This window comes from Castanea sativa, chromosome 5 (genome assembly GCF_040712315.1).
Source record: "Castanea sativa cultivar Marrone di Chiusa Pesio chromosome 5, ASM4071231v1".
Taxonomy (NCBI): Eukaryota; Viridiplantae; Streptophyta; class Magnoliopsida; order Fagales; family Fagaceae; genus Castanea; species Castanea sativa.
Window position 1 is genome coordinate 46,260,037 of NC_134017.1, and position 72,089 is coordinate 46,332,125.

The following is a 72,089-nucleotide window of genomic DNA, read 5'->3' on the forward strand; positions in this document are numbered from 1 at the left end:
CTTTTTAAAAAATAGCATAACTAGCATTCCAGTTCATTTGCAATCTTTCCCTCACTTGATTTTTTGGCATTTTACAAAAACTATTATCTTTATTTTGTTTCATTTAAAAATTTGTCATCCATAAACTGTCATTTAATATGGGACCGAGGGAGGGAGCAACAATTATACTTTCCAACACATGCATGGTTATTGCTTTGCCTTTCCTTATTTATTAATTAAACAAGAAGATTAATTTGAGTTTACTAGGCAAATTTTATCTTCTTCTTCCCTTTTTCTTTTCTTATATTTTTTTCCGGTTCACCAAACCTTGCTTATTTCTTAAGTAAGTGGTCCTTCTATAATGACTTCGGTCGCTTGCACAATAAAGCAATCCTATTTATGACATAAAATAAAGAAAGGGAAGTAATCCTATTTATCACTAAGGAAGTCTTCATTCAAGAAAAATTTATGTATATATATATATATATATATATATATATATATATGTGTGTGTGTATATATATATTTATGTATGTATATCTTTGAAATTTGTTTCAATAATAATAAAATAAAAACCCTTTTTTTTTGTGGTAAAAGAATCAAAATCACAATGGAATATAGCTAATTTTAAGGTAAAATAAAATTAAGGAAATATATCAAAGTAGCCATGCATCAACACAAGGATGCATGGGGAAATTTTTGTTCCAACAACTGGCATCACTACAAAAAAAAGGAGCTATAGCCGCGTTTTTAAAACGTGGCTATAGCTCCAAAAAACGTGGCTATAGGACCATTTGGTCTATAGCCGCGTTTTTTTAGGCCACGTTTTTAACCATGGCCTAAAATGCGTAACTATAGGCCTATGGCCACGTTTTTTGTAACCGTGGCTATAGACAGACCAATGGCCACGCTTTTAGAAACGTGGCTACAGGACATACTGTAGCCACGGTTTTAAAACCGCGGCCATAGCCACGATCTATAGCCACGTTTTCAACGTGGCTATAGGGCAATTGGTAACTTGCCTGAAGCAAGATTAGCCGCGTTTAAAACGCGGCCATAGACTTCCTAAAAACGCGGCCATAGAATGTGGCTATGGCCGCGGTTCTAAAACCGTGGCTACAGTATGTTCTTTAGCCACGTTTCTAAAAACGTGGCTCTAGCCCATTACTATGGCCGTGTTTTCAAAACGCGGCTATAAACCCTGTTGCGTTTTTTGAATTTTTCTATAGCCGCGTTTTTAAAACGCGGCTATAGACTTTTTTTTTTCTTTTTTTTTAAATTCTGTACACATTCAGATGCAGCAACAAACGCTGCTATAAATTATAGAAACGCTACTATAAAAAACCTGTCACATACACAATTCAACCTGTCACATACACAATTCCAACTTCTTATTCCTGTAAAATCCCAACACATGCAACAAAATAACAATCTCAAATCTGTCACAATCTCAATCAAGCTTTAAAGACTATGGAAAATTATCAACCTTCAAGGAATATGCAGTTGAATACAGTTAACAAGTCTACATAAATAAGCATCAACATATGATTTTTCAACCATCCTCAACTACAAACATTACATAGATGCTTCTAGGGGTTCCTTCCATCTCCAAGCTCTTGTCTACATGTGAATACCCTTGTTGCCTTCCAGGTAGAATACAGTTTATGTTTCAATGGCGCTACAAAAATATAATGGCAGCAGTTAGACAAGATTTGCAACTTTTTACTCACTTTTTCGTAGTAAATAGTAAAAATTCATAACTTCTCAGTTGTCATACTCTTAGATGTTAAATTATCTTCAAGTTTTTTAAACTATAAATGCATTTCAAGGTTGGAATTTGGAACAAGTTTGTTTCCATGACACTCGCTCACTTCCCATGACTATGAAGTAAACGTAACCCTACTAAAAGTATTACATACTCACCTAAGATAATTCTTTCCCCTGACTTTGAAGGCACTTGGCTCAATCGGTGACCAACAATCAGGCATTCTCTTCTCTACTGGGCAGTAAGGAATTGAGGTACCCGCCACAGGTTTTTGCCGAAGCGCCTTGGGTGAAACTGAGACAAAACAAAAAGATCACGTACTTCAGCTTCTGGTCTACCAATCAACTATCTTACCAAAGAACTAGTTCATATTATACTAAAAATGAGAAGAATAAACTAAATTTCATCAGAATTACGAATGCAAAACAAAGACAACTATAGAGATATCAGTCTAGACTCAAAGTACCTATACAACTTATACTAATTGCACATTATAGCTTGTACTATATCCTAGCATTATTATCTGGACACAGCATGGGTCACTAGATCCCTATTTCACATTATACTAAAAATGAGAAGAATACGCCAGATTTCACCACGATCACAAATGCAAAACAAAGACAAAACTACTCACCATTAAAGATAGCAGTCTAGATTCAACTGTACATATACAACTTATACTAATTGCACATTACAGTGCTCCTATGCACTAAACCCAATAGAATGCTTATACGTGTATCAACATCCTCTCGGGTCCCATGCACAGGAGCACTGAAAATATAGCCTCCTAAAAACAAAGCCTTTCATGAAACCAATATGTAGAGGTGCGGTTGTCGGCTATCTCAACTCCGCCACTTCTTCATTGGATTACAGGTCTCTCTGATCTATTTAACTCTCTGTTTCTAGAGAAATTTTTTTTAAGGAAATTACATTTCCTATTACTAATTGTTAGTTGATTACTTTATTGGTTTAATCGAGAAAATTTTGTGTGAATTCTACATTTGTTAATTACACTGTGGAGCCAATGAATTTAGGGGAACTCACTTTGCTCAAGGTAACTTTTCTCTTTTTCTCTGTTCGTTTACTGAGAAAATAAATGAAAGTTTCATGCTTATGTGGAAGCTTGGTGGTTAATGTCTATATTTCCCCCACATTAGAAAGAGCAATAGTTTTACCTCAGAAAATTTAAAGAAAATTAAACAGGAACAAATATAATACGAGAATTAAAACTCTAAACCTAAAATCGAAACCCTAGAATCACAAAATCGAAACCCTACAATCCCAAAATCGAAACCCTAAACCTAAAATCAATACCCTAAACCAAAAATTGAAACCCTAAAACAAAAATGGAAACCCTAAAACATAAATAAAAAAAGCCCAATTTAAAATACTTACTGTTAGTTGGCCCTCTCAGTGTCTTGAGTGAGATTGAGAGTTCGAGAGAGAGAGGGAGAGACTTAGGGCAGCGCCGGTGTGTACGATCGGTGGTGGAGATTCGGTTTTTTTAGGGGTTCTTTTTAATTTTTTTCAGGGTAAGGCTTTTTAACGCCGCATCGGACTTCGGTGCGGGTGAGGGTGGAGGCGGTGCCGCAGTGCAAGCCTACTGGAGGTCAGTGACGATGCTTTGATGAACGACGGCGCGAGTGGTGGCGGGTGGGGCGGATTGAGTTTGAGTTGGGTCTTGAGGGAATCGGGTTCGAAGGGCTGTAGACAGAGCAAGGCTGTTGTTTGGGTAAGGAGATTTTTACTAAACTATTTATAGTAGGGATTGTGGCCACGTTTTTTAAAACGCAGCTTCAGGGATTCTTGAAGCCGCGTTTTAAAAACGCAGCTTCAGGGTAGACTATGGCCACGTTTTTGAATAAACGCGGCTTTAGGAGAGGACTGAAGCCGCGTTTTGAAAACGCGGCTTCAAGACATATATTAAAAAATATATATATATTTCAAATGGGTCTAAAGCCGCATTTTAAAAACGCGGCTTCAGCCCATTCCAGAAAAACGCGGCCATTGCTCCAAAAAACGCGGCTACAGAGTTGGGCTTGGGCTGCGTTCGTCACACGCGGTCATAACATAGGTGCTGTGGGTGCGTTTTTTAGAAATGCGGCCCAAGTAGGGTCTTAGGCCGCGTTTTTACAAATGCGGCTGAAAAAAACGCGGCCTAAGACCCGCGTGTTTTGTAGTGCATGTACTCATTGTTTGAGAATGTTGGTGACAATCAATCAACCATACATTACGAATTATGAGTAACTAAACATTACATCAACAGAACTTTAATTAGTTGTTGAGCATAATATACAATAAAATCATTTTCATATGTATAATTTTTTTTTTTTACAATTTATAGTACACTTTTTATCTTTGATTTTAAATATAAAATACAAAACTGACAACTGGAATTCTATATAATAATAAAAATTTAAATAATATTTTATGAACCAATTGTGACAACACATAGTAAAAAAATAGCATTATATTTATTTATACCACGTTGCACAGGCTCTCTCTAGTCCATATATAAAACAATCAAGGCGGAGCCCTGATTTTTATTTTATTTTTCTCAAAAACGATAAGATTTCATTTCATTTTATATCCTCAGCTTGAATTGGATAGACATAACCAATTGAAAAGATATCTTCCATCCACACAAGGTGGCGCCCTGATTGAGTATCTACCTCCAAAATGAAATATCATATAATTAAAATTTTACATTATTTTGAAGATTATGGTATTCTTTTTTGAGATTAACTTAGTCTTAAAGGTAATAGTTGTAAGTCTTATATACTTATCTGCATTTTTTTTTTTAAAGTAGGGGAAAAATATGGGAATATACCCTAAATAATTTACAATACAATAATACGTACATCAGAAACTTCGTGCAAATTAAGTGAACCAAGTCCCACTCTATAAACAACATATTATATACGAAAGGACAGTGAATTTTTAAATGAAATGGTTTTATGTTTTCGCTATAACAAGTAATCCATGAGACCATATGGCTCAACTTTTTAATGTTCATGCAGCCATCTTATCCATCCAATTTGCACGTTTATAAGATCAATTATTGCATCCATTGATTAATTTTGTGTCCCCCTTAAATTTCACAAATTTGGACCATAGCCTTATGACTATTGATTATAATTATTTTTTTGGTCCATCAACAAATGACATGTAATTCAATGATCACTTGGTAAAACTACCAGTTAAGGATGTAAATGAAATGCAAATTTATATTTAAGAATGTTATATTTGATATGCATATATATAGTTTTTCAAGAGCCATATATTAAGAATTAAAAAAAAAAAAAAATAGTCACCGCTCATCTATAATATAAAGGTCAAAAACCCCAATTTATACTTTTTCTAGGCGGCCAAGACCCACGAAGTCAATAGCGTAGTTTCGTACCTACTGCCTATTATTATTCTTTTCTGAACAGACAAAAAACATAATAATCATTGATTGTCACGTTCTACTCTATTTAATTAAAATCTATCATTATCACTCGGTACATAATTAATTCTAATAATTTTATTTATATGTATTTAAGTACATATTTAATCTCATTAGACTAAACCAGTCTGTACATACATCATTTGGCTATATCAAAAACTACATAATCTGGATCAAGTTGAGATTATTGAAAAAAAAAAAAAAAACCACAATAGTAGAAGATTTAAGTGCACGTTTGACCACCTGAGGCATTAATCCTCCGCCGCTTGACCGGATAAACCTGGCTGAAACCGCCTTGTTGCGCGGTGACCATATGCCACTCCTCCACCACATCATCCAAATCGTCAAATTGGTGCAACCCAGAAGCAGCATCATACAAGCAACCCTCAGAGAACCCGGCTAGCCCTAGGCCGCGGCAGGCCGGCTTGGTTTTACGTCGGCCGGCCCCGACGGGCACGTTGCGGAGGGCCCCACCAGCAGTCCAGTACCTCTGGCAACACTTGCAGAAATGTCTAGGCTGGTTAACGTTGTAATTGTTGAAGTAACAAAATTTGGTCTCCATGCTCTTGCACCTTGGGCACGGTATGATCTTGTCTGGTCTCTTATTCTCCAACAGTAGTCTTTGATCAGAACAACCCTTTTGTTCTTCCTTTACTTTTCTATTTTGCAACGATATTGTTGTCCCAAAAAGCTTGATTCCCGGAACATCTTCTTGGACGTTAGCCATGAATGAAAGTGGGGGGTGTTTGATTTGGAGTAAAACAATACAGATTATAGAGATAAAAGGGAAAGAGAGAGTTTGGTTTAAAATAGAGAGAGATGGGCAAGACTAAATTGACACAAAATAGAGAAGTTTGGTGGTTTATAAGGTGAGAGGTTAGAGAAGGGATTATATATATAGAGGACTCAGTGAGAAAGCTAAAGAGGAAGAAGAAAAAAAAGTGCTTATAAGTTAAAGAAAACTGTTACATAAAAAATGAATGTGACAGCCGCCAAAAAGGCTTTTGTAAGAATAGGAATAGGAATAGGAATAGAGAGAAGAGGGGGAAGAGTAAGAAAAGCTGAGGATGAGCTTTTTGTACACATCATTACTGCACGTCATCGTCTTGCAGTGTTGAAAAGTCTAAAATGTGGGTCCCAATCCAGGTAGGTTGCGTACAATGTGTCAAAGGTGATAGAGAGCATAAAGATTAAAGAGATAAAGTTTGTGTTTAATGAAGTGCCATGTTCATATTAGAAAAGAAAGAAAGAAAGAAAAAAAACAATATAAAGTACCATATTCCAACCACATAAAAAAGTGATGGAAGAAAAAAAAAACAGAGATAAAGCTAAAGCTTTTCATATTTGCTTTGAAAAATCTCCATGCAATTTGTCATTTACTTTTAATGGATTACTTTGACACATCAGAAGCCAAGCAACGAACGGGGTTTGCTGGCTATAGTTTCCATCCAACATAGAATAATTATGCATATACGGATACGGATGTATGTGGAGCTAAAATCGCCTATAATTTCAAGGACACATTTTTCAGCAAAAAAAAAATTTCAAGGACACATTCATGATTTGTTTGTGTTATCAACTTTACGAGTATCATCACTTTCTCATAAAGTCTTAGTCGGCAAGTATAAGTCATAATTCACAATTTTGACATATTAGTCTCGGCGTGAAATTTAGTGTGTCCTTAGGTGGATTTGAACTTAGTTTAAAATTGTGTCTTCAATTCACGATATTAGCTTAAAATCACTTGTGTACGGACTACCGAACCATGTGGGTAATTAACACTACCTTTCAATATACAATACTTATACAATCAATGTTCCATCTTCACCAAGGTCTTAGAGTTATGGATAGAGCGGTGTGTGCGGTCTGTACAATGCAATGTGCTAACTTCAACGTTATGCAACACACTATAATTTATTTGTTCATGACCATGTTTGTGAGTAAAGATAGCATATGGTACAGTGGTAGTAACATAGAGAATTGTTAATTAATCTCACTTGACACTTATTAGCCCCAAAAAAAATCTCACTTGACACTTCACAGCTTAATTAATAAACGGGGAAGAAAGATTAGGGTATAAAAACACAAATTATTCTAATATGCTTCGATTTGTTTTCGTCTAATCAGATTCCACCAGTGAGATATTTTGCCCCTAGTAGGTGACTCATCACTTATACATATCAATAAGAATATAAAAGTTTTCACAACAATATTAACAGACTTGATATGTTATGAGTTGTGCACCGTAAAAATACTGTGAATGATGGATTCAAGTGAAAATGATGTTGCTTGAATTACAACTTACTACCTTAACATGTTGTTCTTTGCTAACAAAATTAAATATAATTAAACTTGCTAAGTTTATAATGTGCAATGTTTCAGGCAAATTAAGCTTGATATCCATAAAGTTGGATGCTCCTAATGGTATCGCAATTCCTTTTTTGCTTCAAAGCCATCTTTTCAGGTTTCAATGGATTTGATGATTAACTTTGTTGCTCCCTTTTCAGTACTTAATATTGTGGGGTTGTTGTGGGCCTTGTTGTCCGGGTTGCTTTTACTTTGCAAATATTATGGAAAAAGGCTGGTTGATATGGGATTTCTTTAATATAAGAATCTTTATTTGATTAATGCAAAAGTACCTCATTTTCATCAGCTTTTTCCCAATTTTATAATGCAGACAAAGAAGCATTTTCGTTTCTTTTGCTTGGAAAGAGACGCACTTTTACTTATGGATGCTTTAGAAGTCTCTTTTTTAGTTTAAAAATTAAAGAACATAATAATGATATCAATGCCTCCATTTTGATAAATGGGGCACCTAATCTAGAAAATTGCCTGCTTGCTGCTACTCTGTATCAAATTTGGAAGTTCCAACTTGTTCTTCTTGGTTCATGCAAGTTGCAATTGGAATTAACATGCAATTGTACATTCAAAGCAAAAACAGAAAACACGCCCGAAAAAAAAAAAAAATGCACTTGTTTACAAACATAAACAAAAACATGGCAATATTTAGAGTTTGTCAATTTTCTAGATATAAGTAAATAATATGTAAGTTTTTAAAAAAATCCATCCAAAAAAACATAAATTATTATTATTATTATTATTGTTGTTGTTGTTGTTATTTAATTGATGGCTTGGACAAAGGGACACTTGATACATGTTATAAAGTCTATTATTGCTTTCTGACCAAACAAATAAATTAATATGTAAAAAAATGCCACTTGGAGAAAAAGAGATGAAAGTCTTTATTATGGTCTACGTAGTTATCCATTCCTGTTTGAAAAAACAGAAGTGCCCTTATCATATTCTTCGGATATATTTTTTGTTTTTAATTAATTTTAAATAAAAATTTGGGTGGAGTTGGAAAGATTAAGAAGCATGTTGCTTGCTCTAGTGGTTCTTCATCGACAAGTTGCTTTTATAAAAATTACGCAGGAAAGTCTTCTTTCTCTCATTTGAATTTGATTACTTTTCTCAAAATTAACGTGTGATGAGGTGAAAGTTTCGCAATGCCAGCTTAAAATCGGATAGGAATATAATTGAGAAGAGTTGGCACGTTTTTTCTGCTTGCAATTTTATGTATGTGAGATACTCCATTAATTTAAAATTATATGTAATGAAAGACATTAAAAGTTACGTGATGTAATTAAGCTCATCAAGTATAAGATCAATTTTTTATCAAAATAAAATATGATAGATGCTTAAAATAATTTAAATTGATAATGAATTCTTCTTTTTTCTAAATTACTTAAAATTTTTAATTGAAATAAAATTTTGGTAATTGAATTTTACTTAAAGAGTCACGCATAATGGAAGTACGGTAAAACTTATGTTAAGCCACTTGACACAAATACAATGTGAATGACCCAACTTTTAATATATTACTAAAGATATGTTTTTTCTACCAAACCCTAGAAGACTATCACAGCCAAAATGCAATCTAATTATAACATGCTTATAGAGGAGATAAAATCAATTCCATGCTTATAGAGGAGATAAAATCAATTCATAGATTCATGAACAACTAAATTATCTTGCTATAGGTTACACAACCAATTTCACACTCAATTTCACAACTATTTCATGTGACAAACTGTGATTGGCTGATTCTCACTTTCACATAGACTCATTACTTTTTTTTTTTTCTACTACTCACAATCAACCAAATCAAATAATTGTGAAAATGAGTATGAAATTGATTGTGATCCTATAGTTTTTCTTTCATCCATGTATTTAACACATCAATTGCGCATACAGTAGATTGTCACATGTAACACTTTATTGAAAATGATTAACACAGCCATAACACATACAGCATACATTGGCCAAGAACAAAAGCAACATAAAGAAACTATATAACTTTATGCTTTTTTTACTTTGTATGTGAAATGTTTCAATATAAAAAGGTTTGGAGTCCCCAGTGTCAAAAAAGAGTGATTCCGGGTTCTATATGTCACTTTCCATGTGAAAGGTTCATATCAAAAAGTTTTTCCACAATACTAAAGAAAAGGAGATAAAGAGAATAATTCCAGATTCTACTCAAAGCTAGATAATTTTTAAATAAAAAGATGGCATAAAAGGGGGGGAAAATTTTACTTTATTCTTTTCTTTGTTGAATTACACAGACTCTTAAACTTTTTTCTTTTTTTTTTTTTGGTGAGAAACACAGACTCAAAACTTTAGTTCACTGTTGACATATGAAAGTCAAGTGAAGTTACAAAATAGTGGCTCAACTAGACATACTTTATTTGTCTATTTAGTTTTAGTTTAGAAGCCTAGAAAATGGACCACGCAGATTTGTCAAATCAATCCCCTTCTCTAGCCAGGTTAGTCGAAACATTCCATCAAGTCACATGAAACAGTACTCTTAAACTCTGGTTCACAAATATTGTATAAAATTTGGGTTGGTTTATGTTTGATCAGCTCAAAGTAAAATCAGATTAAAGTAATAATAATAGACTTTAACCTAAGTCATCATTCAAACATCAAATTTCTTTGAAACAAGCAAGAATTTGGATCAAACATAAATAATTTGTCCATGAGATTTTTTTATTATTGATAAATAAGGATTATATCAAAACGAAGAGGGAGAGAATGGACCAATACAATCTTTGAGACTTGAAAAGAAAACAGTGCGAAGAGAAGAAATGTCTATGAACTTATCCTACGTACTAACTACTAAGAGAAGTCCAACTAACTAAATTATAAGCCAAAAAGTCAGAGGTCGCTATTTACCTAATAACAAAAATACCAACAACAGAGGGAATTCAAGAAATCTAAAAAGGAAGACACCGTTCCCAAAAAAATGAGATGAAAATAAATTGTGAATTTCTTTCATTTATGAATAGAATATTTGCTTGTAATAGCAGCATTACCCATACTCCTTAACATCATCTTTTTAATTAAGGGTTGGGGTCAATATTGAACCCTCGGGAATGCAACGTTGGTTCACTCAAATATACCTTCAAACATCGGTTCCTTTAGCATGTTAGAACTATCGAAAAGGAAAAAATTATACTATCATAAAAGAAAATAAAACTATAAGTATATTATAAAATGTAGATATAAGTATGAATCTCATTATTGCGAGCATTAAGTGTTTTTAATGAGTACCATAAGCTAGAATGATCGGGAGCTTGAGAATTAACGAACAGTTCAGGTCCTTAAAAAAGTCTTTTAAGGGCAGAAACTCCAAAGTTTGTCTTCCTCATGGGGACTAAACTACACAATGAGGTTATGAATAAGTTGAAACATGAAATGGGTTACACACAAGGTCTTGGTTTCTCGAGTAATGGCAACAGTGGAGGACTTGTGTTACTTTGGAAACCAGAATCTAAGGTTGAGATTTGTAAATTTTCTAAATGGTACATAGATGCTTTTGTTGATAGTGATAACAATGGGGATGTATGGCATTTAGTAGGCTTTTATGAACACCCTGATACTAGTAAGAGGGAGGAGACATGGACACTGCTAGAATCTCTTGCCCCAATTAGTTCGTTACCATGGTTGTGCATTGGGCACTACAACAAAATTACAAAAGTTGTTGAGAAGGAAGGGGGCAATGAACGACCACTTCGACAAATGGCCAGATTTCGAAGTGTGATGCACCATTGTGGATTTGCTGATCTTGGCTTCTATGGAGCACTATTTACGTCGTTTAAAAATCACTCAGATGAAGGCCGTTTGAAGATTAAATTGGACTGGGGGTTGGCAACTAATGCATGGAGACAGAAACTCCCCGAAGCTACTATCCGTCATATTGAAAATTTGACTTCAGACCACTCTTTCCTTGCACTCCGAATAGCTTCAACAGGGAGATATCAGAAAAAGAAACACAAAAAACTTTTTCGATTTGAGGCTATGTGGCTTCAAGATCCTAGGTGTGACGAGATTGTCACCGAATCTTGGCAGGAGGGCTTAAATAAAATTGGGGGCAACCAATTTACAAATTGCATCACTAAGTATAGTGAGAGACTAATGGTCTAGAACAAGGCGGAATTTGGTCATGTGGGAAGAAAAGTTGCAAGAGCTACAAAAGCGATTACATGAGCTGGAACTATGGGGAACGACAAGACAAGGTGAAGTTGAAATTCTTCAATGCCGAAAGGACTTGAATATTTGGCTAGATGCAGAAAGTACAATGTGGAATCAATGGTCTTCCAATACATGGCTGGTTAGCGGGGATCGAAACACTGGTTTCTTCCATGTGAAGGCCTCAAATCGATTTCGAAGAAATACTATCAAGGGCTTATGTGATGAAACTGGAGCATGGCATAAGGAGGACATAATGGTGGAGAACATTGTTGTGGGTTATTTCAATTCAATTTTCCAGTCAAATGAACAATGTGATGCAACTGAGGTTGTGGAAGTCATTCAACCAGTAGCTTAAGTTCAATGAATAGCTTCCTAAGCTTAGAGTTCAAGGCTGAAGAGGTTACAATAGCCCTCAAACAGATGCACCCAAAAAAAGCACTAGGACCTAATGGTATGCCTCCTCTTTTTTGTCAACATTACTGGTTTTTAGTTGAAAATTGTGTTACATTGGCTGTTTTGGATTTTCTAAATCATGGAATTATCCCACCCAAATTTAATGAAACTCATATTACCCCAGTCCCTAAGGTGAAGAATCCAACTAAGATTACCCAATACAGAACTATTAGTCTTAGCAATGTTGTATCTAGGCTTGCTTTGAAGGTTCTTGCTAATAAATTAAAACATTTCCTTCCAAATATTATTAGCGAGAATCAAAATGCTTTTATGTCCAAGTGTCTTATCACTAATAATGTATTGGTTGTTTTTGAAACAATACATCACATAAGCCAAAAGAAGAACGGAAGGTGGGAGAGATGGCTCTAAAATTAGACATGAGCAAGGCTTATAATAGGGTGGAATGAGGATGCCTAGAAACAATTATGCTTAAGATGGGTTTCAATACACATTGGATTGATCTTATATGAGGTGTGTACGCTTTGTCACTTATGCAGTTGAAATCAATGGAAAACCTTGAGACGTTATTATCCCAACTCGAGGATTACGCCAAGGGAACCCCCTCTCCCCCTTTTTTTATTTTTATTTTTTATTTTATTACGCAAAAGGTATGTTAGCCCTTATTAGAAAATCAGTGGAGCATGGCGCCATTAAGGGGATTTCTGCATGTGCAGGGGGACCATCGATCTCCCACTTATTCTTTGTAGATGATAGCTTAATTTTTTGTCACACCACAGGAGAGGAATGCTCTAACTTAGTTGATATCTTGGAAAAATATGAGTTAGCTTTAGGCCAATAACTACAAAGAGAAGACTTCTCTCTTCTTTAGTCATAACACACCATAAAATGTCTAAGATGAGATCAAGAATAGATTTGGGGCAAAGATCATTAAACAACATGAGAAGTATCTGGGGCTTCCATCATTGGTAGGGAAGAATAAGTGTAACACCTTCTATCAATTAATTGAGAGATTGGATAGCAAATTATCTGGGTGGAAAGAGAAGCTATTGTCTAATGTGGGAAATGAGATCTTGATAAAAATAGTGGCATAAGTAGTACCAAGTTACACTATGAGTGTATTTAAACTCCCAAATGCTTTATGTGATGAAAAGACTAGTATGGTTCGCAGGTTTTTGTGGGGGCTAACCAACGAGAAAAGAAAAATGGCTTGGTTGAGTAGGGACAAGATGTGTCTACCAAAAGAGGAGGGTGGCTTGGGTTTTCGCGATCTCAAAGCCTTCAATCTCGCTTTACTAGCAAAGCAAGGATGGCGCTTACAAATTAATACTACATCATTCGTTCATAGGGTCTTTAAGGCATGGTATTTCCTCAATGGGGACTTTCTATCAGCTGAACTTGGCAACCATCCGTTGTTTGCTTGGCGTAGTATCTTGGCAACACAATCCATTGTCCAAAGGGGGCATCGCTAGTAGGTTGGGAATGGTCATTCATTGAATATTTTGAGAGATAAATGGCTTAATGAACCATTTACATTTAAACTTACATCCGGACCAGTTAGTGTCCCATTCGATGCTCGAGTGTCTTTGCTTATTGATCTTTACACTAGGGCTTGGATGGCTGACATGGTTACATAGATCTTCTCCCCTTCGGATGCCTCTACTATTTTAAGCATTCACCTTAGTTTTCTGCTTCCAAGTTACTGGATGATATGGGCTTATACCCGGAAAGGGGAACACTCTAGGGTCTCAACATTCCTAATAAAGTCAAGTCATTCGCATGGTAAGCATGTAGAAATATCATTCCAACGAAGGCTAACTTGTGTAGACGGAAGGTGATTGATAATTCCATTTGTGAGGCATGTGGGTTGGAACCAGAAAGTAGTGGGCATGTATTCTGGGATTATGACAAAGCACAAGAAATTTAGGCACCATCAACTATTCCTTTAAAAGCACACGGAATTAACTTCCCTAAATTTGAGGACCTGATTTGGTATTTGAAGTTTGAACAAAGAATAGGGAATGACCTACCGGAACTTGTCATTATGGTATCTTGGGCCATTTGGTTCAACTGTATTGAAGTGCGACAAGGGTAAACTAGACAAATTGGCCTTGCTATTTTGCAAAATGCATGATACATGGTAGAAGAATTCCAAATGACCAATCTAAAGCTATCTAAGGTTGGAAATAAGGATGAGGTCCGATGGGAGGCTCAAGTTGCACCATGGTACAAGGTCAATAACGATGTTGCAATTTTTACTAGTAATAACTCAACCGGATTGGATGCTATTATTTGAGAGCATGGTGGGCATGTTGAAGCAACTCTTAGTAAATCACTTTTATTACCGTTGGGGCCACTGGAGGTTGAAGCTAAGGCATTGGAGGAGAGCTTACTATTTGCTTGGGATGTGGGAGTTCGGGATGTTCTATTTGAATGCAACTCCAAGATTGTCTATGATGCTGTGACTGGATGTAGTGATCCTCCTTCAGTAATAAGCAACATAACTGAAGGTGTTCTATACAAATTGCAAGATTTTCGACAGGCACAAGTATCACCCAGCTCATTTATTAGCGTTGATTATGTAACTTGGATAGAGGAAACACCTCCTATTGTTGAATCTGTTGTGGCTCCTGATGTAGCAATGTTATCTTCATTTTAATAAAAGTTACAAGTTTCTTATTTAAAAAAAGTGTTTTTAATTTCAATAAATCTATTCTCCTTATAAATAATAAATAATTTATTTTCTTAGAATAAAGTTTTGAATTCAGTTCTTGAACAATTTTGGATTGACTACTAAAAAGAAATAGGCAAAAATGCAAAATTGACCCTTTAACTTTCACTTTTTTTTTTTTTAAATTTCAATCCTCTAACTTTTAGTTTTGTCAATTCAGTCCTCTAACTTTTAATTTTTGTCAATGTAGGGCTCCGTTTCATTTCTGTTAGTGGCTGCTGTTTGACCCACTGGAAAAAAAAAAAGAGAGAGATTGAGATTGTTATTGATGATCAATGTCGAAAATGAAGCATCTACTGAGAAAGCTTCACATCGGTGGTGGAGGAATCAATGACCATCACAAACTCGCCTCGTCCGAGTCGACTCGTCCTTCTCCGAGTTTGAGTCCCACTCCGGGTCAAAGCCTGAGTGCTTCCAAGTCGTCTTCCTCCGCGCATGGCGGCGGAGGGTTAGGGAGAATCAGCACCGTTGAGTCTTTGTCTTCGTCGGCGGGTGATCAGACAGTTACCGATGGTGGTGATGGTGGTGGTGTTGTTGCTGTTGAGGTGGATTTCAGTCTGTTGGAGGAGGAGTTTCAGGTACAGTTAGCCCTAGCGATTAGCGCTTCCGATCTCGATTCATGTGAGGATCCCAAGACTGCTCAAATTGATGCCGTGAAGCGAATTAGTCTCAGTGGCTTCGCTTCTATTTCTGATAATCAGGCCCTCGTTAAGTTTCTCTCGCCTCAATATTGGGTACGGTACCTATCAAATTTCAAGTGCTTCAGATTCACCATTGGTCTCAAGTGCTTCAGATTCGGCTGCCAGCATAAACTTTAAGTGCTTCAGATTCACTGTTCCTCTTAATGTGTTTTTTTTTTTTTTTTTTTTTTAAGATTTTTATTATTTTCTTTTAATTCGGAATTAAAAAAAATTGCAAAACAGCATCATTTCAGTGGGTCTAACAGCAACCATTAACAGAAATGTAACAGAGCCCTATATTGACAAAAACTGAAAGTTAGGACTGAAATGAAAAAATGTAAAAGTAAAAGAGTCAATTTTGCATTTTTGCCAAAGAAATAATTTTGAAACCTGTATTGTATGATGTACCGTTTTGTATGAGTATTAAGAATTTTTTTTTAAGCCATACTTTAATAGTTGTATTACCTAGAAGTGTATTCATTCATATCCGATGGAAGAGAATATATAAGTTGATTAAATGTAGGATAAAAGATCTGGAGTTCAATCCCTGTCTACACCAAAAACTGATTGGTGTCTTGGTCTGATGATAAAGAGCTATCATCAGAAGCGGACGCCATAGGTTGAAACTCTCTCTCAAACAAAAAATGTAGGATAATTTATTTTGTTATTATTCTATCATTGAAATAACCTGAGTGTCCCTATGGGAGATTAAAAAGAAATAAATAAATATAAAAGCGTGAGTGAAGAAGCTTGGTTCAGAGCTGAATAATTCCTAGGACTAGAATTATGGTAGGTTCCTGGCAAATGCAAACCAACGCATCGCTTCTGCTTCAATCTTCTTTCCAAGATAGAAACATTGCTGACCCATTCTATTTCTAGTAGCAATTAGCAAACAAACAAAGGAAACAGAATAATAATTGTCCAGTAGCTCACTTAAGACAGCTGGAAATATAAGCTTTTTATATTCTTCAATTAGATATTCAACGCATTTGGTTTTTAGTCCGGTTGGTAAGCAGCATACCATTCAAGTTGCAAATCTTCTTGTTTTATTTATTTATTTATAATTATTTATTTTTGTCCTCTTTCCTTCGCCACAGGGATTACGGTTTATAATTCATTAATAATATTCACATTCCCCTTATTTTGGTTAATAGCAACTCACAATCGAAGCACAAAACTTGGTCATATTGCGTACAAGGACATTGCTCACTACCGAAAATGTTGCCCTCATCTTGAAAGATTGTCAAATGTTTCTTTAACGTTCTTATCCTACGTTATAATCAAAGCATTTTGATAAAGATAATTTGAAACGATCTCACAAAATAGCCTTGAGGTATATGTTCGCATAAATGGTGAATCACATCATAAATTTAATTTATAAAACTCATTATCATGTGAGAAGAAAGCGGAATGAATTTTTACTCCATAGTCCACTACTATTCCCGAGCAGTCAAGCATCGGTCATAAGCTCTCTAAAGTCTAAATCATTTGCCCCAGCGTGCTACTAAAATGTTTCACCAGCAAGTAGAAAATATATATATACCCACACATCGTTTCCTAGATCAAATGATGTCAGTGTCCTGCTTCAATTGTGGACCAGCTTTTTAACTATAATATTTATTTCAGCAGAGGTCGCTTCTCAATCTCCTAGACTACCTATTATGTACAACTTTTCTCTATTAGAATTATTTGGCTCAAAATTACAAATCTAATAACTATTTTTAAAATACATCAATTTTGAAACTATTGATAAGAATATGGCGCAAAGGAAATCCATTTCAAAATAAGTAACATTATAAGCAAAACAATTTTTACAATAGTCAAATTGACAAATTTTTATTAATTCTTGTTTAGACTTACTACTGATGTTACTTTTTTACTTTTACCAATAACAACTTGTCATATTGGTAGTTGTGATTTTTTTTTTTATGTAACTAGACTTATTGTTTCAAGATTTCTATTTTGAAATTATTGGCCAAAACAACCAAATAAAAACAACTTGCCATATTGGCAGTTGTGATTTTTATTTTTTATTTTTTTATTTTGTGACTAGGCTTATTGTTTCAAATATTTTATATTTTGAAACTATTGGCCAAAACAACCAAATAAAAACAACTTGCCATATTGGTAGTTGTGATTTTTTTTTTTTGTTATGACTAGGCTTATTGTTTCAAATTTTTTATATTTTGAAACTATTGGCCAAGACAACCAGCTAAAAACTTGTAAGTATTTATGCAAGTTACTTCTATGCCTATTCCTTCCTAAATCCACTTTTTTATCCTTCCACTCAGACAGTATATGATTGAAAGGTTAAGATGTAATTCATCAAAAAATGCTAAAGAAATTGATCAAAAAAAAACCACCCCAACAAATAAATAAAACCGATGAAACCATCATATTTTCAGGCCTTGCATATCACTTTTGCCTCAAATATGTAGATTACATTGTGCTCAGGCTGAGAGTTTATCAAATTGTTTACAACACTGACTTAACAAGGAATCAATTAAATGATCACAATAAGATACAAAGAAGCCCTACAATTAATTACAAAAAGAAACTAGAATTATTCACATATATATAATGCAGCTTTACCCAACTTTTTAAACTCACAGTTACAAGAAAATTGCTTATCATGGACCCTACCACGTTCTGAAAGGAATAAATCAAGCATCACTCCAAGTATCATCATCATCCCCATCATCACTACCAACAGCCTGACAAATTTCTCCACTATGAGTTTCATACATGACAAGAGAATGAACATATACAGGAAAAAGAAGAGTAAGGGGAGTAAGAAATTGGAACCTGGCGAATTGCATTTGCTTTCTCCAAGATTGCAGTGACTTGGACATTGGTTGGCCCTGGCGTATTATTTGGCTTTGCAGTCACTGTGCGTCTCAGGTTAAAAGACTGGTATAATATAAAAACAGCACAATTAGCTAGAGTTAACTCCATTTTATTGTATAGAAAATTTATCTAGCAAGGTCATACAAGAACGGACATATAACTTCACAGAAATGATGCATAACTGGAAGTACTGATCAAGATACAAGTTTATTACAACATAACCAATTACTATATTAAGATATCTACAATTACAGACAGACATAAACATGCTCAAAGTACACATTGCCTATGGCCCCCAGAATTAGTCCTGGCATTTAGTATGTACATTATAATATCCAACCCCCCCCCCCCCCCCCCCCTCCCCCTTCTTTCTTTTTCTTCTTTTTCTCTTGACTTGAAAATGGGATATTTAGTAATATGATATAAGCCAAGCTTGCATATTAGTTTTCACAATGATATGTTTAGAACCATCCAGTAATCCAAATTCAGAATCTTGTTTTATTTTTGCTTTTTCCTTTTCTTTTCCTAGATAAGAAACAAAATTTATCAATAAGGATCAAGGAGATTTCTTCATAATCGAAAATCATGCCAGAACTTATGTGCTAGAAGTCAATCATCTTTAAATGAGGTTAACTCAGAGTAAGAGGCAGCTAACTGTCACAATCACAATTTCTCACTCTTTAAGAAAGCCCACGTTATTTAACTTGTATAACCTCTGATCTTTTACACATTTCACATTCAATCCAAATCAGTCCCACACCCATATATAGGTAGCTTTCACATTCACCAGGAATTTGAAAAAGCAGCCAAAGTACAAAAGAGAGTGGCTACTTACTTTCGATCTTATTTGTTGTAGGAAATCTCCCCTTTCATCCATTTCTGTACCATTCATAGCTTGATTAGCTTCTTTTTGCCCATTCAGCTTCTGCTGGTCCTGCTGCCAAATACAATTTTAAGACTTCTATGAGGCAATTCACATTTTTTATTAAATACTAAAATTAATAATTAAAGAACAATAAATGAATTACACCACTGTGGTACCTTGCTCTTCTGTTCTACAACATCGGCCTCCTTGTTAGCATCTTGTTGCTTTGCTGGGGCTGGCTTAGGTTGCTGAAACATGGCAGATCCCAAAAGTTTCAGATCAAATGCAGATTTAAGAGCTTCAAATAAACCGTCTTCTTCGTCTTCTGTCACATCCACATGAGGTTTGGACATCCGCCATTGTACAGGAGGCAGAGGTGGAGGTTGGGGGGTAGGCTGTCCAGGATATTCCAACTTGATGAGATTAGAATCGTCATTTGTTTTTTGCAGAAGAACAGGATTCACAGTATCAAAATTGGGAAGATCAAGGAAAGGACCAGACAGAGAAGGTTCCACACCATTTCTGGCGTCTGCACTTTTGTTTCCACCATCACTCTGGACGCCATTATTGGCTGTCCCCACAAACTCCATAGAGCTTGACATAGATTCCCCCGATGAGATTCTGCATAAGGCATCATATAGTTCAAGATTGTTGATTTCAGGAGTCTCACCAGATTCCCACGGCTCAGAATTTGACTCAGAGTGATGGCTAAGACAATCATCTGACTTATTAGGAGATGATCTACAAAATGTGTCATCATCAGACTCAGAAACAAAGTCATTCAGAGGAATATCAGGCTCAGGGACCAACTGAAATGATGGAAACATGTCTCTCATGCCTTCAAAGCGTTGGTTCCCATCAGGAAATTTCAGTTTTAGTTTGGAAGTCTCCAAGCTATTTAGGGGATGGAAAGATATTTTCATATGTTCAAGAGGTGGTGAAGAAGTAAGTGAATCTACAGGAGACCCATGTCCAAGCTGCTCTTCGGTAGTTGTCTCAGGAATTGTTTGATTCACAACTCTATGCTGCCCGCTACATTGCTCCAATCCAACAGCATCCACAGAACTAACAGGTTCAGGATTGTCATGACGAACAAGTGAAACTTTTTTATACAAACCATTTGCTAGTAGCCTCCGGCTGAGTCCAAACACTAGGGATGAGTTTTCATCATTTTCCTGATTACCTTCAGCATAACTGGATTTGATATCTGGTGCGACTGGCATCACGGTTTTAGGTGCCATTACACTAATTTCACACTTGGAATCCGAATCAGCTGGTGAAAATCCTGAATCTGTCTTCTTGGTGGAGACACCATCATCTTGGCATGATGTGGAGCATACATAACTTGGATCCTTTTCAATGACTCCAGCTTTCTTGGCCAACATATCTTGTTTTGCTTCATGCTCATCACCTCTGAGCATAAAACCATGTGCTGACGGGCAAACTGTTTCATCTTTACTTCTATTCACTGAATCCTGTTTCATTGCATTCTGCATGGTGAAATCAGGAGGTTTTGACGGTTCAAGTCCTAACAAGCCACCATTAGTCCAGAAAGTATTTGAATGAACGCCAGAAATGTCAGCTGGAGTTTCTTGAGACTTGCAAAATCCGCTTATGATCTTACCCGTCGATGGATCCCTGAAATCAGAGATTTCAGAGGCAGAGGATATTGGACCACTAACAGATACTGAATTGGAATCATCAAGAATATCAGAGCTTTCACTGGAATCATTGTCTACTGAATGGTCTAAATTAGGAGATATTTTAGCCATTTGAGGCATCTGTTCATTCGCAAAAGTCTCTGGGGGATCTAAGTTGGGTATGTTTGATAGCATTCCTTCATTTGAGGAAATGTAGGATGCAGTATGAGATTCCAATTCTGGAGGAATATGGTCTGAACTATTCACAGGAAGCTCATGGATTACATCTATTCCTTCATCATCGCTATCGGAGTTATATAGCTCAACTTCCCTTTTTGTTTGACAGTCAATATCATTTTCAGATTCTGATTCAATAGTGTTGAGTGCATCCATGTAATTATCTGTTTCGCTTTCAATGTCATCAATTTGATTCATGCCAGACATCAACTCAAGACTATTTTCATGATGCAGGCCATCCATGTGATCATCATTTCTAAGGTTAACTCCTCTCCCTTCATGTGTAACCATTTGATCAACATTTCTTAGGTTAACTCCTCTCCCTTCATGTGTATATATTTGATCAACATTTCTAAGGTTAACTCCGCTCCCTTCACTTGTATTCATTTGATCAACATTTCTAAGGTTAACCCCTCTCCCTTCATGCGTATCCATTTGATCAACATTTGTAAGGTCAACTCCTCTCCCTTCATGAGTATCCATTTGATTAACATTTCTAAGGTCAACCCCTCTCCCTTCATGTGTATCCATTTGATCAAAATTTCTAAGGTCAACTCCCCTCCCTTCATGTGTATTCATTTGATCAACAATTCTAAGGGTAACTCCTCTCCCTTCATGTGTATCCATTTGATCAACATTTCTAAGGTTAACTCCTCTCCCTTCATGTGTATCCATTTGATCAACATTTCTAAGGTCAACTCCTCTCCCTTCATGTGTATTCATTTGATCAACAATTCTAAGGGTAACTCCTCTCCCGTCATGTTTATCCATTTGATCAACATTTTTAAGGTTGACTCCTCTCCCTTCATGTGTATCCATTTGATCAACATTTCTAAGGTTTACTCCACTCCCTTCATGTGTATCCATATGATCAACATTTCTAAGGTTTACTCGAATCCCTTCATGTGTATCAATTTGATCAACATTTCTAAGGTTTGCTCCTCTCCCTTCATGTGTATCCATTTGATCAACATTTCTAAGGTCATCTCCTCTCCCTTCATGTGTATCTGTGTCAGAATTTGACAACAGCGTCTCTGGAGCTTCATCCCTATCACTTTGGTGACCCTTAGGCTCCACTATCTCTGACTTTTCATCCCAGGTAACACAAGAACCAGAGGCCATTTGCTCTTGTAACAAACTTTGTGGAAAGTTATCAACTATAGCCTTAGTTTCCTCCTCAGGAAAAATTGAATCAAGGGTATCATTAGGCTGCATCAACCTAGAAGATGGTGATTCCTGTTGTTCAGGTTGCACAGAACGACTTGGATGGAAAACACATTCAATATATCCTGAAGCAGTTCTTGAATCATAAGAATTTGCATGGTCTCCAGGGTCCAAAGTTGTGTCAACTGTAGAGGCAGTTTGAGGAGAAGTCCGCCCATTGACAATATGAGAAGTGAACTGCAAACCACTTCTTGAATCAAAGGAATTTGAGCGGTCTCCCATGTCCGAATTTGACATTATGTCTACTGCTGAGGTAGTTTGCAAAGGAGAAGTTTGCCGGTTAACAGTAGGAGAAGAAAACTGCAATCTGCATAGTCAGATGCCACACACCTTTGTTAATTCATCAAAATGAAATGATGATATGCCTAATTCAATTGAATGCATGTAGATAGGCTACCTGCTACTGCGATTGGATATTGATGTACTGCGCAATACTTGTCCATTCCGTTGCGATGACCTTTTTTTCTGTCCATTTAGTATTTTAATCAATATATAGTTCCACATAGCAGCAGCAATTAAATTTAGTTTGGGCAATTCTAAGTTCTAACTGTATGGCATGGCAACCTAGTACTCATCCTTACGAAATAAATCTCAGAAGTAATTTCATTGCTTGATATAAGTCCATTGTCATAAAAATTATGTAATTCCATTGAGAAATTTTTAAAGCAAATTCATCCAGTGTACTGGCAAGTTATAAATATTAAAGAAAATTTGTTTTGCAATATGCCTACAGGCTAGGAAGGAAAATTACTTGATTGACATGAATTTGAGTACATTATTTAGATAGATGATTCTAATAAACATTAAATAATGTCACTGAATTCATTATAAAAGTACATACCTTGCTTTTACGAGCCTTCCTATTGGCTTGGGTTTTTTCAGTCGGTTCATCAGAGGTAAAAGGCACTTTTTTAAAGAAAGTTGGATCTGAATATCTCTTTAAACAAGATCCTGGGCCACCAGCATCAAATCTGAATGGCAAAGCAAAAGGTTCATATATGTACTAATTAGGATCAACCCTAAACTTCAGTATGTTATATTCTTGTCATTCTAATAAGGAAAACACATAGAGACAAGAATAGTTTAGCTTTTGTAAGAAAAAGTTTATTATACTTGTCAAGCAAGTGCAAACGTGGAGGATCGCGGCATCCCTCATAGGAATCCATAATAAACCGTGGCAAGTCATTGTTGATGAAGTGATTTTGTTCAATTCGAATACGAGGATGCCATTCAGAACCTGCAAAGCAACTGCTTTACATTAAGGATTTGAATTATCTAGAAGATTCATGTAGTACTAAAAGAATCTTAACCATACATAGAAAAATCTCTACAAAAGAACACCCTGCCACAAAATATAATTAACAAGTTAAGATGAAAATTATGACTGAACCAGACTATCTGTTAGCACCATGCAATTTCCCTTATTACATACAATAGTGCCACAATGACTGACTTTCAGTAATTTACACTAAAAACCTTCAAGAATATTGTTTTTCAGTTCCATGTCCTATCCTATGAAATATGCGATCAGATAAGAAAACTTAGTGAATATTTTAGGATTATCTTCTCATAGTTAGTCGCCAGATTTCTTGAGTCTTTAATCTACATATACCTTCTAGGTTTTAGATAAAAAAATGTCAAGCTTCCCCTAAATCCCAAAAAGGTACGAAAGAAGTGATTAAATCCTACTGAAATATTCAATGAATATCATTTCATCTGATAGTACTTGACACATGATTCCATCCTCTGGACTACAGCTGATGTTGCATAACCGCAATTTCAAAATTTTAGCACACATTGTCTAAGCCACTCTCTATATTTTCACAATATGTTTCAATTATTGGCACATTTTATTAAAGGAAACCCATTTAAATCCCACAAGAAATCTCTTTCTGCAGACACTTCAAAGGGAGCTTCAGTCAGAATATTAAAAGTGAATGATCTAAGTTTTTTTTTTTTTTATAGATGTCCTCTGTCTTAAATGTGACCTCCCTATATGTCCAACATATTGTTGGCACACTTTATAATTCAAAATTTGAAGCCGCAGATGCAGAGAAATTGGTGAGAGATCCAAGAATCTGATTCTGGTATTTTATGATTGTTCTACTATCTCCTTCATCGCTTTGCCAAAAGTCAAAGAAAAACAAAGGAACAAAGATGCTTGCAGCAAACACAGATTCAAGCATAGAAATGGAAAGGAAAAAAAAAAGGATTTCATGCAAAGATTGCACCAATTTTTGGCCCTAAAGAGGCTTATGCTTGGATACAGAGAAGTTAGGGAATGTCCTCATATTGGACAGTCATAATTCAATTTCTGATGCTGTTACCCTACTATATCATTCAATATAAAATGAGAACAAAACACGCTTGCGTATATCTCTGTTTTACATAACAAATTTTAAGCACTGTAAGACAGGGTATTTGTCCTAGTGCAACTAACATAAATAACCAGCAAAAAATCAAATTTACAATTCATTTACAACTGGGCTTTTGTACATACATATGTAACAGCTGTTAAGATGCCACAGACCAATGGTAATTTGAAACTTGCCACTTTCACAGCCCATTCTAAATTTTGGTATCTGACAATGCAACTGGTTTCATTTGAGTTGGTTATTAGTGTAGTAAATGTAAAAGGTTCAATAATTAGATGAGCCTAATCACAGTTAACTAGAGCAAATGTCTAGACCCTAGAGTATATATTTTAGTGTCAAAATGATCATAATACATTAGAGTGTATCAACAATAATCTAACTTCCTAACCTTTTGTTCTTTTGTATTATTTCATGAGACATATCACTATAAGATGGAGTTAATTTAGGCTTCAATAGCTGTTTCAATAATGACGATTTCAACAAGATTTATTAGACACAAATAATGATTGCCTAAAAAGATATAAAAAAATGTTGTCTTAGAAAGCAAAAGTTACAGATACTTATATAAAAATTTATCTAAAATTCAATAAATCATATTTCCACCATAAATACAATGACCTGGAGCATTTACTCAACCCAAAATTATGACCAATTTAGCATGTGATAGAATTTATATAGAATTTCAGTGACAACGTATAAAAAGATGACATCAGATTAAAGCACGGGTAAAGAGTCACACCAGCAGTATAAGCAAAATGAATGTGGCTTGTTTGCGTCAGTACAGCCTTCTCAAGGGAAGGAAGTGCAACTTCGATGCGCTGTACACGAACCTTTAGTTTATGACTTCTAGAAGCTGTAGTCATTACTTGCTCCTGCAAGCCATGAAATACCTCTGCTGCAAATCTACACCATTTCACAGATCATGTGTCAGTTGAAATTGTTGTGTGACGGTTAAGACCAGAAACAAAGACTATACATATTTGAAAGAGCATAATCAATTTTAGTCCCAGGTGCTCAGCATTCAAACTATACAAAAGCAGTTGTTCTAGAGAGTACAATATACATATCACAACTGTTTGTCTGATCCACGTCTAATTATTCTAGTGAATATTATGTACTTATCTTAAAAAGTATGTTCTCGAGAATGATTTTTCATAACATGAAAAACCAAAGGTAAAGATCAGAGATTCTCCCAAATGAAGATACAACAACTCTTACTTGCTTTTTGTTACTCCATACCCTCAACAAGAAAAGGGCAGGGTTTTTTTTTATTGGGGGGGGGGGGGGTTCTAATGAAGTCTGCATTCTTTATAGTATTAGACTGTGTCCTAAGATTTTCAAAATCATTTTATAGCTGAACAGTTTCAAAAGTATGTTATAGAGATAAGTGGCCAATATTCACCAGTCATTTGCTCTTCACTATACTGGAGGAGCTCACTTTTGACACCAGAAACAATAATTTCAAGCCAAAGTAGAACATCCACAAATTTCAAATAATAGTGCTAAGCTAAAAAAATACATACTGCCTTGGGCATCTAAACACCTAAACCTCAATTTGAGTCCTAAGCTTTCACTTGTGACAAGCCCAACCCTACATACCCCACCCCCACCCAAAAATAAAATGCCAAACTTATTCAAACCCAGTACATCACATATTTATTTAGACTTTCTAGCATGTTTGAGCATGCAGACCTCACCCTACCACTTGACCAAGACTTGAAAATATGGACATTAGTTCATTTCCTAGAAATGCCTTAACTAAGCTCAATGATTTCAAACTCTTTATCTAGCACAATCTGTCTCCAAAATAGCTAACATCCTAATAGCATTTGCAACAAGTAATGAAAGTTGAAGGCTCCATGACCATGATAAAATCTTAAGTTCCAAAGAATAACCACCCAAATTTTCTAAAAATAGATGGTACTCCTAAGCCAAATCGCAAATTCAATGAACTTAGATTGCCTTTCACTAAAAGGGTACTCCCAAAGTTTCCTCATTCAGCTCTTTCAACAAACGCTTCTGCATTTCATGCACTGGTAATCTAGATTCACTGCATGTAAGCAGCAACACAAAATCCACCAATCATTCAAAATTTTCAGAATTACACTAAAAATTTTTTGTCAATCACAGTCAATGCTCTAGTTTATTGGAGGATCTAGAGATAAAAAAAATTTATTAAAAAAAAAAATCCCTAACTACTTATACTTCTCCATCAATATAAAGATTCCATGCAGATTAGCTTTAGATTAGTTGTAACTCAATAACACTAAGTTCTTGAAAGTTAATGAAAAAACCTAAATGGAAAATGCTTTACTATCCATTATCTAGTGCTTTCCCTCATTCCTTCCAAGAACAATCCAGAAGCTTCAAGAGTGCAACTAATTAGAGAGAAAAGCATATATATATATATATATAGATAAATTTGAAAACTTGCTCTCAAAATTACAGTTTACATTATTAAAGCAAGCAAGCAAATAGAAATTAATGAAATATTAAAACACAAACAACCACTACAGAAACCTGAAAATTAAACTTTTTTTTTTTTTTTGAATTTTTGATTTAGGGCATTGACATAGCAGCAAATTAAGAGAGTGAAAATTTTTTTCAGAATCACACTAAAATGTTTCTTTAATTACATTCCGTGCAGTAATGTCTAGCTTATTGGAGGATCCAAAGGCAAAAATCAAAAACAATTTCTCTAACAACTAAAGCTTCCAAGTCAATTGTTCCTTTGATTTTGAACAATCCAGAAACTTCCAAGCGCAGAAAAGCACAGAATGTAACTAATTAGAGAGGAGCAAGTATATGCAAATTTGAAAAAACTTGCTCTCAAATCACGGTTCTTACAAAGCAAGCTAATAGAGATTAGTGAAGTATATTGAAAAATCATACTCAGTAAGATCGCCGAGCTGGCGTAAGATCCCGACGAGGCCAGCGACGGCGACACCGTCGAGCACGGCTTTGGGATCGTCTCTGTTGGTCTCCTTGTAAAGCTCCGGCTGCCCCAAACCGTACTCATTTCTCACCTCGAACCTCACCAATGGCATCTCTCTCTCTCTCTCTCTCTCTCTCTCTCTCTCTCTGTGTTGTGAAATAAAGAGATGAATGAATGAAGGGGGGGAAATGAATGAGAGAAATAAATGGACGGAATTAGCTTGAGATGAGAAAGCAAAAGAGGGAATTTAGTTTTATTTTTAAAAACTGAGGGAAATACAGAAAGAGTGGGTGTTTGTGTGTGTGAATTAGGTGGGAGAGATTGGAGCAGCTTAACTGCCGAGAGGGAGAGAGAGAGAGAGTGAAAGAGTGCTTGTTTATGTTTTTGTTTGTTTGTTTTTTAGTTTTTGGGAAGTGGGGGTGGGGGGTGGGTCATTGCCAACTCTGCAAGGGATTCCTCTTAAGTGAAATCATTGTTCGAACTACAATGAGATCGGGGTGTGTGTGTGTGGCAAAGTATCAAAATGCCCTTTGGTTTTCAATGGAATGACTTGCGGTGTCCGCTAAGGAGGGTTGACCCTTGTCCTAAGGCCGGACCGTTGGTTTGATTTCGTGGGTTAAAATGACCGGTTTGGGCTTGGTGCGTTTCCCGAGGTTTGGAGAGAAAGACCAAGACTTTTTCTAAGTTGCCTTGTTTTCTCCAGAGGTTAAAAAAATTTAGTAATAAAGTAAAAAAAAAGTATGCTTTGGTCATGCATTTGTTAAATATTTTTAAAATTTTTTTATGAAAATTAAAAAAAAAAAACTGTATAGAAAATTTGTCGGATCCACATAAATAATTGAAGATCTAAAGTTTTCTTAATTTGATCTTTATCATTTTCCTAGTACACATCTACACCAAGTTGGGGGGCCTCTTCAGATGGAATTTCTACTTCTTCCATAGATGCAGATTGAGATCAAGGTTCTACCGGAGATTTGAGATCATTGAGCACAAACTTCGAATTATCTTGTACTGGATGACCTCAGTTAAGTTCAAAACCGAAGTTAATAAAATTGTTACTTTCTGAAAATGCTTGTTAAAAATTAAAGAAAGAAGGTTCATTTTTCCATGTAGTTCGTCAATTTAAGAATTAGTAAAAACTTGTTAGCTTAACTGACGTGAAAAATGTTATCAAATTTTTGTGTATGTACATTACTCTGTTTTTTTTATCTAATAAAATTAGTTAGTTAAGGGAAGTGATTATAATCTTGTAAATTCAAAAAAGTGTTAATTGAGTTATAAGGTTTTTCATGAAATTAATTATTTAAAAAAAATTCAAAATCTATTTATAAGTTTTCAAAATTGTTTTGTTATTATTGGAATAACATCATTTTCACTTGAATTTATAATTGAAAATCATTAATTAGCAAAAGTGAAAGGCGAAAGTCAAGCATACTCGCAATCACCTGTGGAAAAAAATAATCTAGAAATATTGTATACTAAACTTATTGTTAGATTGAAATAGAAAAAGAGATAAAGAAAAGGGAAAATGGAAGAAGAATTTTTTGTCTTTTTCTATTTAATATATATCTTTTTCATGTTTTATCAAGTTGTGTAATTAAATAGAAGAAAGGTGTGAAGAAAGTGACATCTATAAAACGTGAGAAAAAAGGTGATAAGGAGGAGAAAGTGATATTTCTGGATATGGAAGTTTGGGGAAATGATAATAAAATGAAAGGAATTGATAATTTTGAAAATAGTTTTGTGAACTTACAAAATAAAATAAAATTATGAGGAAAGATGATATTTTTTTTTTATTAAAACGTGGTAGTTAGCCCTCCAGCAAATGCAGGCCTTGGCTCATGAATTATAGTTAATACTAAATGCCGATAATTAGCTAGTTTATTATATTGATTTGGATCTTATGACTTAGCTTTTCTCTACGTCACATAGCTCTTTAATTATCCTTCTTAACACAGGGAAAAAAATTATTGTTCATCTTCCCACTTTAGTGGGATAGGGAAAAAATTACAAGAAGAACAAAAAGTAAAGTTTAAAAATCCAATATTATTTCATAAAAAAATCCAATATTATGAAAAAGTAAAGTCAGTATGTGCAAAATATGTATTTTTAATAATGGAACTGTTTAACCTTCTCATCAATTTAACTATTTAATGTCCTTCTCAAAGAAGAAAGAAAAAAACTATTTAATGTCCTTACCTTAGACAGGAAGCTATAATTATTCTATTTAAAGTCATGTAAGATTAATTTTAGTCTACTTATTTTCATAACAACAAAAATTACGCTTGTTTTGAAGAATAAGGAGTGGCTTTTCAATGTATTAAAACAATTTGTATCTCTCCACTTTCCGTTATATTTACCTTGCACTTTGTACTTTTGTGCTTTTCGGTTTCCACTAGATTTTTTTTCCCTTTTTTTCTGTGGCTAATTTTTATATCCCTTTTTTTTTTTTGTTTCCTCTTTTTAGTAGATCTACCTTGCATTTTGTGCCTTTAATTCCTTTGGATTTTTGTTTTGGTGGGTTCATGTTGGATATATAAAGTAGTGAAATCCCCCGGTAAATAATTAATGTAATATAGTTGAACTTCAACTCATAAGTTTAAGGGGAAGTTAGTAAGACTCACTCATTGGCTCAAATAGAGCCTCGAAAGCGCACAAATAGATAATGACTCACATGTGAGGAGAGATTTTTATGCATACACATGTGAGTGAAAGTCTCACATTGGAAAAAATCTATCATGTATTTGATATATCTATCCACGCTCTCAAATAAGAGTGGGTCTCACAAGTGTGTAGTCCACCCCATGTGAGAGGGTAGATACATGCAGTATAGCCTCCTCATATTGAATAATAATAAGAATAGTAAGTAGTTAATATAACATAGTTGAACCTAAATTTATAATTTTTTTTTTATAAACACCTAAATTTATAATTTTTTAGAGTTATCGGGATAAGTAGTATTAGTATTTTATTGTTATGGATCCTAATTAATCTCCATAACAATTCAAAGATCTATTGACTCACATCCGTGAGCTTCTTCACTAAGATTCTTCTATGCATCCCAAATTAATATATAATAACTAATAAGAACACTTACTTCCAACGAACCGAAGAGACCAAGAGGATTAGGTTGATTCCTACCCAGAGATATAACATGACAAGATCCACATCTTTGTCAGTGGGTAGAGTTGACTAGAAAGCTATTTGTTAAGATTTGGTTTAGGTTTGAGTGTTTTGACTTGGTTTAGCAACCTAGAATCTTAGTTAACTTTCACTTCACCCAAAACAATTATTATTAATTTAGTGATAGATCTAGCTAGCTCTAATTATCGTCAAAATCATTAACCTATTATTTACATAATAATTTTTGTATTTCGAAGAGTTTTGATGTGTGAACCGGACTCACACTACCTAACCCTCTAGCAACCACCAACACCTAATTAATAAAAAGAACATTTAAAAATAATATTATCGTGAAACAGTATTTGATCATTTGGTAGTACCTCCACGGCACTCTGCTACTGACTCGAATAGGACCATACATCAAAGCTGCGTAGTGTGGCGGTGACGTTGCATCTCAACCATAACGCCATTAAATTTACATTGCTACATTCCAAAAATTAATAAATAAATACATTGCTATTACAATAAACTCCCTCTCTCCCTATTACAAAATCCATTTAATAGTTCACATTAAATACTATAAAAATTTCAGGATATATTCAACATTACATCATTTTTTTTTTTAAACCATCATTTTTAAAGTTGTAAATGACATAAAATTATTATCAAATTCATAAATAAAATTTCTATTTTTTATAATAAATAAACTTTCTATTTCAAGTGAACTAGAGGACATAAGGTCTATTTGGTTATGCGTTTTGGAAAATTAAAATAGTTCTTTTAAAATTCAAAACTCTGTTTTGCAACCTCAACTCCTCATAATTTTTTTTTTTACAAATGCGTATTTTAAACTTAACACAGTTTTCCAACAACTTATACAAGCACACCCATAATCCTCTCCCCCATTTTTTCTTTAGTTACAACTTACAAATGCACAACTCAATAAAAAAATAAAAAACAAAAAAAAATTACTACACCCTCTATTACAAAGAGAAATATTATATCCACAATATTTTCACAATAAATTATAAAATAGTTAGTTATTATTGATTTAAATTTGAACCTAGTACTGAAATTACTTTTTTATTCCACCAATAACAACCTATGGCGGGCAAAAAGTATAGCTAACAGATTAAACAGGTTTTAACATGCTACTTTCTACTTACACAATTAATTTTTAAAGGTGAGATGCAAAATCAATCTTTAAATACCCGTTAAAAGGTAAATAATGATAGTCAAATTAGTTTATGGTGTGATGTGTATGTATTCGATTAGAAAAGCCTTAAAAAGACTTAGTGTTCGTCCTTGGGTTTAGTCCGAGGAAGAGGTTACAATTGGATAATCTCTCTTTTTTCCCAAAAAATCCCCCCTGATCCAGGTGCTTCTTGGCTCTATATAGTTAGCCAAAATGCATCTGAACTCTACATTTGGAGGGTTAGGATCAGATTCCTTGATACTTGTCCCATCAAGACCTTGTTAGAAAGTTTTACACTAAGGTGTGAGCTGTGTGGGCACTATTCATGGTCATTTTCCTATTAATGCGGCCAGCTAGATGATTGTAGTGCATTTAATGCGGAGGGGATGACTGCTTTGTCCTTTCTTTTTCTTCTCTTTCTTACTCAATGCCAAGTTACCATTTTCCACCCTTGGGTTACGCCGTGGTCCTTTTAGCACTGACTCTCGACATTCCGAGGTTAGGTAGGTGTCCTTGGTGCCTTCATCAACTATGGTTGTTTAACCTCTTCATAAGTTAGATGAGTACTTTTCGATGACATTTAGCCAATATTTTCGGAGGTTTACCCCCTCGGAAATGTCCTTACCTATTTTATCAACTGTTTTGGATCCTCGTCCCCCCACACAACCCATAAGAACTTATCACATAAGATTTATTGTAAAAATGGTATGAAAATATTGTGAACATAACCTTTGGTTGCATTTGGCATTAGTTGAAAAAACTAGTTTTTTGTTTTTTTTGTTTTTACTGTTTAGCTTATTTTTACTATTATTTATAAGTCTCATTACACTTTTTGGTACTATTTATAGATTTTACTGTACTATTTCAGCTAACTTTTAGCTTAATTTACAATACTTCCAATAAAAAGTTTTTAATTTCAACTAAATAAATTGTTCGGAAATGAAAAACACTAAATCCAAATGCACAGTTGTGTTGCACTAAAACTTGCTAGTTCATTGTTTCTAGGCATCTAGCATTATTATTGAAGTTTGCTTAATTAATATGAGTCATGCTAACGAATGCTCTTAAGACATTGATTAACAATCTATTTTAGACAAGTTTTAACATCACCTTTATGAGAAATGAAAAAAATTGTCAAAACATTAATTATTTTATTTTCTTTTTCCACAAAAATTTTCTTTAAATGAATTATTAACCAATACGATCAGGTCATTCGTTAGCATTTCTTAAAAAATAGTCTGGCAGACCAAAAGTAGATGATAAGAATAAGATGCAAAATACAAGCTCTCTCTATCTCTCAAATCATGTGTCCATTTCGAGAACTTCATATGGACCACTGTCATCAACGCGGTTAGCAGGAAAAGATAAAACAACAATCATTTTCTCAAGATAATAATAATAATGGGAACAATCAATGCCCAGCACTGGCCGTTTTTTTAATGTGTCCTTTTAATAAATGCATTCAGCGCTGTTTAAGGAACATTTATTGTTATTTTTATCATGAGTTGTTTTCATACTTTTCAATTTTCAAGGAAAAAAAAAAACCCCATTCTCAAAACAAAAAATAAAAGCAAAAAAAAGCGTTATTTATGTACATTTTAGTGGGCATTTGGAATAATTTCAGCTTATTTACAATTTTAGTTTATTTTTGCTATTATTTATGAGTTTTATTGTATTTTTTAGTACTATTCATTGTGTCACTGTATTATTCAGCTAACTTTTACTTTTGTTTATAATACTTTCAGTAAAAAGTTTTCAGTTTTAGCTAAATAAGTTGTTTCCAAACGGACACTTAATCTGTTGTGTGTACATATATTCATATTGAATTTCGTAATAATTTTTTAAAGGTAAAAGTTAACTGATGCTCTAAGAGTGTAAGTTAACTGATGCTCTAAGAGTGTTAGTTTAAAAACTATTTTAGAAACATTTTATGGGATGATGATAAAATAATTAATTTTTTTTATGGCTTTCTATATTTTCCAAGTGGTGTCAAAACTTTCTTAAAATAATTTATTAATAAGAATAATGTTAGAGATACAAGCTATTTTACAAAATATTTTACAAAATGCTGATGTGGTGAGTGATTATTGATAAATGAAATAATAATATTAATGATGAGCCTAAATGAAAACCAATAAGAGGTTGACCACATCAATATTTTGTAAAAATGTTGTAAAATAGTTTGTAACTGTAACATTACTCAACAAACAATTGCCTAAAGGCACTCGTTAATATGACTGTAGGGACATTGGGCCCAGTAATTTATGAAGGATGGCCCAAAAATATCTCTTGGGCTAAAAGCCCAATCCGAGGACATCAAGTGATCCAGGGGTGTCTGAATGTACCTCATAAAGAAAATACTAGGTAAATAAGCGATAACGTATGAATAAATATGTTCGAGGAAGACTTTGTCCTCGGATAATAAAGCTGAGGTAATAGAAGGGAAGGTTTAATATCCCTAGGCTATGTTATAGAAAGTCCTATGATTTTGGGAAGACACGGTACACGTGGTGGGTAATAGAAAGGGCAGTGGAATATCTAAGATAAAGCTGCTATCACCGCCCTCGCATTAAAGACTCTACAATTGATATGCTGGCTGCATTAATGGAGAAATGAGACCTGAGCATGAGGTTTGGAACTTGGCCCCTGACTCCAGAAGACTTTAGGGAAATTGGATGGGACAAGTATCTAAACCAGTGTTATAACCATGAGGTGGAAGATAAGAAGGGGAGGAAGACAAGATATAAATAAGAGAAGTGACCTTCGGAAGAGGGGAGGGCTTTTCTTTGGAGAAAGAATAGTATATGTTAAATCTGACTGTCCACAATTGTAATCTATCTTGAGAAGCAGTATCATAAACTATCCTCGGATTGTGTCCGAGGAGGAATTTTCATTCATATTCTTATAGATAACTCCCTATTTGTGTCATTGGGCCCAAAGCCCATTTTTCTTTGTTGTCTAAACCACCTTTGAAATCTAGATTTCAAGCTCACTCTCTACAAATTTATTGTAAAAAGACCTTTCAAGCCCTATCCCTTCTAATTGTCAGTCAGGAGCTCGAATTGTGTCATTGCAATTGGCGCCGTCTGTGGGAAGTCTAGTCTTTAAAGAGGTTTAACATCATGGTGGGCTCGGGACCACAACACCGTACAAAGTCTGTGGGGTCCTAGCATGAGGATCACTCCTTGTATCTTGAGCACGAAGAGAACCGGGAGGGTAGTGTGCATAGTACGCACACTACCAGAAGTAGGAGTCATTCACAAGGGGGAAGCAAAATTCCTCATGAGGAAAATACCAAAGCCATGCAGAAAGAAATTAACAGCCTAAAAAGGAAATTGTGTCACGAAAGGCGAAGGCGAACTCCTTCTGTCTCCGATCCCTCTTCGGAGGGTTCCGGGGATGACAATTACAAGCAGAGCTCCAGAACTCCTCTAGATGAATCTTTCTCTTACGAGGAAGACAACCTGCATAGGCGGCAGAGTGAAAACTATTCCTCTAGGGGCTTGGGAAATGATGCTATGGGTAGGGCGTTGCATCAAATCTCCAGGTCACCCTTCACACGCAAGCTGGAAGAAGGGAGACTTCCTCGACGCTTCACACAACCGGTCTTCACTACTTATAATGGTCGAACGGATCCTGTGGAGCATATGAGTCATTTCAGCCAAAGGATGGCAGTACATTCCAAGAATGAGACTTTGATATGCAAGATTTTTCCCTCTAGCCTGGGACCTGTGGCCATGAGATGGTTTGATGGCTTGAGGGCAGACTCTATCAATTCTTTCAAGGAACTTACTAGGGCATTTAACTCTCGTTTCATCACATGCAATAGAGTTCCTCGACCTTTAGATTCATTATTATCCATGGCCATGAGGGAAGGGGAAACCCTAAGAACGTATTCAGACAGGTATTGGGAGATGTTCAATGAAATTGACGGAGACTTCGATGATGTGGTGATAAGGACCTTCAAGGTCGGCCTACCTACAGAGCATGACTTGAGGAAATATTTGATGAAAAAACCTATCAGGAGCGTGCGTCGGCTCATAGATCGCATCGATGAGTACAAAAGGGTTGAGGAAGATCAGCAGCAAGGAAAGGGTAAGACGAAGGTTATCCCTCAAGAGAGGAGGGATTTCAAGTCGGACAGATACAACAACAATAGGCCTGGAAGGGATTTTTCTAGACAGGCTGGTCCTACCACTCCACAGGTGGTCAACACTGTTTTCAAGGAACCAATGCAACAGCTGTTGGAGAAAATTAGGCATGAGTCATATTTCAAATGGCCCAATAAGATGGCAGGGGACCCTTTGAGACGCAACCAAAATCTCCATTGCCATTATCACCAAGAGAGGGGTCATACCACTGAGGATTGTCGGACTCTGTGGAACCATTTGGAGCAATTGGTTAAAGAAGGAAAGTTAAAGCAATTCTTGTATTAGCCTAATGGGTAAGGAAACCACCCAGGGGCGGCAAACCACGGTGGTCCTTCGTCAAGGCCTCCTCTAGGTACAATCAATGTTATCTTCGCTGCACCTAGAAGGACTGGCTCAACTCCTTTCAGGGTGATGTCTGTAGCTCGGACCTTGGCCGAGGAATCAAGGGATCAGCCGAAGAGGATTAAAGTGAATGTCCTACCAGTTTTGGGTTTCTCGGAAGAGGACAAAATCGGGACTATCCAACCACATGATGATGCCTTGGTTGTTACCCTAAAGATAGGGAATTACGATGTGAGGAGGGTGATGGTCGATCAAGGTAATGACGCAGATATCATGTACCTTGACCTATTTAAAGGATTAAATTTAAAGCTTGAAGATCTTACGGCTTATGACTCACCCTTGATAAGCTTTGAGGGAAAGACTGTCATACCAAAGGGACAAATTAGGCTGCCTGTACAATCGGGTCCAGAAGTGGTAAATGTAGATTTTATCATGGTAGATGCCTATTCTCCCAATACAGCTATTGTGGCAAGACCTTGGTTGCATGCTTTGGGTGCCGTTTCCTCAACCTTGCATGTCAAGGTTAAATTTCCTTCTGGAGATCAGGTGGTGGAGCTACTTGGGAGTCAGTCTGTGGCTTGACAGTGTGTTACAGCTGCAATTCTGTGTCAGCCTGAACCAGAGTCCTCAGCCTCGGCTAACGAAAAGTCGTAGCAATCAAAGACTCTAGCCATAGTCGAGATACCCTCGGTAGAAGAACCTACATGTGAAGAACTGGAAAGGGTTCTTATAGACGATGACCCTGAAAAATTCTTTCAGGTGGGGGTTCAATTGCCACAGGAGGAGAAGGCAGAGCTAATCTTGTTTTTAAAGAGAAATATGGATGTATTTGCGTGGAATGCTTACGAAGCCCTTGGGGTTGATCCGAGTTTTATTTGTTATCATTTAAATGTCAATCCAGCTGTGGTACCGAGGAGACAACCACCTTGGCGATCCTCCAAAGAGCATTCTGAGGCTGTTAAGGAGGAGGTGCTCAAACTCAAAAAGGCAGGTACTATCAAAGAAGTTTTTTTTATCTTGAATGGTTAGCTCACACGGTGGTGGTAAAGAAGAAGAATGGGAAGTGGAGAGTTTGTGTGGATTTCACAGATTTAAACAAAGCTTGTCCCAAGGATTCTTTCCCAATGCCTCGGATTGATCAGTTGGTGGATGCTACTGTTGAGCATTCTCGGATGAGTTTTTTAGATGTTTTCCAAGGTTATCACCAAATACCTTTAGCTGTGGAGGACTAGGAAAAGACCGCATTTGTCACTCCTACAGGAAATTATCATTATAAGGTAATGCCCTTTGGTTTGAAGAACGCAGGAGCTACCTATCAATGACTAGGATGTTTGAGCCACAGTTGGGAAAAACTATCGAGGTATATGTGGATGACATGGTGGTAAAGAGTAAAGCAGTTTCTATGCATTTGGAAGATCTGAGCAACACTTTTCAAACATTGAGAAAGTACAAATTGCTACTCAATGCCTCTAAATGTTCTTTTGGTGTGGGGTCAGGCAAATTTCTAGGCTATATGGTAACTCACCGGGGAATTGAGGTCAATCCTGCTCAGGTCAAGGTCATTAGCAACTTACACCTACCTCGGAATCCTAAAGAGGTTCAGAGGCTAATAGGAATGACTGCTGTCCTCAACCGATTTATTTCTCGGTCCGCAGATAGGTGCAGGCCTTTCTTTCAGTTGTTGAATAAATGGAAGGGTTTTGAATGGACCGAAAAGTGTGCGGTGGCTTTTCAACAGCTTAAAAAATATCTCTCACAACCACCCGTTATGTCTCGACCAGAAATTGATGAAGTTCTGTTCACATATATTGCGGTAGCTAATTATGCAGTTAGTCTGGTTCTTATACGAAATGATGATAATGTACAGAGGCTAGTTTATTACGTGAGCAAGTCTCTGCATGAGGCCAAGGTGAAATATTTACCATTGGAGAAAGCAATCCTGGCGGTGGTGCATGCTACGCGAAGGTTTCCCCATTACTTCCAGTCTTAAACAGTTGTTGTCCTAACACAACTCCCTCTTAAGTCTATACTTCGGAGTGCGGATTATACGGGAAGAATTGCCAAATGGGGAACTGTCCTAGGGGCTTTCGATATCAAGTAAATGCCTCGCACTTCTATAAAGGGGCAAGTCATTGTGGATCTTGTGGCGGAGTTTGCTGAGCCCTCATTAGAAGAGTATATTAAAGGATCAGGCATGGATAAAAAATCAAGTTGGCATGATTTCGTACAAAGAGCCTCCGTTATGGAAAGTATATGTTGATGAAGTTGCAAATCAAAGAGGATCTGGTGTGGGGCTAGTTTTGGTATCCCCTAAGGGAATTACTTTTGAGAAATCTTTGAGATTGGGGCTCTTGGCCACCAACAATGAAGCAGAATATGAAGCCGTCCTTGTTGGAATGAACATGGTTTATAAGATGGGTGGGAAGATAGTACAAATATTCTCGGATTCACTATTGGTGGTAGGCTAAGTGGAAGGGAAGCTAGAGGCAAGAGATTCAAGAATGCAAGGATACCTAACCCAGGTCAGGTATATACAATCCAAATTTGAGTCCTTTTCTTTATTACATGTGTCTAGGTGTGGGAATACTCATGCTGACTCCTTGGCCACACTCGCAACATCCTCGGCGCAAAGCCTACCACGGGTCATCCTTGTTGAAGATATGTGGAAACACACTGGGACGAGTAATAACGCCACTCAAATTCTTCAAATTAGGACAGGACCTAGTTGGATGGATCCAATTGTGACATTTCTCAAAGATGATATCTTGCTTAAAGAAAAGTCCGAAGCAGATAAAGTTCGTAGGAAAACACCTCGGTTTTGGCTGTTTGAGGATCAGAAATTATACAGGTGCTCTTTTTCAGGACCATATTTGTTATGTATGCACCTAGAAGCAACAGAGTTACTTTTGGAAGAGTTGCATGATGGGATATGCGGAAGCCACATTGGAGGAAGGTCTTTAGCTCATAGAGCCCTTACTCAGGGCTATTGGTGGCCCAATGTGCAGAGAGAAGCACAAAATTATGCGAAGAAATGTGACCAATGTCAAAGATTCGCTCCTAACATATATCAACCAGGAGGTGTTCTTAATCCTCTGTCTAGTCCTTGACCTTTTGCTCAATGGGGCTTGGACATTGTTGGACCTTTCCCAAAAGCAGCAGGGAATAGGTGGTGGCTCCTCGTCGGAACGGATTATTTCACCAAATGGGTTGAAGTTGAGCCATTATTAAATATCAAAGACATGGAAGCAAAAAAGTTTGTATGGAAGAACATTGTCACCAGGTTTGGAATCTCTCATACTTTCATTTCAGATAACGGTCTACAATTTGATAGTAAGACATTTAGGAAATACTGTTGTGATCTAGGCATCACGAATAGATATTCCACTTTAGCTTACCCTCAAGGGGATAGGCAAGCCGAGGCCGTCAATAAAGTGATAGTTAATGGGCTTAAGAAAAGGTTGGGTGATGCTAAGGGAAGATGGGTGGAAGAACTGCCACATGTCTTGTGGACATATCGAACTACACCACGAAGGTCCACAAGAGAAACACCCTTCTCCATGACTTATGGAGCCGAGGCAGTAATACCTCTAGAAACTGGGTTCCCAACACTAAGGAAGAACTCCTTCACTCCAGACAGCAACGATAATCTATTGGAGAGAAGTCTAGACTTAGTTGAAGAACAACGAGAGAATGCCATGGTTCAACTAGCTTATTATCAGCACAAACTCAAGCAGGGGTATGATTCTCATGTAAAGCTATGGCTTCTTGCACCTGAGGACTTGGTACTGAGGAAAGTTTTGGGTATAACAAAGAACCCAACATGGGGAAAACTGGGGCCCAACTAGGAAGGACCTTATCGTATTACCTCGCTCGCAGGCATAGGGGCTTATAATCTTGAAGATCTAGATGAATATGTTGTACAATGCCCCTGAAATGTAAATAACCTACGAAGGTACTATTATTAAATGTAAGGCATTTCGGCCATTTTTACTGACACTATATTGCGTTCATTATCTTTGTTTGTTTAAGTATTAAACTGAAGCTTTGTATGCCTGGATTCTCGGACCACATACCTCGTCTAAATTGATATTTTTTATCAAGTGTTAGATAGAACCTTAGTTATGTCTGGTCCTCGAATCATCTACTTTGGGGAAATTAACATTTCATTTCTTTTCACTAAGTATCAAATTGAAGCTTGGTATGCTTGGATCCTCGGACCACGTACCTCGTCTAAATTGATATTTTTTATCAAGTGTTAGACAAAACCTTAGTTATGTTTGGTCCTCGGATCATCTACTTTGGAGAAATTAACATTTCAATTCTTTGCACTAAGTATCAAACTGAAGCTTGGTATGCCTAGATCATTGGACCATATGCCCTATCTTAATGGATATCTCATTTAGTGTTGAACAGAGCCTAATAACGTTTTGGTCCTTAGACATGCCCCATCTAAATGAAATTCAACTACGTTTAAACCGTATATCTTAAAGTCTCCCCGAGATAGTGATAAATGGATAGAAATCCATGAGCATCACTTAATGCATTTACAGACATGTTGAACATGTTTATTGCCTAAATTCAATCCAGGTTACTGCTTTAGCTTTAGTAAACTAATAAGGGTAAAAGGATTATTGTTCTAAATATAGTAAAACAAGTATAAAGTAGTATGATCAAGGCAAAACAAAAGCAAAAACAAAAACATCAAACAAAAGAGTTAGAACTTATGTTTTCATTAAAATTCAAAATTCTTTGGAATTACAAAGTATTTGCGAATTATCAAAATTACACTAGGGAGAAATAAAGGAAAGGCTAAAGACGAGAGGAGAACAGTCACTGCTTTAACTTTATCTTCAAAGGGCCTTTAGGGTCTTGAGGAAGTTGAGGCTGCTCCGAAGACTCAACAACTATTCTTTTACCTTTTGGATCATCCTTCAAGGTTGTCGGATTTGCTTGATCATCCTGCTTGTCCTTGGAAGAGTCTTTAGGGTCACTTGAGGGCTGTATGTCCTCTAGTGCCTGTCCTTCTATTGGATCAGCTTGCTTTGGGAGTTGACCTTCAGCAAAGGCAAAATCTTCAGCCAGCTCACTTTCCTTATCCTCAGATAGTGGTAGGGTAGCATCATCATCGACTTGAGGAAGGTCAGAGGCTCGAATGGCTGGAGGGTAGTAGTCGCTCTCTGCTTTCCAAAGAGTAGAAGAAGCCTCAACCCCAGCTCGGGAAAGGGCCTCGTTCCACACTTGGAGGCAGTAATGCTTGCATACCTCAGGGACATGAGCCTTGAAGGTTTCTGTGATCTCCTTCACGCAGACCTCATAACCTTCCTGTTCAGCTCGGTCTTTTGCATTCTCGGCCTCTTCTCTTGCCTTCTTAGCCTCTTTTTTGCTCTTGATGGCCTCATCTTTTACCTTCTCAGACTCCTTTAAATCTTTTTTAAGATCTTCAATTAGCTTTCTCGTTGCAGCAAGGTTCTCATCAGTTTGCCTAAGCAGTAGTCGTTGGTCCTTGGTTTGTTTTACAATTGTTTTAAGAGCAGCATCCAAGCTGGACTTCTTACTCTCTGCCTTAACCAGTTTATCTGAGACCTCTTGTACTTTTTTCTTTTGTAGGTCCAAGATCCTTTGGGCATTTTCACGCCTTGATTCTTCGGCCTTCAAAGACTTATACGAGCTAATGGCGATCTTTTCTGCCCTATGAGCAGACTGAACAGCCTATGAATAGAAGGCAACAATACAAAAAAGACAAAGTTACAAGTTTTATAAAAATAACAGGAATAGAAATAGACAAAGGTTTAGAAGAGATGCTTACCATGGCAAGCTCCTTCTTCAGAATCATGAAGACATTTTGGTCTCTTTTTTTTCTGAGCTCACCCATATCCTCGGGTAACAACAAAGCTTGCTCCAATGCATCTGCTACGCAAGCAGCTGTTCCCTCATCGGAGTTCCTAATGGATGCGTCAACAGTGACTGCATAGTCATCCATAGTCATATCAGGGAGCCAGAGTGGAGCGTGTATAGCTATGTGAGATTCGGTCTGTCTATCTAACCTCGTCTGCACAGTGTGGACCTGTTTTCCTCCTTTTTCGATCTCAGGCTCCTTAGGAAGAGAGCCTTTTCCTACCTCCATCACTTCTTTCTCTTTTTGCTGGTCCCATTTTCTTTTGTGGTAAGCTGGTTTAATACGCTGAGATTGGGAAGGAGGGGGAGGAGGAGGGAGCCTAGATTCAGGGCCTTTTTTAGCGCTTTTATCTTGGACCCTAGTGCGAGGTTCCTTAGGAAGCTCTTGAGTCCCTGCTTGAGCTTCCAGTACATCTTTGAGACTCGGCTTTGGCTTGCGCTGGATATCCATGGGATCAGGCTGTTGGATGATGTCTTGTAAGATTTGAGAGGATGTGTTGAGGATAGAAACTTGGTCTTCGGGGGAGTGAGGTTGATTAAAAACCTCGAACTCGTCCTCGGAATCGGATACTTCAACAATCTCTTATTCTTCCTTTATGTTGGGTTGGGAAAAGGTTGCTTCACCAAGTATATGTTGTGTTGAAAGAGGGATTAGGGGAATCCCTATCGGAATGGGTTGTGGGGGTTGTACGGGTTGGGTAACCAAGGTACCCTGAGGAATAGGAGCTCCTTCGGGTAGTAGAAAACCTTCAACGACAACGTTGATCCGGTGAAGACGTGGGTCCTTGGCTTTGATCACACACTTCGGCGCTTGAAAAGCTTTAGAAATGGGATCGTAGCCGAGAATTAAATGAGCAGCTCAGAGTTGGCTGTCTGTATGCACGAAAACTTCGGCTTGTAAAATTCTGTCCAATCTCCCAAAATCAACGAGGAGAGGGTGACGATTCGCTGCGTGTGGGTCTGCAGAATTGTCCAAAAGAAAGAAAAACAAGGTAAGAATAGATAAAAAGATAAAGGAATGGTTTTTAAGGGTTTTAGAAAGATCCAAAACTTCACCTGGGGTCCTTTTCCTTGTCGGATAGGGTAAGCCGTCATGCCAATCTCCTGATATGATCAGGAAGTCGTTTTTTAGACCCTTATTGGATTCGGACAGATACTGAATTAACCTAACTGCTAGATGCCTAGATTTTAAGTAATATTCATCTTTTTTCGTTAGGTAGTGGAGGTTATGAACACAGTTCACATCGTGATGAGTGAGCTCTAGGTTCATCTTCTCATTTAAGGCATCTATGGAACCTAGGATCCTAAAAACATTTGGGGCACACTGGGTAGGAGCTAGTCTAAAAGCCCTAAGATAATCCCTAGTTACAGTCCCCATGGGGATTCTCATCCCTCCTTTGATGAATGCAATCATCGAGATTACTGCCTCTCCGGTTTTTCTTTTTACGAAATACTCCTCTTCTGTACAGTACCTAATAGATACCCTCGAGGGAATTTGGTATTTAGCCTTAAATTGCTCTATTTTTTCATTTGAATCCATTAGGGATGCAAATCTACCCATTTTTGAAAAAAAAAAGGGGTGTAGGTATGTTAGAGAAACTAAGAAAAATAGACTAGCCGAGGATAAAGGAGTACAGAGAAAAAGAAAGGGGAAGGAAGAAAAAGAAAAAAGAGTTGATAAAGAATGGAGAGAGTATGGGAGAACTTACTTTAATAAAAAAAGAAGGCACGGTCACCTCGGACAGGGTATTTGGTAAAAAGAGAAAGCACGTGTAGATGGCAAATGTGGCAAGTATGTTATAGGAGCGTTGTGGTGTGTGAGAGGATTTGAAAGAAATTAGTATTTATATATCATTAGGAATTATGAAGCGGGAGAATTCCCGCCTCTGCCCAAGGGCAATTCTCAACCGTTGGATATGTGTCACATCGCTGAACGTGGGGAACATAAAGACGCCAGAATTTAATTTAAGGACGCTTTGCATGCCGAAGCATCGGAAACATGCGATGGGCAGTTCAAAAATCATCATCTCTGTCAGCAATATTGCCAAATATCCGTAGGACAAAAGAAGACAGATGTCGAGATCCTCCTTTCATCCCGAATTGGAGAAATAAGAATCTCGAGGGGCTATTGTAGGGACATTGGGCCCAGTAATTTATGAAGGATGGCCCAAAAATATCTCTTGGGCTAAAAGCCCAATCCGAGGACATCAAGTGATCTAGGGATGTGTGAATGTACCTCATAAAGAAAATACTAGGTAAAGAAGCGATAGCATATGAATAAATATGTCCGAGGAAGACTTTGTCCTCGGATAATAAAGCTGAGGTAATAGAAGGGAAGGTTTAATATCCCTAGGCTATGTTATAGAAATTCCTATGGTTTCGGGAAGATACGGTACACGTGGAGGGTAATAGAAAGGGCGATGGAATATCTAAGATAAAGCTGCTACCATCGCCCCCACATTAAAGACTCTACAATTGATATGCTGGCTGCATTAATGGAGAAATGGGACCTGAGCATGAGGTTTGGAACTTGGCCCCTGACTCCAGAAGACTTTAGGGAAATTGGATGGGACAAGTATTTAAACCAGCGTTATAACCATGAGGTGGAAGATGAGAAGGGGAGGAAGATGAGATATAAATAAGAGAAGTGACCTTCGGAAGAGGGGAGGGCTTTTCTTTGGAGAAAGAATAGTATATGTTAAATCTGACTGTCCACAATTGTAATCTATCTTGAGAAGCAGTATCATAAACTATCCTCGGATTGTGTCCGAGGAGGGATTTTCATTCATATTCTTATAGATAACTCCCTATTTGTGCCATTGGGCCAAAAGCCCATTTTTCTTTGTTGTCTAAACTACCTTTAAAATCTAGATTTCAAGCCCACTCTTTACAAATTTATTGTAAAAAGACCTTTCAAGCCATATCTCTTCTGATTGTCGGTCGGGAGCTTGAATTGTGTCCTTACAATGACAATTTATAAAAATAGTATAAAAGTTTACTTTCTTAAAAATAAAAAAAATAAAGAAAGAAATAAGTGTAGCATTTTTAGGCTAAACTATGTATTTGGTTATTATCCTTTACACCATATTTTAATTTGGTTTTTACCTTTCAATTGTGTCAATTTGGTCACTAACATTTTAATGTCATGCAAACTTAATTAGTCCATCTTGTTATCTCTTAGATGAAAATTGTTGACATGACTAACAATCAAAATAAAAAATTAGTCTCGGTTAATGTGGCAATAATCGGTTAATTTATTACGTTTTTAAACTTTAGGATTTATATTGTTACTTTCAAGACTATAAGGTTTAATGTGTTACATTCCTTAACTGTTAAGTCTAAATATATAATTTATCAATGTTTCTCAAAATATATTGCTAAAAAATAGATATATTTTAATACCCTTCAAAATAATAATAATAATAATAATAATAATTCCCATAAAAAAAAAAAATCATCATCATCATACCCTTCAAAGATAAAACGCATGTTTAAGTTTAGTTAATGATATAAGGTAGAGTATGATCTATTAGCTCTCTTATTCAATGACAAGAGCAAATATATTTTAACTCTCTTCAAATATAAACCACTTACTTGTGAATTTAGCTAAAGAATGTGAGGTACAACATTTAAGGAAGTGAGGATATTGTAATTACCTCTCTTATTTAAGGATGGAGGACCTTACCAATTAAACGAAGGGAAAAGTTAACAGGTGACCTAAGAATATTTGTTTAAAAACAATATTTTCATAAACTTTTTATGAGAAAAGAAAAAAGAAACTAATTTTTTTAACAGATTTTATATTTTCTATAAAAATGGTATAATTTTTTTTATATAAAATTTCCATTTAAAAATGCCCTAGGAGCATATTGGACCCTTAAATTAATTAGAAGCGCTATATATTTTTGTATCCATAATAAATGCATATGTAAAAACAAACACGTAGCATACGAAAAAGATAGAAAATATTTGACATATGTTGATAAGGCAAGTTGTAATAATAGGTTCAAATGAGAATCAATAAGAATGACCAACTCAACTAATATGAAAAATGATGTTAAAAGTTATTTTTATGAATACAACCTCGATTATCTATAACATACACAGTCCGTGATGCTATAAGTCCTAATAATAAATGTACACACTCCCATTCAGGAAATCATGACCGGCAGCACACACCCTAGTGCATCCCATTGCTGGGTTGGTGACGACAATCGAGATCCTGAAACCTTGGGTAATTACAGGCCAAGTTCAGTAACCAGCCTAAAGTGAAAGAATATCATTGTATCATATATTAAAGTGTGTGAATAGTCAGCCTATCATTCTTTCAATATCTTCATGGGTGTTGTTGATACTATTTTTGGTCTACCTATCAATTAAAGGAATAAGAGTCATCCTAACAAGTGTTTCTAGAGTATTGATTAATAATTAATTTTAAGAAAGTTTTGACACTAATTTTATAAAAAATAAAAAAAATTGTCAAAATATTAATTTTTTTTCATAAAATTTTTTTAAAAATAAATTATTAATCAATGTCCTAAGAATATTTATTAGCATTTTTCAAAAACTAAATATTACTAATAAGTTTCTCTTTTCTCTATTCATTAATCATTGATGACAATCTTAATTGAGTGCTCCTTTTGTTTTCGACTTAATGAAAATCAGTGCAAAATCTTTTCAATTTTCCAGGTGCCCATTTCTTAGTGTCTCTCTCTTTTTTTTTTTGGGCCGAAAGTCTTATGTCAAGTCAACAGTGTAAATGCATGTACAGTAAAGACAATTATAATTGGGGACCTAGTAGTAATGGGGTACCAAAATTCCATTATAATCTGTACGTGTCCAGAGATGAGAGAAAGACACGTCCCTACAATCTGAAGCATAAACAATAAAAAGACAAGAATACAGATATCATAGGATTCACATGTTGGAGTTGGACATGCAGCCAATTAGGTGCAAATCTTCAGATCTACTTCAGATATCCGGATAGAGTTTTTATTAATTGAATTCTATTTGTTCTTTTATTTTCAGAACACAAATTACGATAGGATGAAACTCGTTGCCTAAAATAATAATGTGTTTTTCAGGCCCAATAAATATATATTATCAATGGATATTTTCGAGGCCCATACCTGTCTGATTTTGTTAAGATCACCCAGATTGGTACGGATAGCAAAAGAGAACTCCCAACTTGGGCCGTGTGGAATGGTAGCAGGCTATTTATAATTTTATATCTACATTAATAATTGTACCCGGCTTAAATTAAGTAAAAGTTTATTTTTAAACCAATTTAATGGAAAATTCTTCAAAATGGATTGATAAAACTATGTATGTATACTTTTAGACTTTTAGTCGTATGACTCATATGACTTGTTTAAATAATACATGTTATAGTTTTATGAATCGCCACGTAGTGGATTAAATGAGAATTTTTTGATTTGAAGAAAATTTTTGTCCAATTACTTAATTAAGATTTAAAAAAAAAAAATATTGATCATAATATTTATTGGTCACTGGTTCAAAGATAAAGTGCATCATTTTCATATTAAATGGTTGTAATAACTTTTCCCTATCCCATTGCCTACTGTCTTGTTGGAAAAAAAAAAAAAAATTAGATTTACAAATTACTAATGTGGTGAGTAATTATTAATGAGTGAAAAAGTGATGTTAATAGTAGACCCATATGAGAATAGTAAGAATTGGTAATAGTAATTGTAAGTGCACAATCGTACTGGCAAAAAGATTATGGGCAGCTAAGGCCTTAAACAATATGAATTTGTAGAGTGTGGGCTTGAAACCCAGGTTAGAAGTGTGTGGGGATTAAATGACAAACTAAAGATTGCAAATACTTGGAAACAACAAGGGATATTGTAAATCGGCCTCCTCGGACTTAAGCCGAGAGCTGTTCTTCTATTATATCTTTCTCCTTGTCTTTTTTCTTCTTTAGATTACAAAAAGTCCGTCCCGTTTCTATTTTTGGTTCCTCCTTAAATACTCCTCTTTTTAATACTTTGTACACGTGTTGCCCCAACTCCTCCCTTAGCCTAGATATTTCCCTTCTCAGTGCCTTTGAATAGTAACCAGAAGTTTATCTTCTACTGTTCAGGTGTCACTTCCCCATAAATGCGGCCAGGGTGGTAGGTGCAGGGTCTTTAATGTGGAGGTAGCAGCCTTTATCTTTGACATTTCTTCAACATCGGTACTTCTGGGGCATTCTAGGGTTCCCCCCTTTTAACCATTGGCCTTAACCATGTCATCCCCTAATCTTTACTATGAAATCCCGAGTTCTTCGGTGTTCATCCGAGGATAAGGTCACCCTCGGCTGGATCCTCGGATCCTCGGCGTATGGGCCGACCCATAGTACTAACAATTTCTAAACCCAGGATCAGGTCGGCCTTCCTTAACACGGCCCAAAAGGCCCACGTTCCCATCAGGATCTTTTTGCCCCCCACAGTAATAGTTTGTAAAAATATTGTAAAAATGATATTGTCTTGTTGTCGGATCAATTCATTCGCAATAAAAATCTCACCCATTGTTGATCCTAGCTTGAGCCTAAAGATTAGGGGGCTTTGGGAATCTAGGAATTATCTAAAATTCCTATTATTTGGTCTTGTCATCCCCTTCTTTGGTTGCAAGATTACAACAATGTGGATATTTGGCGATGAAATTTGGTAAGGAAATATTTTTCATCACCAAAAGGTCACATATTGTGACAAAATTTAAATTTTGTCGCCTAAAAAGAAGAAGAAATAATTCTGGCGACAAAAAAAAAAAAAAAAAAAAATTGTAACTCTAAGTGCTACTCAAGAAACGCACTAACCAAAATTTAGGTTGGGAAGCTCTATAACAATAAAATTATTTGTCTCTATAGTCTGGATTTGGGTGATGAAATTTTTTGCCTCTATAAACATACAAAAAGCTATATTGGCGACAAAAAATGATTTTGTTGTTAAGGGCGAACAACTGGTGTTTATGGTGACAAACTTATTTGTCGCTAAAAATCATAATAGGTAACATTTCGCGACAAAAATAAATTTGTCTCCAATTATTAAAAAAGAAGTGGCAACGAAGCAAAATGTTCGTCACTAAAACTAAAAGTGCTAGTCAAAGAGGGCACCAATCTAAATTTGGGGTGCAAAAATTGAAATTGGCTATATATTTTGAGTTTGTTTTTTGACAAAAAGTTTCTTCATATAAAAAAATCACATTTGGTGACGATTGATGAATTCCCTCTACTTTTAAATCTTACCCTTTAAAAATTTTCATTTTCATACTATAGACCCCTTTAAATCAAACTCTCTCTTTCTGCTATAGACCTTTTGTTACTCTCACCACATTGCCAACCTCAAAAGCCACCACCCCCAAGCGGAGTCCACTATAGTCACATTATATGTTGACGTGACCATTAAAATAATATTAAAAAAATTATTTGGCATTTTTAGAATGCCATGTCAGCATTTTAAGTACAAAAAAAGCCATATCAGGTAAATTAATTAAAAAACTTCTTATTTTTTTAAAATAAAATAAAATAATTAAATTAAACTTTTATTTTATTTTCACTATTTTGTTGGAAGTCACATCAGAGTGATGCCTCTCTCTTTTCCCCAACTATGAATTGGTGATGGCTTATAAAACAGGATTGAGATTGAAGATCTCTAGGCTCAAGTTCCATCTATTAGCTTTTGGGTTTTTAAGGAGAGGTGAATTGTAGTGGAATTGGATAGTTGTATTGTTGTTGTTTCTATGTGAAGAGGACGTTGGGATTTAAAGAGGCAGTGTTGTGTGTTAATAGCAAGGTGATTAGGATTGAACCGAAAATGGTATCCACTAGATTGTGTGAGTTCGTCCCTTATGCTTTTCGTTGCTGATGGGTCCCCTTTCCAGTGACAATGTCAGTGATGTTGCAGAGGGAGAAGACAAAAAAGAGGAAAATGTTGCAGATCAGTCTCTCCCTCTCAAATTGGTGGACCGAGCTCGATTCTGGTGGTGGGTTTGGTGGTTTTGGATTTGGGGTTGGAGGTGGTGTGGATTGTTGGATCTGAGGTTGTGTGGCTGTTTAAGGTTTCAGATATGGGGTTTTGTTCATTGATTTGGAATTTGAGTTTTTTTTTTATTTTTTTGAAGTGGAAGTTTTATATCATAAAAAGCAGAAGAGAGTACAACAAAGACAAACACAACATGAAGCTAGACCAAATATAGCAAGTCCTTTTGGACTAGCGTAGCAACAGCAGGCGGGGTAACCCCTTTCCACAAACAAGTAGTTTGATTTCTACGTGCAAGCTAAGCTAGCTCATGCGCTACTACATTAAGATCTCTATTCAAATAATTAAAAGTGCAGATTTCAAAAGTCTTACGCTCAAGCTGAATTCCTTGTAATATGTGTTCCGAGTCACTTCCTGTGGAGTTGTCATTTATGGCTTGGATCATAGCAAGTGCGTCACTCTCCAACATGATACGAGACAAATGCAATTCCTGGGCAAGCAAAACACCTTGCTCCAAAGCCAGAGCTTCCACTTGTTCTGCAGAATATCTGCCTTGAAAATATTTACTGAGGGCTGCAACAACTTGGCCTTTACAGTCCCTAATGATCACTCCAATGCTGGAGTTTCTTCCCTGATCTAATATGGCCCTATCAACATTGATTTTGAAAATTCCCTGAGGAGGAGTTTCCCATTTGATTGGCGATTGTCTTGGGGGAAGAAGGTCCAAAGGAGTGGTTTTCCTGAATTCCTCCAAAGTGTTGAATGCTAAATGCCAAACCTATGAAGGGGAAAGAGGGGATTCGTTATGCACCAATTTATTTCGATTAGACCATATAGCCCAAGATAACACAAAATACAAGTCCAGGACTTGTGAGGCCTTTGTTTGGATCAGGTGTAAGGTTTTGTCTAGGAAGGACCACTTGTGACACAGAGTAGGCTGAGGATGATCAGACCAATGGCTCCAAGCAAGGGAGGCAGCGTTACAATAGAGGAGGGCATGATTTATGTCCTCAGTTTCCAGTCCATAAATGGGACAGATCTTGCTGCAGTTAATCCCTCTTTTGCTAATGTTCTCAAAGGTGGGCAGCCCATTTACACAAGCTCTCCAAGCAAAAATTTTCATTTTTGCTGGGAGGTTTAGGTGCCATAGAATCCTCCAAAGCTGTTTATAAGGGTCCCCAGAGGAGCTTTCCCCCACCTTGTTTGATTCAATCAGGTTGTGGGCAATGTGATAGACACTTTTCACCGTAAATTCTCGTTTCTTATTTCCAACCCAGATAATCTTATCCTCGGGCAGGTTGTGACTCAGGGGAATCTTCAGGATGATTTCAACCTTAAAGGGGAGGAAAGTGGATCGAAGGACATCAGTTTTCCACCTTCTAGAAACTGAGTCAATTAGGGAGGAGACCATAGGGAATTCAGGATTATGGTTTTGAGGGGAGATGACCTTGTAGGTGGAAGGCGTTAGGAGCCATCTATCCTCCCATGTGTGGATTTTTTTTCCGTTTCCAACTCTCCACAGAGTTTCATGTCTAATGATTTCTAGGTTACTGTGAATGCTTCTCTAGGAATAAGAAGGGGAAGAACCTAGCTTAGCATTTAGTAAGTCACCCGTGGGGAAGTACCTGGCTTTGAGCACTCAGGTCACTAGAGAGCATGGGTTAGTGAGAATCCTCCAGGCTTGCTTGGCTAGCATGGCTTGATTGAAGGCTTGCAAGTTTCTGAACCCCAGCCCACCTTTTGGTTTTGGATAGCACATTCTATTCCAGCTAATCCAACCAATCTTTGTTTCCTGCTGCCTTTGGCCCCACCAAAAGTTTTTCATCATTCTTTCCATGTCATCACATAGGCCTTGTGGGTGCTGGAAGCAACTCATAGTATAGGTTGGAATTGCTTGTGCCACCGCCTTGATGATAATTTCTTCCTCCCCCCCCCCATAGATAGAAGCTTGCCTTTCCAACCTGTTACTTTTTGCCCAACCCTCTCCTTTAGAATTGCAAATACTTGATTCTTAGACTTACCAATAAGAGAAGGGAGGCCAAGATATTTTGAATGCCTTGAATTTTGCATAGGACCCAAGATATTAAAAATTTCATCTTTAGTGTCTTAAGCTGTATTGGGGCTGAAAAATATGGAGGATTTGTTCATGTTAACTTTCTGCCTTGAGGCTGCTTCATATTCCAGCAAAATTGATTTTAGTTTGTGGCATTCTTTCGAGGCTGCTTTACAAAAGAGAATACTGTTGTCGGCAAAGAAAAGGTTGGGTCACCTTTGGACAACCCCTACAAATGGAGATGCTTTGTGATAAGCTGGGTTTTGGCTACCTGGTGGATAAGTGCTGAAAGGCCTTTGGTATAGAGTAAAAAAAGACTTGGGGAGGGTGGGTCACCTTGACGGAGACCTCTCATGGGAGAAATGTTCCCATAGGCAACACCATTAATGAGGACTAAGTATGATACTGGGGTGATGCATTGCATAACCAAGTTTATTTATCTATTGCTAAACCCCAATTTTTCCATAACCTTAGAGATAAAACCCCACTCAACCCTATCAAACGCCTTACTCATGTCAAGTTTAACAGCCATAAAGCCCTCTTTCCCTGATGTTTGTGATCTAAATAATGCATCAGCTCGAAAGCTACTAACATGTTATCCGTGATAAGTCTGTCAGGGGTGAAGGCATTTTGATTTATTGATATAATAAGGGGTAAGAAAGCTTTTAAGCGGTTGGCAAGAGTTTTAGAGATGAGCTTATAAATTACGTTGCATAGGCTGATAGGGCGAAAGTCAGTCATTCTTTCGAGGTTATTTATTTTCGGAATTAGGGAGATATTTGTTTTTTTTTTTTTCCAACTCTGTTATGGGTGTGTTATGTTGAGGAAATTTAGGACCATATTAGTAACATTATTGCCAACAATACTCCAATATTTTTGAAAAAAGATAGCGGACATATCGTTTGGTCTTGGAGCCTTGGTAGGATGGATTTGTTTTAAAGCAGCTACCACCTTCTCCCTAGTGAATTCCCTTGTTAGGCTTTCATTTATTTTATTTGTCACTTTAGAAGGAATTGCATCAATTACCTCCTCAATATGGCTTGGAAGAGAGGAGCTGTATCTGTTATCAAAATAAGATATGGCAGCTTAGGCAATGCTTTCATTGTCATCACACCATCTTCCCTGCTCATCCCAAATACCCATTATGGTATTCTGTTTTCTCCTTTCTGAAGCTTGCGCATGGAAAAACTTGGTGTTTTCGTCACCTTCTTTTAGCCAGTGGGCTTTAGCCCTTTGTCCCTAATAAATTTCTTCATTATCGAGGAGATCATTAATCTCTCCCCTAAGCCTGTTAATCTCCAAACTCAGATCCTCATTCTTCTCTTGAAGGGCTAGGGCATTTAAAGCATTTCTCTTATCCTGAATTTTCTTTGGAATTTGCCCGTAGACCGTAGAATTCCATCTGGAAAGTTCAGCAGCACAGCTTCTGAGATTTTCTGATATGCCCTTTAGTATACTAAGATCCACTCCAGAACCCCAAGTGGCCTCAATAATGGCCTTGCAATCCTCTCTTTTAGTCCACTGAACTTCAAAGTGGAAGCGCCTAACCCTAGTTTGGTGTTTGGTCCCGGGGTCTGTGACTAATAATGCATAGTGGTTTGAAGTTGAATCCACAAAATGGTAAACTTTCATTTCTCTGAATCGGGCTGACCATTCAGGGGTGGCCAAAGCTCTATCTAATCTGAGGCAAATTCTATTCTCACCCTCTTGCATGTTACTCCAAGTATAGTCCGGACCACAATAACCCAAGTCATGGAAACCACAATAATTTACTATTCCCCTAAATCCATCTATCTGTTGTTGGGTGCAATTTGCTCCCCCAGATTTCTCATCCATTGAAAGGATTTCGTTAAAATCTCCTAAGCATAATTAGGGAAGTTGGAATTGATTATTAAGGAAAGCAAGAAGGTGCCAAGATTCATACCTCTTATGTGTTTGGTTTCAAAGCATAAGAAAATTTTGTTGAATATCTTTGTATTTTGTAAATCTATGGGCATGTCCTTGTTTGTTTTTGTTTTTGTATTTTTTTTATTTTTAAATCTGAGTGATTTTTATGGGTTGGGTCGCTAAGAAAATGTAAGAAAAGAAAAGAAAATCTTGATATTTTTTTTAAAAAAATTTTAGGCAACCAAAATGTTAGGAGGGGAAGAAAATGAAGAACATGAATGATTGGGAAAAACATGAACAGTCATGTTCAGATGTATCAAGTTCTTCGATTTTTTTTTAAAATTTATTTTATTTTATTTAATTATTTAATTAAAAAAAGAAATTTAGAAATTTTTTTTAATTAATTGATCTGATGTGGCTCTTTATATGCTAACGTGTCATTTTAAAAATTTCAAATAATTTAGAATGACGGCTATGCACTCCGTTTGGCACATAGGATATTTTCGTTACTAAGATGACGATAGAAACTAAAATGATAATGATTTTCGATTTGTAAGGACTAATGTAGGTGCTTCAAAAAAAGAGTAGGTACCAAAATGAAAATTGACCCAAAATATAGGGACCAAATGTGTATTTTCTCCCAAAAAATTAATACATAAATTTAGAGTTTTGGTATTTTCTTGATATTTCCTTCTTTTTAACTCCAATTTTGGCCCATAAACTATCGTTTCCAAGGGAATTTCATGATTTATAAGATGATTAAAAATTTACTTTGATTGGATGATCGGATAAAAAAAGTCAACATTATTGGCTGGTACCAACCTAGAATTTTGAGTTAAGGGGAACCAGAGTATAAGGAAAAGAAACATAGAATTTCAAAAAAGCATCTACTTAGTATTAACAAACTATCAACAAAGACAAATACATAAAATTATTTTTTTGTACATTATAATGTAATCAATTACTAATAATGACAAGGCTAAAATATAAAACTGACCCTCTAACTTTCTTCAGATTTCATGTTAGTCCTCTAACTTTGCTTTCGTTCATTTTAGTCTTTTAAGTTTCAAATTTATTCAATTAAGGCGTTTCCTTTAACTTTTGTTAAAATTTTTTGAAAAAAAATCTGGAAAATATTTTTCAATCTTTAATTGAATTTTTTTAATTAAAAAAATTTGAAGAAAAATTTATAAAATTGAAAAATTAACCACAACATATAACAAAAGTTGATAGAAAAGCCTTAATTGAATAAACTTGTAAGTTAAAGGACTAAAATGAACAAAAACAAAGTTAGAGGATTGAAATGAAGTTTGAGAAAACTTAGAGGATTAGTTTTGCATTTTACCCTAAAGACAAAGACAAAAAATATCATTGTTTCTTACTACATAACATTTGCGTTAGCTCATTGAAACTTTTTTTTTTGTGGTTTATTTTAGTGTAAGAACCTATTTTTTTTTAATATATATAAATACTCACTTTTCCAAGTACTCCATATCAGTTTATTTATTTTATACTACATTTCATCAGAATACTATTTTCTTATCAATTTTTTATTATTATCTCAAATCATCTCTCTCTTCCTCAACCAAAACCACTGCCTTCAATCTAAATAATTTAAAAAAAATTCATTTGCATAGCTATAGTAATTATGTAAATTTGTCCAATCAAAACCCTAAAATACATCTACATAGTCTATGTACCATTGTACAAAAAAACATTTGTGCTATAGTAATTGTATAAATTTGCAAAAATACATTAATGCTATAGTAGTTGTGTAAATTTACACAGTTACTATAGCACAAATGTATTTTTGCACAATGATACAAAGATTGATGTGGGTGTATTTTAGGGTTGATGGGACAAATTTGGGGCCTTATGCTATTTTACAAATGAGTCAAAAGCTATTACAATAAAATTAATGTAAAATTGTAGAGGATGGGGCCCAAATTTTTTGAAAGAGGGGGCTCAAATGTAAATTTGTAAAAATTATACCTATGTGTATATTTTTTTCTTAAGACTAGGGGGCCCGGGCCCCACCTAGTTCCACCCCTTGCCTTTTGCTTTTTAGGGCTTAAACCGGTATTTTGGTAAGCTAATTTAGGCCAAACAAAATATGGTATTAGTAGAAAATAATAATAATTAGGTTTTTGTATTTGTTCAAAAATGTGGCATCAGCCGAATTTGAGCCTTTGTGGTGGACATAACATGGTCTTGATCAAGGTTTTAAAAATTGGACCGGGGCAAAACTAGATTTGCCTCCAGTTCTCGATTCAACCTGATTTTTGACTAGTTTTGGGGTTTTTTGGGATCGGATTGGTGGCTAGTTTACGGTTCCTGATTCAACTGGTTGGACTAGCCAGTCCTGTCTGGTTTTTAAAACCATGGTCTTGATGTTCCCTAGTGGCAATTTCTTTCCAATTTCTTCTATTTAATTAATAAATTAAAAAGTGAAAAGAGAAAATTTTTAATCAAAATTCAATAAAAAAACCAAAATAAGAACAAGTGAAGAAATTAATATTGCAAGATCCAAAATAAATCATAAAAAATATAATATTTTTTATCAAGAAATTGCATTATTCTTAGGAATATTATCCTAAAACCATATGGTGTGACTTAATGAATTTTCCCCCCTAAGTGAAATTGAGCCTAATGTGGAGCTGCCCACCTAACTACAAGAAGCATTCACATAATTCATAAAGTTGCACCAGTATGTTTACAAAAACTAATGAAGGGAACGTATTTTCAAGGAAATGTCACGAATTGTAATCTTTCATACTCAATAGAAAGGGAGAAATTCGAAATATCCCACCATTTTGTAGCTTATTGTTTACATTCAAATGAATATAAAGTAAAATTGAAATAAAAGAAGTAGAAAAATATTAATTGGACTAACAGTGGATCACTAGGCACAAGGGAGTCGGGAGGGAGGGATCAATATGGATGTTTGGTTGGCACCAAAATCATTGTCTAAAAATATGAATATTCTCCCCTATAATTTTCAAGAAATCTCATAGCACATTTGGTACACTAAATGAACATTCCATACACTAAATAAGAGTTATGACAAAAATGGTAGTCTGGTCATGCCATCAGGTATTTTAAAATGCACGTATCTGGTATAGTACACTAAATAAGAGTTACGACAAAATATGGTAGTCTAGTCATGCCATCAAGTATGTAAAAATGCATGTATCAAGTATAGTACACTAAATGAGAGTTACGTCAAAAATGGTAGTATGGTCATGCCATTAGGTATGTAAAAATACATTAACCACTAAACTAACTGTCTTCCTTGTGTTACCTACGGAATTTATATTTTATTAATTTCAATTTTACAAGAATAATATTTTTGCATTTAATTTTATTACAATAGACTTAATAGTATTTGCCAAATTTATTTGTGTTCTAGAATTATGCTTTTACATCTTTACATGTGAATATGAACTTTCTAAATTTATGTTAAAAATGATTTTTTTTTAATTAAAATGCCATTTATTTGAAAGAATAATATACACATTTTTAAAACTTTTTAAATATTTTATGATTTTCTATTCACTTTATAAAAATAACAAAAATTCATTTGAAAGTTGTTTAAATAGCTTTCCATTTGGGGGGGGGGGTAAATTTACATATTTATATGCATTTAATAAATTTATTATTATTTTAAATAATATTAAATTTATTTAGATGTCATAACGGTTCAACCTTAAAAACCTTGAACAATCCGAGTTTGAAAATTATAAAGTTGGTTGTGAGTAGTAAGTTGTAATATTAAAATAAAACTTAAGATCTATTTTAGGAATGAATACTTATTCATTTTTAAAAAAGTTGTAATAGTTATTTCTTAATAAGTGTAATAATTTCTAAAATTAATATATTTTTATATAAAAAAACTTTCCATATGCACATAACAATTAGAAAAATAAAAAAATCATAAAAAAATAACACATCACTCTCTTAAATATAAACTAGGGGGTAAATTTCAATATTTTTATATAGTTTAATAAATTTATTTATATTTTAACTAATATTAAGTTAATTTTGATGTCATAACGGTTTGCCCTTAAGGCTTCATTTGGGAATTCATAAGTGAATGAAATGGAAGGATTATAAGGGAGTGGAAAAGAATAGAATGGAATGGAATGTATTTAAGCAAAGGAAATGAATGGAATGAAATTGAGTAACCTTGATTGTATGTTTTAAAATAAAGGAATGAAAATGAATAAAAATGAATGGAATGTAAGTAATCTTATTTAGGAGTAACATAGAGGAAATGGAATGGAATCGATTTATGACAATGTTATTATTAGACACCCTATTTTAAAATAAATGGTTGAATATATAGAGGTATTTTGGGAGTTTTAGTAAAAAATTCATTAAATCTAATTCTATTTCCTCCCATTCCTCCCTATTTTAGAGGGAATGAAAATTTGATATTTTAAGGGAATAGAGAGGAATGAGTATTCCTTCTTACTCTTTCCATTCCCTCTCATTTAAATTCCCAAAAGAGGGAATGGACTTTCCATTCCTTTCATTAAAACTCCCAAACAAAGGAAGGAAGAATATTCTAAAATTATTATTTTCATTTCTTTCTATTCTATTCCATTCCTTCCTCCCAAACGAGGTCTAAAAACCTTGAACCTCTCCCTTCTCTAGTTCATTGAATAGTTCGGATATGAAAACCATGAAGTGGGTTGTATGTTGTAAGTTGTAACATTAGAATAAAACTTAAGATCTATTTTAGGAAGGAATAATTATTCCTCTTTAAAAGAGTTGTAATAGTTATCCTTAATAGGTGTAATAATTTCTAAAAAATATATTTCCATATAAAAAAACTTTCCATACGCACATAAAAATTATAAAAAGTAACCCATCTCTCTCTCTTCTAAAAGAAAAAGAAATATATATTTTAGGAAATATCTTACTCATACAACTATATTTCCTAAAAATTTTATATTTAAGAGAGTGATGAATTATTTTTTGTTGAATTTTTATTTTTATAAATGTTATGTGCATATAAAAAGTTTATTTTCTTTGAAAATATATTGATTTTTTTTATAAATAATTATATCTATTAAGGAATAAATATTACAAATCTTTTAGAGATGAATTTTTATGCTTTATTTTAAAGAATATTTATTCATAATGAATGGCTATTCCTTATAATAAAAACACAATCAAACTATAGAATAGCTAAAACATAGGAATTAATACATTATAGTGTCTAATACAATTTACCAGATATGTAGTGGGTTCCAGTTAGCTCAACTAGTAAAGTCTCTGATAGTTGAATAAAAGATTTGTGATTCAATCCCCGCTTATACCAAAAATCGATTGGTGTCTTGGTCTAATGATAGCGAGCTATTATCAAAAGTGGACGCCATAGGTTGAAACTCACTTAAAAAAAAAAAAAACTACCAAACATGCTGTTACATTTCTTTTTTGGGCTATATTGGATCTTGCTAGAATAATTTATTGACCCTTTATTTTTGTTTGTTAATGCACTTGAATTTTTTTTTTTGCTTTCCCATAAATTTTTAGAAAAGAAAATGAGAGTTTCATTTGAAAAAGAAGGGTAAAAACAAATATACACAAAAATTTAAAATTATATTTTAGTTTATGTTAGTGAAATTACCATTGTTATGGTACATGGGAGGTGGGTGTAGTTTATTTTGACAATTTAGGGAAGTCTAGGTACAATTCAAAATAAAGGGGAGTTTAGTGTAATTTTAGTAAACCTCATGAGAGGCCAGCATTCCTTTTCCAATGAAATTGAAACACACGTACTTGTCACCTATGGAATTCGTATTTAAATTATTTTAATTTTACAAGGATAATATTTTTGCTTTTAATTTTATTAATTTTTACTTAATAGCATTTGATAAATTTATTTGTGTTCTAGAATTATGCTTTTACATCATTACATGTGAATATGAAATTTGTAAATTTTTGTTAAAAATGAATTTTATTTGAAAGATTAATAAACGCATTTTTTAAAGCTTTTTTTTTAATATTTTATTATTTTCTATGCATTTTATAAAAATAATGAAAATTCATTTGAAAGTTGTTTAAATTGCTTTATATTTTTTTTGGGGTTAATTTCCAAATTTTTGTACATTTAATAAATTTATTTATATTTTAACTAATATTAAATTAATTTTGACGTCATAATGGTTTGATCTTGGTTGAATCTCTGTTCGACCTTCAAAACTTTGAACCTCTCCCTTTTCTAGTTCTTTGAATGATCGAAAACCATAAAGTTTGGTTGAGTCATAATATTATAATAAAACTTAAACTCTAATTTTGAAAGGAATAATTATTCCCCTTTAAAAAATTTGTAATAGTTATTTCGTAATAGGTGTAATAATTTTTAAAATTAATATATTTCTATATGAAAAAAAAAATTCCATATGCACATAGCAACATATGAGAATAAAAAAATCATTAAATTAAATATGAGAAATGACACATTACCACCTACAACTATACACCAGATTACACTTTGCACTATAAATTATCACATTTGTTACACTTTGCACTATGATGTAAGTTTTACTGTTGAGTTAGATAGAAATTAATAACATGTGACTTGCATGTGATTTTTGCTTAAGTGGCACATAGTTTAAAGAAAAAAAAAAAATACCATCTTCACAAACAATTAAAACAAAACACTCTCTCACGTGTGTAGCATCTCCTCCTCCCCTAAATCAAAATCTGTCTAACCCTAAGGTGTGTTTGTTTGAAGAGATTTGTGGAAGGATGAAAAATTTAGGAAAGAAAAGTGGAGAGAAAAAAGGGAGGGTGTTTGGTTGGGAGGGGGAGTGAAAAATTTTGTGGTAGAGCCTCGGTGTTTTCTCTTGGGCTAACCAAAAAATGTTCTCCCCAAAATGGTGAGAAAACTGAGGGGAGAAACATGGGTTCTAGCAAAGCCAAATTTACCCCTCTGCATTGAGCTACATTTTCCACTTTCCCTTCTTGTTCTTTTTTTTTCAAGCTCTTTGAGTTTATGTTGCTTTTTTTTTTTTCAAGCTTCAAGCTCTGAGTTTACGTTGTTTTATTTTTATTTTTATATTTCAACGTTGTAATCAAATAGTGCATTTACCCAGATAGGATCAAATTGCTCGGCGCTGTCCAAGCTCGACGGCAACAAGAAGGTAACATCAACATCAGCCTGTAAAAACATCAATTACAATGATCACTAAAATGAATCGTGTTCAGTGTTGATTGAAAGGAATTGATTTGTACCATAATAATGTAATGATTTGCTTGTAAAAGAAAAATGCCGACTGTTTTTTTTACAATCTTCTCCGAAACTTGTTAAAGTAATAAAATATGAAACAACATCACTACTATATGGCCCAATCAATAACATCACTTTTATAATATATCTATCACAATAAGTTAAATCATCAGATGTAAAAATAAAAATAAAAATAAAAATAAAATAAAAAGAAAGAAAAAAAGAAGACAAGAGAAAAATAGTGTCACAAGACTTATCGAACAAAAATACAATGTAAATAGCAAACCTGGATAGCAGTTATGCCTTTAATTTCAATTTGCTCTCTCATTTTGAGCTTGTGATTTTTTATTTGAACTTTGTCCCCTCTAAGAGTTTCTACTTCTTCGATAGGCCATTGTATCAATTGTTTCCCACTACTGTCAAGCCACAACTCTCTCGGAATAAGCTGAAACAGTTCCAATAAAACATCACTTTTGTAAGCAACTTGTTAGCAACTGTGCGTATATATAAGTATTTGTCACATAACAACAACAAGGTCTTAATCCCAAAATAATATTCAACATTAGTATAAACTGAAAACAGCCTTCTGCATGTTTTTAGTTTCCTTCACAAATTGAGTTTTAAGAACAGTTTTTGTTTTCTATTCATTTTGGGTTGTTAAACAAGTTTTTTAGTTTTAAAAATAGAAAATTGTTTTCTATCTTCTCACTTTTCTATCCTCTCCTTATTTTCTATCTTTCTCCTATTTTCCATCCTCCCACTTTTCCATCTCTCCAACCAAACGACCCCTAAATCCCCAACAGCTCTGATGCTGTTTTGACACCAAAAATTCATGACTATCCGTGGACTGTGACTATAAATTAAATAATAAGTCCTTGGAATTTGATATGTATGGTAAATTATTGTCTTTTGCTAACAGAGAAGAAAATAAATTTAATAATAAGTCCTTGGAATTTGATATATATGATAGATTATTGTCTCTTGCTAACGGAGAAGAAAATATTCAATCATCAGATTTCACGATGGATTTCACGATGGATTTCAATTTGGGAGAGCTTTGCTTCTATAAGCCCTTACCTTTCAGACTCATCACGTGTCTCTGAATGTAGCAATGACTATGATAATGGATTATTGCCTTCTTCGGAAATATTTTTAATATTCTCCAATAAATTAATGTTTACCAGGATTTAGGGAGAGAAGCAACTGAACAATGAGAGCTGCTAGCCTAGAAAAAGGGAAGAGCTGTTGGCCGAGAGAGCGGGGAAGGTCTGTTGGGCATGCGCGGGAGCTGCTGGGGATTTAGGAATTAGAAAGATTTTCATTTGGGGGAGGAGGAGATGCTACGCATGTAAGAGAGAGTGTTTTGTTTTAATTGTTTGTGAATAGGGTATTTTTGTCTTTAAACTATGTGCCACTTAAGCAAAAATCACATACAAGTCACATCCTATCAGTTTTCGTTTAACTTAACAGTAAAATTAACATTGGATCTGTTAGGTTTTGAAGATTTAGGATTAAATATTTAGAATCATATTTTATTAGTGTTGGCAAACCGAGAACAAAACATGTCTAGTCTATATGTTAGGCAATGCTTAAAAATGTAGGTTTCAGGCTTCAAGTTTGAGCTGATTGCAGAAAAAGGGAGTCACATTCTGCCAAGCTCGACCGATCGAGAAATTAGGCTCGACCGATTGAGGATCGTAGAAATCAGATTCTGTAGAATGTTTAAACAAGGCCCAACTTGTGAAAATGTTTAGGGTTTCATTCCAACTTGTCCACATATAAAAGGGAAACCTAAGCTACGTTTTTCAGACTTTTGAAAGATTTGTGTGTTACTCTTTGTGAGATTTGAGAGGTTTTGTACCTTCTAACTACACAAGAATTTACTGGAGAAAGATCTACAATCAAGCGCAGGTAGAACCAAGTTGCTACTACAAGATCATTACTGCTGGTGATTTGAAACCTTTGAGTGAGATCTCAAAATTACAAGTGTGGGTGCTTGTGTTACTGTAAATCCAAGGAGAAAAGGAGTCTATGGATTCAGAGCTTGCATGTGGTCGTGTTAGTAAGTTACTATAGGAGGTAGCAATAGATTTAGGGTTAAATCTTTTGTAAAAATTTTGATTCTCTTATAGTGGATTTGCTTTACATTGAGAATAGTTAGGTCAAATCCTCCCTAGGTTTTTACCTTGAAATGGTTCGTTTCATTGGTTTTCCTAAATCATCATATCGTGGTGTTATTTACTTTTCCACATTTGTGCATGATATGATATATGTTTGTTTAACCTAGATTCGAATAATAAACTTAATAATCAACTTGGTTAATTAATTAGGTTAAACAATCTGGTTTAAGGGGTCTAAACGAACAAACAAGTGGAATCAAAGCAAGTTAGCTCTTGTTTATAGGTTTCTTAACTTAGAGTTGATCCTTAACCCCTGCTGTCATGAAACATGGTCACTCTCTTGTTATCCATTCACACTTTGATGGGAATAACTATGCTTATTGGAAGGTTAGGATGAAGCCTTCTTGAAATTTATTGGTGAAAGGGTATGACTATCTGTAGAAAACAGTTGGGAAAGACCAACCACTGCTATAGGTGAATGGACCACTACCTAAAAGGAAGCAGCAAGCTTAAACAATAAGGCTATGAATGCTATATTCAACGCTGTTTCTATGGAAGAATTCAAGAGGATCTCAAATGTGGAGATTGCTTACACTGCTTGGAACATCTTGCAAATAGTGCATGAAGGCACTAACGCAGTAAAAATTAATAAACTGCAGTAGTTGACCTCTAGATTTGAAAGCAATAGAATGTCTAATGATGAGTCTTTTGATGAATTCTATGCTAAGTTGAATGATATTGGCAATTCTACTTTTAATTTGGGTGAAGTTTATGATTAACCTTAAATTGTTAGGAAAATCCTTTGATCATTAACTGAGGACTTTAGACCTAAAGTGACTACCATAATTGAAAGCAAAGATGTTGGTTCCTTTCCTATAGATGAATTTGTAGGATCTCTTCAGTCCTATGAATTTGACTTACCATAACTAATTAATCCAAATCAATGGGTTTGAAATTTGTTGATGATTGTGGATTTGATGATGAGCTCTCTTCTACTGAGGTTGCTTATCTTGCCAAGAACTTTAGAAATTTTTTGAGAAATAATAAAAGAAGGGCAAGAAATAGAAACAATGTTAACTCTAAGAATGTGAAGAAAAATGACACAACCAAAAACAACAATTCTGAAAAATCAAAAGATAAACGTAGGTTAATCTTCTCACATTTCTTTAGGACAAAAGTGTTATGGTTGTCAGGGATATGGTCATCTAAAATCTGAGTGTCTAACATTTTTGAGATTTAAAGGAAAAGCTATGGTTGTTATTTTGAGTGATGATGAAGTTTCTGATCATGAGTCTGAAAGTGATCAAGAAGGAACCTTTATGACTTTCACTGCTACTACTGTAGTAAGTGAAATTGAGACTGCTAATGAGAACCCTTTGGATGGAGAACTCTTTGAGAATGCTGACTTGCAAGAGGCTTATAATAAGCTATGCAAGATTGCAGCCAAAGATGCCATGAGTGTTGAGTTAGGGATGAAAAAGATAAATACTCTTGAACAAGAAAAAAAATTGCTATTAAAATCGTTTGATGCCAATGAACTTTTAAATTCTGTAAAGATTGAGAACATGACTGTGATTGAAAAGGTTAAAAAGTTAGAATTAGAATTATTTGTTGCTAGAGAACAAATAGATAGGTCCTCTACTTCTAAACTGGATGATATGCTAAATGTTCAAAAATCTGTATCTAATAAGACAGGATTAGGGTTTGTCGAGAGTGGCTCTTCTTCTATTGTTCACCCTCCCAAGTTTGTACCTATTACATCTACTTCTGTTGTTCATCCATCTGTGTCTGAAGTTAAGGTACATAAGGAAGAAGTTCTAGCTTCTAAAAGAACTAGGGTAGATCTAAGTGAGTCAAAACCTAAGAATCCCAATCAATCTAGAAGCAAGAAACACCACAAACCTCAGTGGTTTTGTCATTTTTGTGGATGAGCTGGGCATACTAGGCCAAATTGCTTTAAGTTGCCAGCTTCAAAGCAAGCATGGAAGCAAAAAGTGTCTGTGTCAAAAGCACAAGATCTTATGGCACTTATCCATGAGTTGGTAAAGGTTCTTAACCTTTATGCTAATACCGGAGCTAAAATTAGGGCCAATTCAAATAGAAATCACAACTCCAAGTTTGCATCTAAAAGAGTCTGGATGCAAAAGACTCAGCCTTAGTGAGTCTGTCTGACATAGTCAATGTGTTAATACTTTCAATCTCTTGTGACCAAAATTGATTTTCTTTAGGGTTTGCATTTGCATTTCATTCATACATTTCATTCTAGGTTTATTTTTGATGTTTTTCAATTTTTTTAAATAAAAAAAAAATCAAAAATCAAAAAACAAAAAAAAAGGAAGGTTTTTGTATTATACATCTTCAACATGTGTAATTAAGTTTGACCTATGAAATTTTACATTTCATGATTGTGTACTTTGTTTAGCTTTGAAGAACTTTAATTTTTTGCACTTTGTTAGTTTGTGCTATGTAGTGCTTATATTGTGTGAGTTGTTTATGGTTTTTAAACACATGCTCTTGATTTTGAATTCACATTTTTTTTATTTCTATGAAAATAAATAAAGGAAGCAAAAAGTAAAAATTAGAACAAAGAAAAATATGCTTCAAAAGAAAAAGAAAAAGAAAAGCAAAAGAAAAAAAAATTGCATGGTTGAAAGAGTGTTTTTTAGGAGATGTGAGAGTTATATGATGTAACTTTTTAGCTGATAGTTACTTTCAAACTTATAAAATTGATAATGTAGAAATTGTGCTTATTTTCCATCTACATATCACCTTGTGAGTATCTCATACACTTACTAGTTGCACACACCACAAGTAAGTCTTTATTAAACTTTGTACATGTGATTGTGTGTTAAGTTTTGTGGTCATCCTAAATTTATTTTTGATGTGGGATGAAAACGCTCAGATTGTCCCTGGACGGTCATCACCTCGGCAGCCATCCAGGAGTTATCCTCAGGACGAGGGTAACGGACAAGGCCGTCCTGAGGGTGATAGCGAAGCTACATCCCTCGTCCATGGGATGCGCACAGCCTGCCCCGAGAGGACTCGTCCACATAAAGATTCGTGGACGAGGATGCTACACTTGGAATTAACAGGCACACTCGACGAAGGAATTCCAGGATGAGGGTATCATACTTAGGAGAATCTCCGAATATAATGTGACAATCCCTTATCCCACGCATAATTGTCATGTATCCGTTGTGAAATAGAAGTGTAACTCCTAAACGGTTATGGCAGTTACGTTTAAGCCTCCTTGAATCCAGGGGAGGTTCCAATTTCGATAACCGTCTATGAAGGCACTATATAAAGACTGATTCAGACAAGGCAAAGGTATGTGAATTTTACTCCAAAAAAGTTGGAACTCCAAAAATATAGAGAGAAAAACTAACTTTGCCATCGGAGGGTTTTTGGCCGGCACCTCCGGTCACCTTTGATTCGCTTTTCTTTTTTCTTCAGGCCGCAGAGAGAGCAAGTGGTCCTTTCAAGTCCGAAGCATCCAGCCTACTGATCTTCTTTGCATCATCAATTTTCTTTATGTGTTTAATGCATTTTAGGGGTGTGAGGAAAGAAAAGTTTGATGAATATTAGCTGTGATTTGAAATTTTCTTAGAAAAGATTGGTTTTGTAAAACATTTGAAATCATGAACATGCATTTCATATTATAAAAATTGATTTACAAATGTTTCGGCTAAAATTTTTTTTTCCAAATTTTTCAAAAATTCTGTTTTTTTAGGATTTGATCGATCGAGTCTGTTTTTCGACCAATTGAAAAAGAAAAAGAAAATTCCAGTTTTAAGCTAAAACTCTTGGGTCTGCTCGATTCCTTTTTGATTCCTTTCAATCAGTCGGGCTTGTTTTTAAATGCTTTTCGATTCCTGTCCTGATTCCTCCTGACTGATCGAATTTCATTTTTTTTTTAACAAATAGGAATCAGATCAGTTATTCTTCATTCATTTTTCTTTCTCTTTGATTCCTTTCTCGAGATCTTATCACTCAAAATCTTTTTGTCTTTTTCTTGGTCAAAGATTCAAAGGGTTTCTTCTAAATTCTAAGGTATGACAATTTTACCTTTTCTTTTTGATCAAATTACACGCATTCATGCATTTTTCATACATTTTTTAAAATTTTTGCATCAAAGAAAAATTGGGGTTTTTGATGATACTGTGCTTTTTGATCAAATTTGTTTCATGGGTTTTTGTTCATGCATTGCATAAACATGATCCTCATGCTTTAATTTCAAAAATTTCATGATTTGTTTAAAATTTTGAAATTAGGGTTTATGTGTTCTTGATAGATTTGGGGATTTTGTTAAATTGGGCAAAATTTAGTAAAATTGGGTTAGGTTTCATGTTATCTTGTCTCTAACCCATTCTGATGCAGTTTGCCCTTCATTTCTATTGCTTTTGTTTTTGTTTTATCTTTATTCATGGCTCCTAAGGTTGGTAGGAAGTTTAAGACTAGAGCTAATAGGAACACTGCTTCATCCTCTTTGGTTTTGCCTTGGTTGATAGGGTTAGGTTTCTATCTGCTAAGTGTGAAGATACTTATGAGGCCTTAACCAAATATAGGTCAATTTGGGGTGAAAGGGAGATTGTTTTGAGCGAGTTAGATCCTTTTATCCATAGGAATTTGGTGTCTAAGAACTAGGGGTTTTTTTGTGTGTGTGTGTGAGGTGTTTGATTCTCCTACTGCTGCTTTGATTAGAGAGTTTTATTCAAATCTCTTTGTCTATTCTGAGGTGAGAGGTGGTCATTATTTGACTTCCTGGATTAGAGGTCAAGAGTTTACCATTTCTAAACAAATAGTTTTTGAAGCTTTAGAAGTGCCTCTAGTTTGTAAACCCACATATCCATACACTTCTTTTCCTCTTGTAGATGACATCATGTCTTTACTCTATGGTAGGTTTGTCTCTTGGGGAACTGAACCAAGAATTAATTCTTGTGACTTTACTGAGCTTAACTATCTATATTTACGGATAACCTACCATAACATTTATCCTATCTCACATGTTCATACTGTCCTTATAGATAGGTGTGCATTCCTCTATGCTCTCATTACTGATGGTTCTACGTGTTTTCCTTCTCTTTTTATTCAAACTATTGTTGATATTTATAGGAGTAAGAGGAAAGGTCAAAAGTTGTTCTTTCTTGTGTACATATATAGGATTTTGAGGTTTCTAGGGTTGTCAAAATTTCGTCCTTTAGAGTTAGTTTGTCTCACTGCCCCTATATGAGCCACCTTTCTTAGACAGTGATAGGCTCAGATGAAGAGTGTTGAACTAAGCACTGAGACTTCAAAGAGATCATGATGTGAAGCTTCTACTACAACTACCACCTCTAGTGCTATGCTAGCTATTGAGGAGGCTTATGTGGATTCGATTGCTGCTATGGATCCTTCTGGTGGTGCTGATGATGTTGATCCTACTGTTACCCCTCCTCTCTTGCTCTATGCAGTGATGGAGTCTTTTATGAATACTCAGGCAACCCATGGACCGCTTCTGGATGAGTTATTGACTGAGGTGGCTTCTTCGTGAGCTGACTTTGTTGAGTATAGGAGTGTTTTTTCACCTTCTCCACCCTCCGATGATTGATGGTTGCCTTTGGCAATACGTAACAAAAAGGGAGAGTAGGTTTTAGGACATTGAGGACTTCTTGTTTGTAGGGGGAGTAGAGTTTTTGTACTTAGGGGGAGTTTGATTTTTTTTTTCCTTTTCTTTTTTTCCTTTAGTTTGATGTATTTGTTTATATTTGTTTAGGGTTATTGTTCTTATTTCAAAAACATTGATGGTTCATTGATTATGATAGTATATTGATGTTTATATTCATTTGATATTATGCCTATCTATCTTCTCATCTTTGTGAATTCAAGTTCAGTTTTTATTTATTGGATTTCTGCTATATCTTCCACATATGTGTTTATGGTTTGTTTTTAGTGTTTTAGGAATTTACAGGTTAATTCTTTTGACAACTGCTGTCTATTCAAGTTAGTAGTTGTGTTAGAATTGTATTAGGGCAATACCTTATATTTGGGTTGATATTTGAATTAAGCATTTCATTTTGTATGTGTATTTTGTCACGGATTTCCAAATGGGGAGATTATTAGGTTCTGAAGATTTATGTTTAAATATTTAGAATCATATTTTATTAGTGTTGGCAAACCGAGAACAAAACATGTCTAGTCTATGTGTTAGACAATGCTTAGAAGTGTAGATTTCAAGCTTCAAGTTTGAGCTGACTGCTGAAAAAGGGAGTCACATTTGGCCAAGCTCAACCGATCGAGAAATTAGGCTCGATCAATCAAGAATCGCAGAAATCAGATTTTGCAGAATGTTTAAACAATGCCTAAGCCCGTGAAATCGTTTAGGGTTTCATTCCAACTTGTCCACATATAAAAGGGAAACCCTAGCTATATTTTTTAGACTTTTGGAAGACTTGTGTATTACTCTTTGTAAGATTTGAGGTTTTATACCTTTTAACTACACAAGAATCTACCAGAGCAAGATCTACAATCAAGTGGAGGTAGAACCAAGTTACTACTACAAGATCATTACTGTTGGTGATCTGAAACCTTTGAGTGAGATCTCAAAGTTACAAGCGTGGGTGCTTGTGTTGCTGTAAATCCAAGGAGAGAAGGAGTCTGTGGATTCAGAGCTTGCATGTGGTCGTGTCAGCAAGTTACTACATGAGATAGCAATAGTTTTAGGGTTAAATCTTTTGTAAAAACTTTGATTCTCTTATAGTGGATTTGCTTTACCTTAAGAATAGTTAGGTGATCAAATCCTCCTCAGGTTTTTACCTTGAAACTATTCATTTCATCGTTTTTCCTAGGTCATCATATCGTGGTGTTATTTACTTTTCCGCATTTGTGCATGATATGATATATGTGTGTTTAAACTAGATTTGAATAATAAAATTAATAATCAACTTGGTTAATTAATTAGGTTAAACACTCTAGTTTAAGGGGTCTTAACGAACAAACAGGATGCAAAGTGTAACAAATGTTAGTTTAGGGTGGAAAACATGCATTCGAATAGTTTAGGGTACAAAATGTAATTTGGTATATAATTTAGGATGGTAAAGTGTAATTTTCCAAAAGAAAAAAAAAACTCATCTCTCTTTCTCTCTTAAAAGAAAAAGAAGGATCTATTTTAGGAAATATTTTACTCATATAACTATATTTACTAGAAAATAATATATTTTATATTTAAGAGAGTGATGAGTTGTTTTTTAATGATTTTTTATTTTAAAATTGTTATATGTATATAGAAAGTTTATTTTATTTGGAAATATATTAAATTTATAAATTATTATATCTATTAAGGAATAATTATTATAGCTCTTTTGATTTAAAAAAAAATATTACAACTCTTTTATTTTTTTGAGGGTGTATTACAACTATTTTAGAGATGAATAATTATTCCTCATTTTAACGAATATTTATTCATAATGAATGGCTATTTCATATAATAAAAACACAATCAAATTATAAAATAGCTAAACTGTATGAATTATTACGTTATAGTATTTATTACAATCTACCAAATATGCTATTATATTTCTTTTTTGGGCTATATTGGATCTTGCAAGAATAATTTCTTGACCCTTTATTTTTGTTTGTTATTGTACTTGGATTTGGAAAAATATATATTTTTCGCTTTTAACTCTAAATGAGGCCAGCACACCTTTTCCAAAGAAAATTGAAACACATATAATAGTCAAATTGAATTTGGATATGTTTTGTATACATACAAGTCAATAATTTTGGGCTATAAAAGTAGAAGTGAAATGCATTTCAAGTGTAATAAAATATAGGGGAAATTACACTTTATCACTCTAAACTATGTACTAGATTACACTTTGCATCCTAAACTATTCGACTGCACACTTTGCACCTTAAACTATCATACTTATCACGCTTTGCACCCCGGTGTTATTTTTGCTGTTATATTTAACAGAATCATACTGCATGTGACAAGCACATGCTTCTTGCTCAGATGGAACAAAGTTAAAAGACTGAAATAACCTTCCTCAAAAATAATTAAAACAAAACTCAAATTTTTTCTTATTTGCTTGGTTTCCCTCCGATTCATCTGCACTCTCCCTCTCTCTAAAAGAACATAAAATCTCAGTGTTTCTCTCTAACTTCCTTCGCCATTGACAAAGTTTAAATCTTCTATTACAGGTTAGCAAAATCAAAATACACGTGATTTTGAGAAACACAAAGTTCAAAATGCCCAGATGTAATTCTTGACTGATTTTTTTTTTCTTTTTATCGTTCTATCCTTGGAACGATTTTGATGATTATTTCTGATGAATTCATCAAATTCTTCTTCTTAAAGTGGAAATGAAATGAGAAACACTATTTTAATACCCATGAAATGAGAAACACCATATAGTACCATAATTAATAATGGCAAACATAACATAGAGCACACAAAAC

The 72,089-nt window shown here is 35.1% G+C and overlaps 4 protein-coding genes across 6 annotated transcripts; 1 reads left to right on the plus strand and 3 right to left on the minus strand.

Annotated features, from left to right (window-relative positions):
• Positions 1-5,252: 5,252 nt before the first annotated feature.
• Positions 5,253-6,112, minus strand: LOC142634198 (dof zinc finger protein DOF1.5). The gene has a single exon (XM_075808490.1). The coding sequence runs from the start codon at positions 5,917-5,919 to the stop codon at positions 5,416-5,418; it is 504 nt and encodes a 167-aa protein (XP_075664605.1). The 5' UTR covers positions 5,920-6,112; the 3' UTR covers positions 5,253-5,415.
• A 4,786-nt stretch (positions 6,113-10,898) lies between these two features.
• On the plus strand, positions 10,899-12,078 carry LOC142635291 (uncharacterized). The gene is made up of 2 exons (XM_075809476.1): positions 10,899-11,569; positions 11,676-12,078. Exons 1-2 carry the CDS (start codon positions 10,899-10,901, stop codon positions 12,076-12,078), a joined length of 1,074 nt encoding a protein of 357 aa, XP_075665591.1.
• A 5,839-nt stretch (positions 12,079-17,917) lies between these two features.
• Positions 17,918-28,101, minus strand: LOC142636104 (protein SCAR3). Of its 3 annotated transcripts, none has more exons than XM_075810180.1 (9): positions 27,626-28,101; positions 25,473-25,636; positions 23,472-23,595; positions 23,200-23,329; positions 22,756-22,823; positions 19,434-22,665; positions 19,228-19,329; positions 18,351-18,455; positions 17,918-18,259 (listed from the first exon to the last, which is right to left on the minus strand). In XM_075810180.1, the coding sequence occupies exons 1-9, from the start codon at positions 27,778-27,780 to the stop codon at positions 18,209-18,211; spliced, it is 4,131 nt and encodes a 1,376-aa protein (XP_075666295.1). In that variant the 5' UTR covers positions 27,781-28,101; the 3' UTR covers positions 17,918-18,208. The 3 variants fall into 3 exon arrangements, with proteins under 3 accessions (XP_075666295.1, XP_075666296.1, XP_075666297.1); XM_075810181.1 differs by having other exon boundaries at positions 19,228-19,326; positions 27,626-28,061; XM_075810182.1 differs by lacking the exon at positions 27,626-28,101 and having other exon boundaries at positions 23,472-23,606; positions 25,473-25,606.
• Positions 28,102-53,645: 25,544 nt separating this feature from the next.
• LOC142635292 (uncharacterized) lies at positions 53,646-54,242 on the minus strand. The gene has a single exon (XM_075809477.1). It carries the CDS (start codon positions 54,240-54,242, stop codon positions 53,646-53,648), a length of 597 nt encoding a protein of 198 aa, XP_075665592.1.
• Between the last annotated feature and the right edge of the window lie 17,847 nt (positions 54,243-72,089).

What these genes read in the sequence shown, in the direction of transcription:
- LOC142635292 (XM_075809477.1), bottom strand. Translation starts at nt 54,242, where the DNA reads ATGGATGAGAAATCTGGGGGAGCAAATTGCACCCAACAACAGATAGAT.
- LOC142635291 (XM_075809476.1), top strand. Translation starts at nt 10,899, where the DNA reads ATGGGGACTAAACTACACAATGAGGTTATGAATAAGTTGAAACATGAA. An exon ending in ATGTGGCTTCAAGATCCTAG is followed by an intron (nt 11,570 to 11,675) that starts GTGTGACGAGAT and finishes CTAATGGTCTAG; the next exon opens with AACAAGGCGGAATTTGGTCA.
- LOC142634198 (XM_075808490.1), bottom strand. Translation starts at nt 5,919, where the DNA reads ATGGCTAACGTCCAAGAAGATGTTCCGGGAATCAAGCTTTTTGGGACA.
- LOC142636104 (XM_075810180.1), bottom strand. Translation starts at nt 27,780, where the DNA reads ATGCCATTGGTGAGGTTCGAGGTGAGAAATGAGTACGGTTTGGGGCAG. An exon ending in TCATTTTGCTTATACTGCTG is followed by an intron (nt 23,596 to 25,472) that starts GTGTGACTCTTT and finishes GTTGCTTTGCAG; the next exon opens with GTTCTGAATGGCATCCTCGT. An exon ending in CGTTTGCACTTGCTTGACAA is followed by an intron (nt 23,330 to 23,471) that starts GTATAATAAACT and finishes TTTGCCATTCAG; the next exon opens with ATTTGATGCTGGTGGCCCAG.